We start from the raw sequence: 72089 nt of genomic DNA, 5'->3' as shown, positions 1-72089 counted from the left end.
AGTTTATCCAATTGATCCTATTCCAAATCAAGAACCAAAAAAATCCAATAGTCAGCTTGCAAGCCAACTGTTTGACAAAATTACACTAAGTAAAAAGGACATAAATCTGAAATCTGAATCTGAAATGATATCCGCTTATGATATCCCCGCTTATGATATCCCTGAATCTGAAATGATATGTCTCCTTACTAGTTTCGACTCCCCATGGTATGGTGATTTTTTCACTTACCTACATGATCACACACTTCCCCCTAACCAATCAAACAACCAATGAAAAACCTTTATCCGCCAAATCGCTAGATACACCATCATTGCCAAAACCCTATACAGATGAAGTCTTGATGGTACTCTCCTTCGATGTTTGGAACAAGATGAGATAACAAAAGCCTTGGAAGAGGTACATGAAGGAATTTGTGGGGCTCACTCAAGCGGTCCTTCACTAGCAAAGAAAATCATGCGATCCAAATACTATTGACCCTCCATGGAAAAAGACTTCTACTACTTTGTCAAAAAGTGCAAGAAGTGCCAAGTTCATGGAAATCCGATACATGCCCCAGCACAGGAATTACAACCTATCACAACACCATGGCCCTTTTGTCAATGGGGACTTGACCTTGTGGGTAAAATCCATCCATCTTCATCTAATGGTCATAAATTTATCATTACCACCATAGAATACTTCATCAAGTGGATCAAAGTCATTCCACTCACCCAAGTCACCAACAAGAAGATCGCCGCATTCGTCCTCAATTACATCATCTGTCGGTATGGTGTACCCATGTCCATCATCATAGATAATGGGCTCCCTTTCAAAAATCAAGATGTCTGTGAACTCTGTGAGAAGTTTCATAGCCAACACCGTTTTTCTACCCCATATTACCCACAAGGCAAAGGCCAAGATGAAGCATCTAATAAGAATATATTGAGGATCCTCAAAAAGACAATCAATGATGTTGGTCGTGATTGGTACATTCATTTGAATCCAACACTATGGGCATATAAAACTAGGATTCGAACCCCTACAAGCGCAACCCCCTACTCACCGGTTTATGGAGCAGAAGCCATCTTGCCTATTGAGGTTGAATTACCATCTCCATGGGTCTCCTTGAACAATCTAATAAATGATGAAGAATATCAAGTCTCACGTCTTCAGGACTTGGAACTGCTTGATGAAAAGTGAAAAGCTGCCTACAACTACCTAAAATCCTATCAACAACGCATGAGCAGAAGCTACAATAATCGGGTTAAACCTCGCACATTTTAAGTAGGAGATCTTGTTCTTAGGGAGAATCCTCGCAAATAACCAAACAAAGAATACCAGGGCAAATTTGAATCCAATTGGCTGGGTCCACATGTCACCACTGCCGTCTTCGGGTCTGGGGCATATCAGTTAGCAACTTCAGAAGGAGAACCATTGGCAGATCCAATCAACAACATGCATCTCAAAAGGTTTCATACATAAGTTTTGCAGAGCATCAGGCTCCTCCAATATCAAAAAATATAAAAACATTCAGAAAACAGTCTTGAACAAAATACAAAAATACAAAAAAAATCAAAAAAATCAAGAAAATAGTAAAGAAAAATCATTCATCCAAATGGTGAAAACCACTCTGGTGGTGCCTTGGGTAAGTACGGTGGTGAAAACCTGGTAAACATGTATCATTCATAAAGGCTATGGCTCCATTGTCTTTTAGACTTGTTGTTATCACATCCATTGCATCCATTCATCCATCATTTATACCATGACTTGTTATTGATCTGCAATCAAGGTTATTACTTCATGTGTCCCGCGTCACGCTTTCATACCGACATCCAAATGGGGGCAAATGTTCTTACACCTACTGATAGGAGTGGATTCTCCATTGCTTGTGATTCATTGAGTTTCTCATTCAAAAATGTCTTAAAATAATACCAAAAACATGACAAAAACATCAAAAATCAATCAAAAACATCACAACGTATTTTATTCCTTGTATATACACCTCACAAAAGACACAAAACAACATTTTGAGCTACTCAAACGATGACCACCTATCAAATCAATGAACCAATAAAAACATCTGCACACGACCGAATTCACAAGGATGCATCTTTCCCCATAAACAAGACATGGTACCATTTTCTTTGACAAGAAAATTTTGTTTGGCTGATAGGTACTTGGTTGATTTTTTATTTATTTATTTTGTTTATATCAGGTTCCTACGCTACTCCAGGATATCTACAAGTGACTAGAGTAGTCAGGGTGGTTCCTGATATCTTTTTCTTTGTTTGTTGTCTGTGAATTGTTCCAATGAAGTTCTGGGGCATATACTAATGGTGTCTATGTGGGAAGTTCACTAAGCTATGTGATCCTATGCAAAAATACAGTCATGGATCACTATGGCTTACTAACTACAACATATACCTCGACCATTTGTACATGAACCAGAATGGAGGGGAACTTTCCTTGTCAGCGATGTTTGCTTATAGGTGAAACGCCCAACCTTGGTTTCTAATACCTCGGCCAAGATAGATACTACCATGCTCGATGAGGAAAATTAAGCATTGGAAATAAGCCATGGATCGTCATTTCATCTCATCTGTGTATATTGCATTTCATTGCATTCCATCCGTCCATAAATCCATATTGTTGCATATCATTCATACATAGTCATGACAATGGATACTCTATTTTTTTATCCTCTTCCACATGAATGAGTCCTAGGTCCTCCATACCTTCTATCTAACATTGAATCACCCCCCTCGCCCTCCCTATCTAAGTCATCATCCTACATTGCATACCTTGCATCATTTCCCATCCTAGGTCATCCTATAAGCAAAGCAAGTTACTCTGTCTACACAGGTACATCGACCCACGAACACCTAGACTACAACAAGCATTAACATCAATTGCCTAGTCTCAATAAGTATGCTAAGTCCAACAAAGGCCACAAACAACCTACAACACAAACACTATCAATTGATCAACCAATCAAACACAATCCAAATAGACAATTACATCAATTGTCTAAGTCTCAATGAGTATTTTGCTTCAGATACCTTGACTTCATTAGGCAATTACATCAATTGTCTAAGTCTCATCAGGTCATTTTGACTCACTTACTCAAACTTTATCCTGTCCCAGCGAACAACTGACATCAACTGTCACGCTTTGAATCAACTGGGGCAATTCAATCGATTGCACCAGATTGTACAACCAATTTTGATCAATTGTACAGTATCAATCAAAAGCACAAACACTACATTTGCACCGGGACCCCTGTGTACTTTCAAGGCTTGTCGTTTCTCCGTATTCACTTTGTCTTCTCCCATTCTTTTGCCATTATTTCTCATTTCTTCTATTCTACCTCCCCCCACTTCTTTCTTTTTTTCGAGAGACCGCCTGATTTTTTGAAATTTTTCGGCCCATCTCTCAAGGGGGCATACCACCCACTAAATTAACATTTCTAGGGCATATATTCTCATACCTATCTTATTTTCTTTGAAACGATGCTATAAACCGCACCATCTCAAAGAGGGGCAAATGTAGACACATAAATCTGTCCACTTAATTTAATGAATATTTAGTATTTATTTGATTATTTAACCATCAATCAACAGTTAATTAAATTAATATTTAATTAATTTATCTTGAGCCTCTTCTTCTATTAATTAAATAAATTATTCAATTTATTTAAATTAATTCATTAAACCATACTCTAAACAATTAATTAAATCAATAAAGCATATTTGTTTAGTTAACCCCCCTTTCCTCATTTAAATACTTATTTAAATCTCTAAAAAAACCCCACTTGCATTCTCCTACAAATGCAACTTGCACCAATAAATAGATTTTATTTCTAAATAAAATCCTATTTCCTCTCACCCACCAAACCCACTTGCCTCCTAAACCCCTTCTAGATTCTTCTAATCAATTCCAAATTAGGCTAATCCCCCTCCCTAATTATTGTCACATTCCTAAGCAAAGAGAAGTCACTTGTCAAATCCCCTAAAGTCTTTAAAATGCATTTATGGCTCTTACATAGCCATTAATGGTTAAAATCAACTCACCCACATGGTTAGAGGCTTTTCCTCTAACTCAACCTTCATTTAACTCATGGGTCTTTTCAAGCATTCATTGCTTTGACCATGGTTATCTCCATTAACTCTTGCACAAGAGTTTAGCCATTGGATAAAAGCTTTATTCACTAACTCAAGCCTAACCAAACCCTCCTAGGGTAACCTTCATGTCATCTCAAGAATTTAATGCTTCTTCCCTCTCCTCTCAAGCCATCTCATGTTGACATTTGTCACCATGGGATTGGGTTGAAAGCCATCACATGGATCACAAACCCATCAATCCTAACCCTTCATAAGCTTGCTCAATCTTGACCATCCATTGCCCTATTTCCCCTATAAATAGAGCTCTTATTCTTCATTTTCAGGATTAGAAGTCTTTTGTGCATCAAACTTATAGTCATTTTAGAGAGCATTAAGAAGCATTTGCATTGTTATTATACTAAGATTTACATAGACTAATTAGGTTCTTTCTCATAATAAATCATTTACACTTGCATAAGCATTTGTGTTCATTTTCACAACCATCTTGAATATTCATATGGCATCCATGGATAGTGAAAAAAGTTGAGAGCTACACTCATGTAGGACTTGGAGAGGAGAGGAACAAGGGAGGAATATCTTTGAGAATTTTGGGGAGCATCTTGGGGGGTTTTCTTTCCCTTTTTCGTTTATGTGTGTTCTTTATTGTGAGCTTTATATGCATCTTGAGTTTTTTAAGTTCATTTGTATTTAGTTTTAGTTGGAACTAATCTACTAACGATTGAACTTGTCTTTTGTGCCTTGTTCCCCTTTTGATGTGCATCATATTTCTTTTAGGTTTAGTAACAATGAGTCATAGAAATGAGAAATGGGAAATGGGGTTGTCGGTGTAATTTTCAATATGTTATCTACTTTGTATGTATTATCACTCTTAGATATTAGAGTATTCCCACCATGGTAGATTATTCCAATGATTTATTTTCACTAACAATGTAGATGGAATTGTAAGGGTTGTCAAGTGTGCACTTAAAGGTGCAAAATAAAATGACAACCAAATTTATTACAAGATGGAACTTTGTAAAATCATACATTAAACAATTGGCTTATAATTATGTGTCTTTCTTTGGCATTTTTCTTACACCTTGTTAGATTTGTTTCTCTTATTTCACCATCATACTTATTGTATTTCTCTTACATTTTTGACACTATTCATCCACACATCATTTTTTGCTTGACCTCCCCACTTGATGGCATCTATGAATGTATTATATTAATATAAATAATTATTTCTCTCTCATTAGAGAGCATGGTTACTACATATTCTATTATACCATTTATTTGCATGCTCATACCTTAACAGTGTGTTGATCATTGCATTTATATATTGATATCCTTTTACATGGCATTTTCTTTATGGTACTCCTATGATCACATCTTCAAACACATTTCTTATGTGATTTTAACACATCAAAATATACATGACATAATTATATTCAATATGAAGTTGTCTTACTCTTACTTGAGCTTGTCCTAGTACACCTTTTACACATATGTTGGCACATGACTATGTCAATATGTCATACTTTATAATAAAAAAATTATGTATTTTCAAATCAACATAACTCTTCATGGCACATTATAAGGCTATATGATAGTGATACCACACATTATCTTTTTTATGTTGATATTTCATGCTTATATCATACACAACACTCATCACATATTTTTGTGTGGCACTTGGCACATAACCACTTTACACACTTGGCACATAACCACTTTACACTTCTAGCATGGCTTATCCTCACAATTGGGTTCAAAATATTTGTTAATCCCCACAAGAAAAGCTTTCAAATATTAAATTTTCTCAACTTCCCATAATTTCATGGATTCATAAATTATGTGTTACACACTAGTTTCAACTCCATGAGAACCCTATACATCATGATCTCATTCCCAATTGTTTGCATGATCCCATGTTTCTGTATGTTATGGGGACCACACCAATTCCAACTCCATTAATTATTTTCACATTATGATGGCTAATCACACCTTTTACATTTTTTGTGATGGCCAACTTAATCATGTACTCATGACTCCATCATAAACCTAAACCCAATACATTTTTTTTCACACATGATGAATATCACACCTAATAAAACACAAGCTTCGATGACTATATTTTTAAAATAACGATGTTTTTGCATGTTCTACTAATAATGCATGTTTGCAAGTCTAGATATTTGTCTCTGTAGTATCGTCCCTCCATGTATCCTTGAATTTGATTTATTATCTCATTCATTGATTTCATTACATTATCATGAATTATATATGTATTTTTGATGCATGTTAAAGTGGGACAAATTGTAGAATAGAAATATGCATAACTTTCTCTTTTTTCACTATTAATTACATAAATAAAACCAAGCACATTATAATGTTGTCCAAAAGAGGTTAAAATGTTATTGAAATTGGTAAGGGTTTGGAGAACTCAAGTTGCACTCGCATCAATGGTCCTTGCATCAATTTCTTTCATTAATCAAGTATCCCTAGGGGGGCCACCCACCTTTATAGAAGCAAGACCAAGTATCCCTCATGAGTGGTAGTGTCAATCTAATTCAAAGAAACACCATCTAGGGGTGGGAGTACAAACCTTCCGTCACATTTAAAAAATGGTCAACATAACAAAAAATTGTCATCTTTGACACCATAAAATTGGTCTTTATGTTTTGAGTTTGAAAATGATGCAAACTAATGAAATGTAGAAATATTTATGAAGTTCATGATTGTAATTTTTTTTAAATTTTAAAAATTCATTTTATGTGTTTTCTTATAAATTTAACATAAAATTTTGAATTGATGAAAATTTTAGAAAAACTAAGGTCTAGTTAACATCACAAAAGAATATCAAACAATGTTTTTTTTCTTATCAAATAGACAACTTCAGTATCTAGTGCATAGAAAAAACTTAAATTTTGAAGAATTCTTTTAATAATAACGTTTTAAAGTCAAACTTACCAGAATTTGATAGTTTCCATTTAACATCACCTTTTCTCTACTTTTTTTTTATTATTTTCATAAAACGAATTATACCCTTCTAGAAAAGATTCTCTCTAAATGAAAAATATAGTCTCCAAAAAATTTGAATACACTTTAATTATCTTGTAAATACGAGACCAGATATTTGTTATTTTCTCAAGAACCTTACATGATGATCATACATGAGCTTAATGGGCTTGTTTATGGTTAGAGGAGTTGCTTGATAAGGGTGACATATATCCTAACATGTCTCCTTAGGGTCCAACATTTATCTTCATTAAGAATGACAAATCAATTCATCTTTTCATAGAGTATACATAGGTAAACAATATGATGGCGCATAAATGCCATCCATTACTTATAATCAATGACATTTAGTCAAATATGGGAGAGAATTATGTTATCAAATATGGATTTAAAGTTCGAATACCATGAGGTAAGGATTATAAAGGAAGATATTCATAGGGCAACCTTTTAGACTTGCTAAAGACACTATGGGTTCCTTAATGGGGTCATTTTGGTTGATGAACACTAGTGGGTTGAAGGATTCATTGCTCATATGGTTTAGTCTAGAGATAAAACAATAAAAATCTCTCAATAGGAGCTTTTGACCAGCATAAGATTCAACCAATTAAATATTATGTGGGTCACATAAGCACCATATGCCTACTTTTGATACTATCATATATGTAATGTTCTAATGCTCTTTTTCTTTTTTTTTTTCAAAGTAGGCTCATCTTTAAATTGTTTGTCTATCCCAGTTCTAAATTTTCTAGAACAATCCTCTTAATAGTTATCAATTTCCATCAACTTGATTACAAACACAAATTCGGCCTTTGGACAAGATTGCACTAGGAAATTTTTCCTCCTACTTCAACTATTTTCATACTTTTTTTTAGTTTAGCATTTTGAATAATTTGGAAATTACCCCTTAGCTTGTCTACCAAATACTTTGAAATGAGCACTAAGGACCTTGTATTTAAAGAATCATATAGATCCGCATAATGAATATTATTCACATTGCATAAAGAATCATAACCTACATAATATTTGCATGCCAAATACTACTTAATTCAACATCTAAATAACTTGCATCTTTACTTTGTGTGTCTTCCATGCAAAATATTAATTATTGTAGACACTTAAATTTTACCAATTAATTTAATCAAATTTAATTCCCTTAGTCGCTTGCATTAATTAAAATAATTAAAAAAATTTGATTATATGTGACATCCCGTCCCCGCTAGCTAAATTAATTTAATTAATAAAGTCATGTCCCATTAATTGGTTAATCCTTTAATTAATTAATCCCTTAAACTTTTCTTCTACTAAATAGAATAATTTAATTATTCTATTTTAGTTCATTTTGTCCTTTTCCTCAAAGTCATGAATTAATTAATTAATTCTCCACATGTCTCCTAACCTAAACCCTTCTTTTAACCCAACCCCTAGCCAAACCCATGGGTTCTAACTAACCCTATCCATCTAACCAACCTTACCTTCTTCTAACCTCCCCCCTCACATGTGTGCCCATTCCTAAATATCTTTTTATTTGGAAAGGATATTCTAATTTTTGGTGGTTATCTCCCAGAATTGACATGTGTCTTTTGGGACACATGTCATCCCTCTCCTTGGCACTTGTCTCTTCCAAGGACACTTGTCACTCCCGATTGAGGACAAGTGTGGAATCTCATTCCACGTGGCATCTTGAGGCTTGCCACTTGTCCTCTTGGAGGACAAGTGTCTCATTTTCAACCTCCTTTCATCTCCAATTCAATTCTATTTAAACCCTTCATTTTCCAAGCAAATCATCCACTTTTGCATAATCATACCGTCATAATGTCGAAATAACCACTCACCTTGCACGTCATTTTCATCAATCTCATCTTCGCATCGTCAATCATGGAGAAAAATCGAGCATTCATAACGTCATGAACGCACATCAAATCGAAGAACTCTCAAATTGAAGTGGATTTTGGTTTGCATTTATTTGTTATTTCAAATTTCGTTTTGTTTTAACGTTCTTACCTTGAGTGTTTGAATGAATTTGGTGTTTGCTTTGGTTAATTAGTTTATCTTTTATCACTTTATTTCACACACGATTTTCACTCACACAATAATAGGGCTTGACTTTTTTCCCTTTGTCTAGCAAGTTCCTAAAGATTTTTCTTATTAGCACCAAACTTGAAATGGATAATAAATGTACACACATGATACAAAGACTCTCTACTCACAACATAAACTCACATTAAAACTAAATGCAAAATAAATATTTACCTCATCTTATTGATAACAAACTTGCAAACCACTTACATAAAAAAGAAACTACAAAAAAAAAATTAGAACAACATGACAAACTTCACCTTTCACGACCTCTCACTATTTCATCCCCAACTCTATGAAACTTTTTCTTCCTTCAAATTTTCATATTCTCTCCCTCTTTTCATTATTCTCCATGTTGTTGTATATATTTTAATTGCATCCCAATTATCTTTGAATTATTCTAGCCTTTTATAAATTTTAAAATTTAGATTGTAAAACTACTTGCAACATATTATAACAATGATTCAGCAAAAAAATGAAATTCACAAATTTAAATGAATGGATGCTTTTCTAATATTGAGAGTTGCCCAAAAACACCAAAGAAAACCAAAATTAAAATGAAATAAACCAATTTCTTTTGGTTGATGCGAGATCACCTATGGACCCAAATGCTCTCGCATCAGACACGTCAGGTAAAAAATTTGTGAGCATAGCTAATAAAATGGAGTTGAGTGATTGGACCACACTTTCAGCTTGTAAAAGACTTTCATCCAATTCCAACACCGAAATGGGTACATTGCAACACTACTTCCTTCCCCATTTCTAGCATTTGGCTAGAATAAATCCTCTCTTCTTCTATCAAATTTGCTCCTCACTTATTCCTCTTTTAGACTTATGTCCACCATTGACCAACCTCCTCCACTAAATATTCTATCCTTCATACTCTGTCTCATTTATATTATCCTCTATTGCAGCTATATGCAAATTTGTACTAACAATATTATAGAAATTAACTATTTCCATTTGCACCTCCTTTACGGTCACCAGTTCTTCCACACTTACCTCAGTTGCATACTACTCACCATTATCTTCATCATCATAAAAATGGAAAATTTTATTTATTACCTCTATTTTCACTTGTTCCTTTGCTAATGTTGCAACTCTTCCTTCTTCACTCTCTAAGCTGCAACATTTTGTCTTCAACTATTGCAACTTCACTTTTCTCCTCAACCTCTATTGCAATTTATATTTTAATTTGTGAACTGCAACTTCACTTTGCTTTGCAACCATTATTGCACTGCAAATTAAATTTTGGATATTTGTGCTCTCAGCTCTGTCATTTTTAGCATTTTGCATTTTTATCAGTATAGAAAGTTTTCTTGCAAGTACAATGGGTTTGTTGCTAGGGTTTGTTTCTTATGTTAGGATTTTTAAGTCTATCTGGGCCATTTCATACTTTAGTGGGTTTGCAATCATCTATAACGAGTTTGTTGTTTGGTCTCTCTATCTATGTTAGGTCGTGTAGGCTGCATTCTTCTTTTTATGCCATGGCAGGTTTGAGGTTTAGTACAACAGTTTTGATGTTAGCTATAACAAGTTTTCTCTGTGAGACCTTTTAGAATTTCTTTTTGTCAAGTCTATGAAGTATAGCTCTAAACTATAGTGGGTTTGACTCTAGGTCTAGCGGGTTTGTTGGATTTGTATTTCTTTGTTATTTTCCAGAATGCTTCATTTCTCAGATTATTACTAACTAGCTAACGTTTGCATCTCAGTTGGATTTTTGCTAACATTTGTGTAGCCATCTTGCTTGACTGAAGACCCCATGCTTGTAAACATTAACACTTTATTGCAGGACCGCCAAAGAGGGGTAGCATGTTGAAAACATGTCTTTCCTTTTATTATGTTTTTACTTTACATTATATCTTCTGATTTAATTTAGCGACACACTTCAATTTCATTAAAGCAAAAGAACAAACTTGTTTTTTGTGTTTGGCACATTTGTGCCTCTGTTGAGTGGACCTACTGCTAACACATACTATCCTCTCCCCTGGTTATCGTGGTCCTAAGTGCAAGAGAAAAGTGTTAGTGACACTCACTTTTATTTTTGTAGGTAGAAGGGCCTGCCTCCCAAGTAATTGATAAGGTCGGGTGAGAGGGAATGACCCAAGCGATACTCTTTCAGTCCACTTTATAAATATTCATGATTTTGGCAAAAGCCATAATCAACTGGTGTCCTTGTGATACCGATGGTTTCCCCCAATATCTACATGCAAATACCTTTGCAAATGCCCTAGTGCTTGTGTGGCAGATGTGTAAAAACTCGTGTTCTATAGGATGGATATCTCTTAAATGAGCTAGCCACCGCATGTATAACCACAAGATGGCCTCAAAACTACTCCCACTACAAACCATGTTTTATTATCCCCAATCCTTTTTTGATTGCTGGTGCAGGAGGTCGAACCTCCAAAGCCGCCACAATTCGTATTGTTCATAGTTGAGACAAATGTCCCTTGGTTCATAAGATCTTCAAATCTTCAGGGTATCAGATTTTGGTGAGAAGTGTGTGTCATGGTGGGAGAGTCGGTGCCACTGAGATCTCTATCTGTCTGTTGTCTTTCAGTATTTAGAGAAATCCAAGTGGGGGTTCAGTGGGTAGTTTCACATTTCCAGCCTAAGAGGTATGTCAAATTTTGTGTTTTGTATTGTTTATACCAGTGGAACATCTTGGGCTAATCTAGGCCCCCTTTATCTCAGTTGCGTCAGATATTGTGTTTTGCATGCTTGATGTTTTTGTCTCACAAAACAATCTTTCACCAAAAATAAATGCAAAATAAACATTTGCCTCATTTTATTGATAACAAACTTGCAAACCACTTACATCAAAAATAAGTTCTTCAAAATAAAATCTATAACAACATTACAAACTTCACCTTTCATGGCCCCTCACTATTCATCTTTCTTCTCTTCATTTTCTTCCCCAACTCTATGAAACATTCTCTTCCTTCAAATCTACATATTATATCCCTCTTCTATCCCTCTTTTCCTTGTTCTCCATGTTGTTGTATATATTTTAATTTCTTCCTTATTATCTTTAAATTGCTCTAGCATTTATAAATTTTAAAATTTTAAAATTTCTCAAGAAACTTCTTGCAACATATTATGATTATGATTCAGCAAAATTTTGAAATTCACAAATTTAAACACAAGTACATTTTTCTCATGCTCAAAGATGCCTGGAAACACCAAAGTAAGTCAAATTTAAAATAAAACATACCTATATTTTTTTGGTTGATGCAAGATGGACCCAGATGCTCCTACATCAGACACATCAAGTAAGAAATTTGTGAGCATAGCTCACAAAATGGAGTTAAATTATTGAACCACTCCTCTGGGCTGTAAACAACCTAATGCGAACTCCATCATTGAAATAGGTACATTGTAGCACTTTTTCCTTCTCCTCTTCCAACATTTGGCTAGAATAATGCCCCTCTTATTCTACCAAATCTACTCTTGACTTCTTCTTCTTCTTTTAGACCTATGTCCACCATTGACCAACCTCCTCCACCAAATATTATTTTCTTCATGTCCTTCTTATTTATATTATCCTTTGTTGCACCTATATGCAAAGTTGTACTAATATAGAAATTAAGCATTTCCATTTGCACCTCCTCTTCTTTCACCTATTCTTTCACGCTTCCCTTATCTACACACATCTCACTATAATATTCATCATCATAAAAAAAATAAAAAATTATTACCTCTATTTTCTCTAGTTTCTTTGTTGATGTTGCAACTCTTCCTTCTTTCACTCTTTGAACTAAAACATTTTTATCTTCAACTATTGCAACTTCACTTTGATCCTCAAACTCAATTGCAATTTTTATTTTAATATCGTCTTCCACCTTCTCTTCCTCCAAAGGACTTATAACTATTTTTGTATACTCAACTTTTGTTGTAACTTCTTTCTAGGCCTCTTTCATGCCTTACAAAAGACATGGTTCAGCTACATTTACATTCTTTTCTTCCTCCCTTGCACACACAAGTTCGGCTACGCATAAATCCATATTTTCCTCTTCTTTTCTCTTCTCTACTTTTGTTTAAATGTCTTTCACATTCTTCAATGTCCTTTTTCATCTTGCTAATTACAATCTTGTAATCTCTTTCTCTTCTAACAAGGATTGAAATCTGCAAAGGCTTTCCCATAGCCAACATCATGCTTTTCTTCTTCAATATTTCGTCAAACACTTTTCACACACTCTGAATCTACAACTTGTACAAACTTATAGGTACAAAATAAAATCAAATTAAGATTGCTCTTTCATAGTTGCAAGAAAATATTCACACACAATCAACTCTAAATTTCATAGCTTGTCCCACTCAGCTCTCAATTCCTCAAGACTCCTCATACACCCGCAACAATTATCTTGAGCCTCTCAGACAACTCTACTGCTTTAAACTCCACTCACAAATCATGGTGTCAAGCTACCTCACATTCAGTGCTACATTTGTGCGCTCAGGAACATTGCTTCTGATACCATTTGATGCAGAGTCTCTCTGCTCACAACATAAACTTACAACAAACTAAATGAAAAATAAACATTTGCCTCATTTTATTGATAACAAACTTGCTAACCAGTTACATAAAAAATAAACTACAAAACAAAATTTGTAACAACATTACAAACTTTGTCTTTAATGGCCTCTAACTATTCATCATTCTTTGTATTCTCTTCCCCAACTCTATGTAGCTTTCTCTTCCTTGAAATATGCATATTCTCTCCCTTTTTTCTTTGTTCTCCATGCTACTATATATATTTTAATTGGAGCCCCATTATCTTTGAATTGAAGTATTTTTCAAAGCCCAAAATGGGTCTCTTTCTCTTAACCTCGCACTCCCTTAAATTTCCTTCTTACTTTCTAAAATTTCACATTTCCTTTCTCATTTACATACAATTTTCTATTTGAAAATAATAATGAGGAATTTTTTTTGAAATAAGGGTGATTAAACACCTTTTTGGACTCTCAAACAATTTTTTTGCCTAGTTTTTGTCGAAGAAAATCAAAATTAAAATAAAACAATCCAATATTTTTTTGGTTGATGTGGGATCACCTCTCGACTTGGATGCTCCTGCATCAAGGCACAAGTTTAAAAAAATCAATAATAGTGGAGGATTGGAGCATACATGACCAATTCTAAGAGTAAAGTAGTCTTTGTTGCCAAATTTGTAACAATATAAATATTAGTAGTTCAAATCAAGAATTAAATCTTAATCATCGCTAATATTTTCAACAAAAATTAAACTTAATTATTCTTAGCATCTCATTTCAGATTTTAATTATCATTTATATACTTATTTTAAATGCAATTAACATATTATTATATCAATTCATAACAACAAAGTTGTATAAATTTATTTTATTCCTCTATACTTTAATATACTCAAAATCAAGTTAAATAAATCAATTTTTATTTTTTTAATTGATATAAATTAAAATATAATATAATTTATTCTCTTTCCTTTTTCACAATAACTTTGGCAACTAATCAAATTTCCTCATCATTCTCGTGATGATGATCAAAGATTTATATATTCTTCTGTCTCCATTTATTAATCATGCTTTATATATTCTTGTGTCTCCATTTATTAAAGATTAATATTATTTTAAATATTTGGGGAGAAGTGAAAAGTAGTTCTTGATTGAGTGAAAAGTAGTTCACAATGCAAAGAAAAAGACTAACACTTTTTCCAAATCTTGGTTCACAATGTAATGAAAGGCATTTCGAAATTTTGGAATTAAATATTAATAAGACTATAACTCTAGGTTTGTTAATAGATTTTAGTGATTGAAGTGAGTGTCAACATAAAGGAATTGGTATGTTTATTTTGAATATATTGTTTGTATATCTTTATTTATTATTAAAGAATAAAATTATTTTATTTTTTAAAGTTTGTTTTTTTAAATTAAGCGATATTATTATTGTATTTTAAAATTATATTACAACTTAATTCAATTAATTTGATTTTTAAATATTTCATTTTCTAAATTAACTTTTTTTAACTCTGTCTAGTTTAAATATTAAATCTTTCGTTTTTTAAACCAATCTTGATTTGAATTTTGAATTCCTCTTTTTTTATTCCAACTTTTTCAATATGTATGACTACTATATATAGATTTGCACATCAAAGCCTTCAAACTATATGTCCAAGACTTGTATTTAAATACATTATCTTATATGATTTTAATCATAAGTATTAACATATTATACTAGCCCAATCACAATCTTAATCCTAGTTTTATTAGCTCAAATCTTATAAATATACCAACATGATGGATAAAAGTGATTCTATGAGCTATAATGAAGAAGGTAGTTGTACCATTTCATCCTCTAGTATTTCACATTATGATATCCTCTAGAGGATTTCACATTATGATATCCTCTAGAGGATTTCACATTATGAGATCCTCTACATAGTGAGTTGATGCTTATTGAAAAGAAAAGTGAATATTGTTGATACATGATAGCCTCGGTAAGATAAATGATTGAATGAGAGATAAATGAAGTCTCTCATTCAATCATCTATCTCATCGATAGACTATGATAAGACTCCAGTTATCTTATATATACACATGAGATTATGATCATGATTCAGCTATTATATAGTATGTGCATGATACACGATCTAGTTGTGATCGTATCCTTCGATTCATATATATAACCTTGCATTAAAAATCGGGTTCTTAACTAACACCGATTAACATCGGTTACTAAACATAATGCACAGGACACTGATTGGTATCGGGCGTATTGTTAATGCTAACACACCGATTGGTATTGGGTGTATTATTAATGCTAACACACCGATTGGTATCTGTCTTAATGTTGATTGTTATTGGGTGTATTATTAATGCTAACACACCGATTGGTATCTGTCTTAATGTTAAATGCTCACACACCAATTGGTATCGGGTTTGATGGTAAATGCTTACACACCAAATCAGTATCGGGTTTAATGATTCAATGCATACACACCAATTATCGGTTTGAAGAGGCACGATCAAGTAATATCTTGATCGGTCATGTCTAATAGACATGACCGGTCAAGGTATTGCTTGATCTCCTATGTTTGCATATATATTGATCGATAAAATGAAGGAAGATCATCGAAATTTATAAATGCTCTTTCTCCATCTGCAACATACCAGACAATAATCAGATTTATTATATTAAGAAATAACGCATACTTGAAAGAAAAGATAACCTTGAATATAACTTGCATCTTGAATTGTAAACTGAATAACATTTACATGGTATCAGAGCTATAGTTAAATTGAGCCTGAGGCTATTCGATTTTGTGAAAAATTCAAGACAAGCATATATTCAACATCACATTTCTCCTAATGGCTAGCATTATCAAATTCAAAGATAGACTCGGAGGAGGTGATGACTTCTCAGCATGGAAGTTCAGAATTCAGATGATTCTAAAAGAAAATAAAGTTGAATCATTTGTAAAAACTACAACTACAGAACCTGAGACTGAACCTGACAAAGCAACTTGGATAGAGGGAAATGAAAAGGCCATCAAAATCATAGTTGATGGGGTGAGGAATAATAATATGCCCATCATAAGGAAACATGAAACGGCCTACAACATGTTCAAAGCACTTAAAGATGCATTTGAAATATCCAATGCTAGTAGAACCTTGGCTTTAAAGAGAGAAATAAATCATATAGCTATGATCAAAGGGGAGTCAGTCAATGCCTACTTCATGCAGATATCAGCCCTAAGGGATGAACTAGCAACCCTTGGATATGAGATCCAGAGCAAAGAATTAACAATCATTGCTCTAGATGGGTTGCCTAGTATATGGGAAACATTTGTCCAAGGCATCAGTGCAAGGGATAAATTTCCAAAGTTTGAAAGGCTAAAGGCAGATTGTCTCCAAGAAGAATCAAGGTTAAATAAGAAAGGGATCAAACAAAAGAATATAGATGAAGATCTTCAAGTCCTAAATACAAACTCCAATAAGAAAAGCAAGCAAAAACAATTTAGTAAGAGGAAAGGTCGTCGTGGCAAGAACACCTTCAAGAAGGATCTTTCACAGATTCAATGTTTCAGATGTGACAAATTCGGACACTATGTTGCCAAATGTCTGGAAAGAGCCAAACAACAAGCCACATTTGCCAAAGCAGGAAAATATAAAGGGGAAGATGACTCTGAGAAGTATGTACTCTACTCAGCACTTACAAACCAAACATCAAACAAGGTTAACTCCTGAGTGATCGACAGTGGCTTATCCAGACACATCACAGGGTTTAGAGAAGTGCTAGACTCCATGATAGAGGAGAATGATGAGGAAGTAACTATCGGAGATGACTCCACACATCCAGTCAGAGGAGTTGGAACTTGCACCATCAAACTAAAGTCAGGTGTATCATTGCAACTTAAAGGAGTACTATATGTCCCAGGCATCAAGAGAAACCTAGTCTCCATATCAGCACTAGAGGATAATGGGTACAGAGTGACCTTCATGGACAACAGAGTGTTGGCTTGGCCAAAGAATTCATCTATCAAGAAAGCTAAAACCATTGGTCAAAGACAAGGCTATTTGTATGAGTTGTGCACAGAGCCCAACCTAGCCCTAATCCATGAAACTACAGATGCTAATGAAGTTTGGCCTAGAAGACTAGGTCACCTGAATTTTAGAGCTTTATCATCAATGGGAAACCTTGTCACAGGCCTACCTAAGTTAAAGCAATATCATTCAGGGGCATGCAAGGGATGTGACCTAGGTAAAAATGCTAAGGGTGTTTTTCAAAATAGTACTAGGAAAACAAGCAAAGTTCTAGAGTTAGTTCATTCTAATGTATGTGGACCTATGTCCGTACCTTCTTTAGGGGGATTTTTGTATTGTGTATATTTGTTGATGACTACTCCAGGAAAACTTGGATCTACTTTCTGAAATGTAAAGAATCAGAAGAGATCCTTAATAGGTTTAATGAATTTAAATAACTAATAGAAAACTACTCAAGAAATAAAATCAAAACCTTAAGAACTGACAATGGGGGGGAATACACCTCAGATTTGTTTAAATTTTTTTGTAAAAATGCTAAGATTAAGAGGGAGCTTACTATACCTTATAATCCTCAACAAAATGGGGTAGCTGAGAGGAAAAATAGGACAATTGTAGAAGTTGCCAAAGCCATGATTCTTGATTAGAATCTAGATACCAATCTTTGGGCAGAAGCAACAAGCACTACTGTATATATACAAAATAGATGTCCTCACTCCCATCTTATAGCTAAAACCCCTGAGGAAGTCTTTACTAAAACAAAGCCAAATATCATCCACCTTAGAATATTTGGGTGTCATGTCTATATTCATGTACCTAAGGAGAAAAGATTAAAATTAGAGCCTTCTGGAAAAAGGGGAATACTTGTAGGATATAGTGAAACCTTTAAGGCCTACATAATATATATACCTAGTCAGAGGAATATTGAACTGGGTAGGGATGTAATCTTTGAAGAAGATAGCCTTCAAAAGAGCCCAAAGCTCAATAGAACCTGAAGTCTATATCCCTACCCCTAGCATAGAGGAAGTCCCTACTCCTGAGCTTCAGAGGGAGAGTCTTGAGGAAAATATAGGTGAAACTCAAAACCCACCTAGAGAAAATTTTAAGAAAAGACCACTATGGGCAACCAAAACTGTAGAAGAAGCTCAAAAGTATGATGCTCCTTCAAGAACCTTCAGAGAAAGCAAAAGGCCTAACAAACTCACCAACTATGTTGCTCTCATGAATGATCTCTCAAAAGAAGAACCTACTAATGTATCAAATGCACTAAACATCAAGTATGGAAGAATGCCCTGTCTGAGGAATACCAATCCATTATGAAAAATGATGTTTGGGAGGTTGTTCCTAGGCCAGCTAGGAAATTTGTTGTCACCTCCAAATGGCTCTTCAAGATCAAACATGTTGCAAATGGCAGCATTGAGAAACACAAGGCTAGATTTGTAGCCAGAGGGTTCTCACAAAAAGAAGGAATTGACTATGAAGAAACCTTTGCACCAGTAGCCAGATATACCTCAGTAAGAACAATCTTAGCCATTGCAGCAGCAAAAGGATGGAAAGTACATCAGATGGATGTAAAGACAACATTTCTTAATGGAAAGATTACACAAGAAGTATACCTAGAGCAACCTAAAGGGTTTGAGATTCATGATGTAGAATCTCATGTATGTAAACTCAAGAAAGCTCTTTATGGGCTTAAACAGGCTCCCAGAGCCTGGTATGAAAGAATTGACACTTATCTCTCAGGGCTAGGCTTCTCAAAGAATGATGCAGATCCAAATCTCTACTATAAGCAAAACAAAGGTGATATGTTGATATTGATTTTATATGTTGATGATTTGTTAATCACAGGAAAATATCACCTCATAGATCAATGTAAGAAAGACCTTGCTAAAGAATTTGATATGAAGGACTTGGGACTCCTTCATTACTTTCTAGGTTTGGAAGTATGGCAGAATTCTAATGGCATTATACTAAACCAAGGTAAATATACCTTGGACATTTTGAAGAGATTTGGAATGCTAAACTACAGACCCATGACCTCTCCAATGGAAACAAACCTACATAAACTTAAGGAAGCGGCAGCAGAATCACAACCCTCGGATCCTACTCTATACAGGCAAATGATTGGGTCCCTGATGTATCTTGTAAATACGAGATCAGATATTTGTTATGCAGTTAATGCTTTGAGTCAGTTTATGTGTGAACCAAAGGAGATACACCTGGTAGCAGTAAAACATATCATGAGATATCTACAAGGTACCCTAAAACTTGGTCTCAAATATGACAGAGTTGAACTAGATCTACATGGATTCACAAATTCAGATTGGGCTGGCAGTGTAACTGACAGGAAAAGCACCTCAGGATGTTGTTTCAGTTTAGGTTCAGCCATGATATCCTGGATTAGCAAAAAACAGTCATCACTAGCACAGAGTTCCACTGAGGCCAAATACATTGTAGCCTCCATGGTTGCTCGAGAGGCAGTATGGCTTAGGAAGCTGCTTATGGGGTTATTCGGTGAACCAATGAAGCCTACAATTATTCATTGTGACAACCAAAGTTGTATAAAACTTTCAGTGAATCCGATGTTTCATGATAGATCCAAACATATTGAGATTCTATATCATTATGTATGAGAATGGTAGATAGGAATGTGATCCAGTTGGAATACATTTGTACAGGAGAGCAGGCATCAGATATTCTTACCAAACCACTTTCAAGGGTGAAAGTTGAGCATTTCAGAAAAGGTCTTGGTATGATTGAAATTTAATTTGCTTTGTACTCCTATACTTATTAAGATGTTTTATGTGTAAACTTCTTTGTCATGTTAGGACTTTTATGGGTTGAGCCCCCTGTGTTCATATCTAAGAGGTGACGATCTCTCAGATAATGAATACTTGTATGTAGACATTATAAGGTGACAATCTTATGATGTTCAAACCAGTTATCATGTTGGATCTTTGGTATGCCATGGATGTGCCATGATTGTGTTGTGGTAAAACATTTGGATAAAATGTTGGTGCACATACCACAACTTGAATAAATTGAGAATTTAACTATTCTCATGTACTTATTCCTAAAGTATTGCATGTTTAGGCAATACTGATATCATGTGCTTAAGTGATATCTTGTCATCACAAGTTGATGTAATGAACGTTTGTATCACGCATTTAGGTGATACTTCATGTCACGTGTTTACGTGATGTGATTTCTTGTATCAATGATTAATGATACTTCATGTCACATGTCTAGGTGATATGATTCCTTAAAGAGTAAGATTATAAGACCATAATGAGAAATGTGATACTAGATATGTTGTCTTCCATTTATCTTCCCTAGCTAAGAGGGAGTGTTGATACATGATAGCCTCGGTAAGATAAATGATTGAATGAGAGATAAATGAAGTCTCTCATTCAATCATCTGTCTCATCGATAGACTATGATAAGACTCCAGTTATCTTATATATATATATATATATACACACATGAGATTATGATCATGATTAAGCTATTATATATTATGTGCATGATACATGATCTAGATGTGATCGTATCCTTCGATACATATATATAACCTTGCATTAACAATCGGGTTCTTAACTAACACCGATCAACATCGGTTACTAAACATAATGCACAGGGCACCAATTGATATCGGGTCTAACACACCAATTGGTATCGGGTGTATTGTTAATGCTAACACACCGATTGGTATCAGGTGTATTGTTAATGTTAAATGCTCACACGCCGATTGGTATCGGGTTTGATGGTAAATGCTTACACACCGATTAAGTATCGGGTTTAATGATTAAATGCATACACACCGATTATCGGTTTGAAGAGGCACGATCAAGTAATATCTTGATCGGTCATGTCTAATAGACATGACCGGTCAAGGTATTGCTTGATCTCCTATGTTTGCATATATATATCGATCGGTGAAATGAAGGAAGATCATCGAAATTTATAAATGCTCTTTCTCCATCTGCAACATACCAGACAATAATCAGATTTATTATATTAAGAAATAAAACATACTTGAAAGAAAAGATAACCTTGAATATAACTTGCATCTTGAATTGTAAATTGAATATTTACAAATATTTGTAACAATTCACTCTACTTAACATAGGAAAAATAATTGAATTTTCAATGAAGGTAAAGTAAAAACATGAATGTAATTTACCATATGAAATATTTCTTATTTTCAAATATTTTTTTCAATGTATGTCAATGTGATCGTTGCATAACATAATATACACAAAAATAGCTATTTCTCAACAAGAATTAAACATATTACTTTATTTTCAAGTAGTAACATACTTTCAAATTAAGCAAATGAAATACATAGCAAGTGGTAGAGTTTAGTCTATTAATGTCTAGATTAAACTAATCTGAATATTAAACCTCAGTGAGTTCTCTATTGGAGGGAAAGAGTCACCCAATTGTTTTTTCTCCAACCACAAACCAATGGTTCCTTCTCAACCCTACCCTTCACAAGGGTATAAACAAGGGAATTGGTCAATTTATACCATCTAAGTCTAGTGTGATGTCCTACATAGTTATAATTGACCATACAACTTTAGACTTTCTTCTAACTATGTATGACCAACTTGACTGGATTATGCAACTCAAACAGAGTGAGCCAACTATACTCAAGCAGAATTTGTGTCACTTTGGCCAAACATTCATATAAATAACACATAAAAAAAGTGATATTAAATGTTCACACACCCCTACTCGACTTAGAGTACTACAGTCATCCAACCATTTCAAATTCATGTGACTCAAAAAGAAATCAAGAGTTAATATGGAACCTCTAGTCATGCATATTCGCATCCATTGTCTCTAGGCAACTACCACTAGTTCCCATGACATAAGGACAAACAAGTATCTTTAAGAGATAAATTTATCACAACAACATAACTTTTTTATAGTTGAGGTACGTGTGAGAACTATCACTCTTCACATATTTGTGACTTGGTGAGTTATAATGCACCTAGTGAGGATAAAAGGCTTATTGTTTAAATCCAACTTCTATATTCTTTATTTGACCTAGTTTGAAAACTAGTTTATTGCATGATTTCAGCTTTAATAGTCCATATGACTCATAGAGTTCATAATCATCCAGGAACTCAAAGGGTTTACAACATATATAATTCTTTATTAAGAATATGTCTTGAACAATGTACATCCCCTTGCATATTTATGAATACATGTGAACTCATGAAAGACCATGTGTTAATAAGCTCATAGTATGATAAGATATAATAATACTTTTTCAATATGACAAAGTGATAAAACCAATAGGACTTTTAGGTTGTTCTTAAAAGAACTTACTCATAATAAAGACATGAATGAAGAGTCTATATATCCTTAGGCTTATTTTTTTTGTATGAATAAACTAAAATCTCTTTACAAAATTAAGAGTTTACTCCTTTGTTTATGAGGTTACAGACTTACACGTGTATGAATAAACTAAAACCTCTTTACTGAAGTGTCTATATACTATTAGGCTTATTTTTTGAGTATGAATAAACTAAAATCTCTTTAACTCGTAATAACAAAAAGCATTAATGCTACTACACTCTCTTTTCATATAAATAAAAGCAAATACATCTTTTATAATAGCAAACTATTGTTGAAAATAGAGAATAATATCGAAATAAGCACATGCTTGGGGATTAAAACATTGTACGTAGCTATAAAAGACTCAAAGCTGCCAACCTCCTATTTCTATCCTTTGATCTTTAATAGACTTATCGCACCTCAAAATAGCTTTGTTTTGCTCTGTCAAACTTTCAAACACCATTGCCAAAATGAAAGCAAAATACGGTTTTCAAGAACTAAGCAAAGGAAAGAATGGAAACATGAGAAAAATTACTCACTCCTACAAGCATATTTGAATATCAAACAAGAAACAATTTGAGAGATACATCTCTCTCCCATGAAAATGCAACGTGAAAAGTATATATTATTGCCAGACAATAGAGTCTCCTCCCCAAGCTCTCTCAATCTCTTCTCCAAAATCAATATGCCAAATGAAATAATGAAAAACAGTTTCTTGAAGTACCTATCACCTTGCATAATGAAAATAAAACAATTTCATATCAAAATGTAGATACCAATAGTACCTATCACATTGCATAATGAAAATAAAACAGTGTAATATCAAAATGTATATACCAATAGTGGCCCCTATCGAGCTTTCATAAGCATATGCCCATCCAAAATAAAGAGGCATTATTTAACGGGAATGAAGTGCTTGCAACCTTGATAAAGAAGATTTGCAATTGATTTTGAATCTTCTATTTAAGCTTGGTTGTGAATATTCAATTTTTGAGTATAGGAGCTGCAAATGTTACATCTGCTTTTTGTAGTAACCACCCTATTTTTTTTTTCTTGAAAATTGCATCAAGTGAAAATGAGATACTATGCAATGCCTACCACATTTTCTGGTCTCCTAGGTCCCAAAATGAGCAAGTTGAGAGCATGCGGTGCTTCCAACCACACAACAATTTAAAGTATGGAATTACAAAGTTAGGAGTTTAATATCTCCTTTCTCATTGTACCAAATAATGTGACTTTCAAAGTGTATATATCCACAATTTGAACTCTATTCATATTTAAGAATGCGACAAAAATAAGCTTGTGGCTTTGAACTCTATTCATATTATCCACTTAGATACACAATATAGCAGTAACATTAACACAATAGATACCAAGCTTGTTGATATCGGCCTTAAGGAAAACATAATTCAATTACATATATGCAATTAAATGCAAGGTTATAAGAAGTCGTTTACAATCGGCTAAGCACAAAGACAAAATAACACAACTTTGGCAATTATGCCACATGGGATTTAATCCCACTATGATTATATACATGACACCTTATTTGAAGTGACACAGTATTCAAATTGATAACTCAACCACAAGACAATGATGACTTGAACCTATGTGTGTATGTAAAGAAACCTAGATGACATCGCTCGTCTGTTCATTGCGTCTATATCTCTCTCTTGGCAACGTTCTCCCTCTCTATCCTAGACGGCAGGGTGGATCGTCCTACATCCCACTTAGCAACATTCTCCCTCTCTATCCTAGACGAGACGGCAGGGTGGATCGTCCTACATCCCACTTAGCAACGTTCTCCCTCTCTATCCTAGACAGCAAGGTGGATCGTCCTACATCCCACTTAGCAACCACAATAGTAGTTAGCGAATTACATAAACATCATCATATACATTGAAATAAAAACTGTAATCATATATCATTAAGTATTAGTGATAAACATTAGATTTCCATATGCTCATTTCAAAACATACATTTGATGTAAACTAAATCTCAAATGCTTCTTGTTGTTACACATGCTTGGAGAAAGGATGAAAATAAAAACCAAAAATATATTAAGATTATAATTTTCAACTTGTATAACTTTTTAATAATTATAATAGACAAATAAAGAACAACTACAAACATTAACAATTGTAAAGGTAATTGTTGTTGAATTTGTTGTCAACCCTCTCATTGCTATTATTGTGGCCTCTTTCGTCCCTAAGTATCCAACTCATGTTGCACCTATTTTGCAACTTCGATCTACTCTCGTCAAATCTGCTCCTGATGTTGTTTTGTTGCAACAACCTATTGTTGTTGTTGATAGAAACCCTACAGAGCCCTCCCCACTTGATCCTTCTTTGGATGGTCTTAATGGCAATATTGTCTGGACAATAGTTTGTCAAAGGCAAAAAGGTAAATCTTCTCCCCATCCTTGATTTTGGTTTTGGGTTGTTGCTGGTTTGACAGGTTTCTTCTCTTGGCTTGTTCGACCTTATTTTGTTCGAGGATTGCACCTATGTTTTGTTCTCTCTCTTGCCACCTACAAGCTATTGTATTAAGGGTCAATACCCTTGTTTTGTCGTTTTCTTAGTCAAAAACAATTGTAAAGGCAAAAAGTGCCCATCTTACACTTTTATCATTTACTTCACACCACTGTGTAGGCATCGTAAGTTGATTTTAGATGGTTTTGCACTCTTATTAACCCTAATCTCAAATTGACCATCACAAACATCTCGACATAACATATTGCATTCATTAACTTTGAATCAAAATACCTTGGTATAGTTCCAAAACCATAGGTGCAAACTTGACCTATGTTAGGGTTTCACATGTGTAGCATAACAAGTTCCAATGATGCTCCTCAACAATAGAAAGCCTTTTATTGTAAGTTACAAGCCCATATGAAATATGTTTAGTAGGTATAGAAGATCTAGACATCAAGATCATAAACACACCATTTAGGCAAAAGATTTATATATAGATATTAAATCGACAACTTCAAGATTGACCCAAGCTCGTGTACAAAATCAAAATTTAGAAAGCAATCATCTTATTTTGTTTATTTCAAGTCCCAATTCAAAAAATGAGTAACATTCATCCATCACAAATCTTTTCCATATCAACTACACACTACACATTTATTATTTTTTCCTATTAGTTAAACCGCTACACATTTCTATCGTAACTTTTTATATAAATTGTTGCTTTTGTATTTATTTGCCAAAGGTATTTATGTTGGGGTTGTTTTTTTACTTCCAAGAATATATAATACTTATAAAACATAATGTTTTAAGCATTAAATGAAAACTCATTAAATTGTAAGGCAAGAGAATAGAATGGCAATTAAACCGTAAGGCACCAAAGATCTAAACATGTTGCAATGAAGAGCTTAAAAAAGATCCTCTAGTTTCAAACATTTTAAGCTAAACCTAAGGATTTCAAAGATGCAATACATTGCAAACATGATATAACATTATAACCTTCTATTAAAAAGATGTTTTAAGAACACATTACACAGGGAAGGTTCCACCCTTACCGAGCCATGTCATCGTTGACCTAAAATATATGAAACCCTATTAACTTTAGTAGAACATGCCCAATAGACATGCCCAATCTACAGAGTAAAAGTAAAACCGCCGTGAAAACCCACCCCTACGATCAAAAGAACAATACACGAGAACTAGGAAATATGGCAACCATGGTAGTGTGCACCGTGTAAATCAGTCAACTCAAGCATTGATCTCAAAAATGTGACCCAAGTAAAGAAGTAATGAAACCAAAAAAATCCCAATACTAGCAATAAAACACCCATCACTAAACACCCGTGAAAAAGTCCAGGTTCAAAGAGAGTCACTAATCATCTCAAAAGGACCGATTTGCAGATATCAAAAGATCTAGAAATCTTCCAGGAAATATCAAAATTAACAATGAAGAGTAACTACATTGTCAAGCAAGCTATCAACCATAAGGACCACCACAACCCAGAGAACAAAAACACCTTATCAATAACATGAAATATAGCTACAAAACAAACCAATATCAATGAAGTCGGTACATCACAAAAGCCCAATAACCAAATCATCATATCGGTACAGGTCAACAGATCAAACAAGATGTCAAATGTTAACTTTTACATATGTAATAGTCAAAACATTATATAAGCCAAAGTTTTGAAGTCAAAACAGGCACTAACAGTAAATAGAGCCTCTCTATTAGTATTGGATTTGTCTTTGTGGAGAGTTATAGGAATAATCTCTAATTCGCTTTTTGATAGATCATGCTGTCGTGTGTGCACCCTAAAGTACTTTTTACCTTCGGTTTAGCCCCTCGTACAATTGTTGGGATTATCTCTTAGTTTTGATAAATTATGGTGCTATAATCTGAGTATATTTGATGAGCACAAGATTTCTATTTGATATTTTCATCTAGAATGAATCTATAAAGAAAAGAAGATGGAGAACAAACATTAGGGACTCAGCCACGACATGCATGTCACACCTAATATGTTTTATAAAGAGAAGTCTTGTGAACACCTTCCAATATATAACCAATGAGAGTTTATTAAAAATATGTTCGGAAGATTTGAAAATGCAACTCATGTTTACATACAAGCTTACAGTAGCTAGATCACTTTCAGACCCCCAAAAAACTGCCAATGATTTTGGCTTCACTTCATAGGCAAATAGCAGAAACATTTTACCATACTGCAATAATTATATTTGACCAACCCACTCAAAGAAGTCTTTTGAGTATAAAGATAATCTCATACAAATAACTGCCCTTATAGAGGCAATAGACGACAGAGACAAGGAACATGTTTTATAAAGAGATAAGTCTTGTGAACAACCTTCCAATATATAACCAATGAGAATTTATTACAAATATGTTCGGAAGATTTGAAAATGTGAATCATGTTTACATGCAAGCTTACAGTAGCTAGATCAAAAACACTTTCAAACCACCAAAAAAATGCCAATCATTTTGGCTTTTCTCACTTCATAGACAAATAGAAGAAACAATTTACCCTACTGCAATAATTATATTTGACCAAACCACTCAAAAAAGTCTTTTCGAGTATAAAAGATAATCTCAAACAAATAACTGCCCCTCTAGAGCAAATAGACGACAGAAACAAGGAAGATGCCATAAACCGCAAATAATGGCACATTATGGATGGTCTTTGTGTTCTTGATCATATCTATAAAAGATGTATTTTTCTCTCTAAGCCCCAGGGCATCCCATAGCTGATGCTTGCAACAATGATTACAAATTAAAAAAAGGCAAGCAATCTAGGTTTCTAATCATTAATACGTGACCCAATGCAAGCTTTATCAATCCCCCCATTATGCACTGTTCCTTTCTGCTGTTCAGACCATGTAGAATAACCGTCATTATATTGGCCTTTAACCTGAATGTCATAGTGACTTGCAAATTAACTGAGACATCTGTGCAGAGTGCCATCTAGGCATATCCCTCATGGTGCATGATTCCTGCACGAACATGTCAAATCACAGTAAGAAATAAATTAATAATAATAGTGTTGCAAACTCAAAGCACAGAAAACAAATGAACATTTTTTTCCTTTCAATTCCAAATACATTCTATCTAATGCTCCCATTTACACTCCACACCCTAAAAATTTGATGTGCATCTAGGAAATGCTGTAAAATACTGCATTTCCTATTAAGCTAAAAGGATATGTTTGGTTAGGAACAAGAGAATGTACATACACGTCAAATTCAATTAAGGAAAAACTAAGCATAACCATGATTATAATAATATAATTCAAAATTGGTAACACTCAAAATCTTGGCATTTTATCAAAATGAACCTTCCAAATTTGGTCAGGGGGGGGAATAATATATAATCAACTGCAAGGAACTACACATTCCTACTAATCTTGGAAGAAAAAAGATAACAAGGTGTCCTTCAATCCTCAGAACAAGGTGAAGTCTTTGCCAAATGTTGGTGCTACAGGTGATCCTTCCTCGATTTGTGTCCCACTTGGCAAAGTTGAGCATGTTTCAGAGGCAGCTGGGAGGGGTCCGATCATCTTAGATCAGGTTGAAGAGACTTCAGTTGAACAAACTATCGATGAGCTCCAGCAGCCAGACTCTCCTAGTTTGGATTAAAAAAAATGGATTGGCACTTTTCAACCTGCCTTGAGATGGCTGGTCTTTTGTTGCTCTAGCGCATCCTAGGTGTCGAATTAAGTGTCGTTGGCTGTTTTCAGCCCCCAGTTGATGTAGGTTTCAAACTGCCTTGACATGGTTGGTCTTTTGTTTCTCTCGCCCTTCCTGTGTTTTGATATGAGTGTTGTTGGTTGTTTTCAGCCCCCTGGCGATGTACGTTTCAATCTGCCTTGAGATGGTTGATCTTCTGTTGCTCTTGCCCTTCCTGGTTTATGATTTGAGTGTTGTTGGCTGTTTTCAGCCCCCTGGGAATGTTCTTTTGCTGTCTGATGAACTTCAAGGATAGATCTCTTATTTTATTTAAATGAGGCTTTGGGGTCATTTCAAACCCACCTTTTACCATCAATCGAAAAAATAACTACACATATTCAATAGATTTGCAGAGATATTTAGCTGAAAATACACAACAAAAAGATAATACAGAATTCGAATGCATATAGTAATTATTTCTTATAAAATATACAAATGCACTTTTAATTTTGGAATCTTTCATGCAGAAGATTTGATTACTCATCACATACTTCAGGATAAACAATGTAGAAAACATATTACCACAGACAATCATTATCGAGGGATGTCATCTCATCAAATGATACCCCGTTATTCCTGAGTTGCAACTTTTGGTAGATTCACTATTTTCCCGATTGCAACTGTTCTACCTGCAATTAACAACACAATTAATACACTTCAGAACTACTCTGTGTACTTAAATAGTAATCTACAAAACCTGCCGTTTGACTTACCTTCATCACGGAGTGTAAACCTTCCAAGTTGTGGAACATCAGAAAACTTTTCAACACAAATTGAATCATTGACCTAAAAGTTTGATGATAAAAAATGTTAAAATAATAACCAGAATTATAGAAATGGTAATAAATAACATGCTGTTTGACTGAAAAATTAAGTACCTGAACACGGCACACCACAACCGAACCACTTTTAACAAAAAGGACCTTCTTCTTGATCGGTTTTTTAGTTTTTTGATCAATTTGATGTAACAATTCCATAATCTCACATTCCTCCACGATGGAGTGTATATGCAATACAGCTTTATATCCAGGAGTGAATATTGCCTGGAAAATCATTATTTCGAAATACTAGACTGAGACAACTATAAAATCAGCATAGAATTCATTGAACAACAAACATAAGTCAATGATAGTAAACACAACAGAACAAAAATTTCATTGACATAAACAGATAAAAATATAAATATTTATAATGTATAAAAGTAAATTATATAAAAATCTGTGTACCTTATGGTCCAGTAGTTCTAGTATCTGTAATTGAGCATCAAACTCGACAACAGAAGGGATGGGTCTTGCTGCAAAATCCAACCATGTCTTTTAAAAAAATAAATTCACCATCCATACAATATACTCTTATAGAAACTACTTATAAAAAAAAATCCTTCCAACGCAATTCCCTAGTATGCTTCTTAATGGAGAAAAGATCCAAAAGGAAACAAAATTATGACAGATGTGACACATATCATAGTGGGCTTCAAAAGAAAAATGATAAGTTATAAAATTTTATGGAATGAAAAAATTGTTAACACGCTCTTCAGTAAAAGATACTGTCTGTTTAACATAGATTGGTAATTGCATTTACGATTACACAAATAATCCTCAGAAGAAACTTATTATATGACAATAATGACTAACTTTGAAATATGTTGGATCTACCAAAATAAACTGTGCAAGTTTCCAACACTCAAATCTCTTGAATCGTGTATGAACTCATGTAGCGATTTATATTCTATAAATAACATTCATAAGGGCAAAGAAGTTCCACACTTCATACAAAGAAATTTGCTTTTGATAGGAAAAATTTCAATTCATTTTTGTTCCTAATCAAACCATTTTAGTAAAAGATACTGTCTGTTTAACATAGATTGGTAATTGCATTTACGATTACACAAATAATCCTCAGAAGAAACTTATTATATGACAATAATGACTAACTTTGAAATATGTTGGATCTACCAAAATAAACTGTGCATGTTTCCACACTCAAATCTCTTGAATCGTGTATGAACTCATGTAGCAATTTATGTTCTATAAATAGCATTCTTAAGGGCAAAGAAGTTCCACACTTCATAGTTCATACAAAGAAATTTGCTTTTGGAAGGAAAAATTTCAATTCATTTTTGTTCCTAATCAAACCATTTTCATCACAGGCTCTTCTATGAAGACAATTTTACACATCATATTGTTAATTCTAAAAACGGTTTGCAGCATACAAAGGTCCAACCATTGATTATATTTTAAATATCCTTTCATTAGAATTATCCATTGAAATGTATATAGAACATTGCATAACCCTTCACCCTCACATCCATGCTCAATATAATGTGTGAAGAAATCTGTCTCAACTTTCACAAGTTTGATGTTTCAGTAGATTTACTGTGTACCCAAAATTTGGAAGCGTGCACACTTCATATCCAAACCACTTGAACATGTAACCTTGGTTGTCACTGCTCCAGTGCGCAACACAATCCCTACCCTTTGGGTCTGTCCACTTATAATGATGAGATAGGGGCACGAAGAGGATTCCCCCTTGCATTGCCTTTTTTCCACAAATCCAGCAGAGGTTTCAATATTTCAAGATGCTCCTTGTCACAAGGGTAGAATTTCAGGACACAATCTGTTGGGGACCCACCAAGAACTTCTTTCCATCCCACATCGACTGTTTTTATTTGAAGAGAATATATGTACACTTTATTACCATGATCGTTGATAATCATATTATAACAATCACATATTCATACTACCACTTCAAGTTTTCTCAGTTTGAATTCCAACAATTCTAAAATAGCCTTTGCTATTTTTTTTCACATACAATAATGTCCCGATGTTCCATGAGAACACATCCCATGCTCTTTGATGCTGTCTTGAATGTGCAAGATGCTATTGGACACAAAGAGGATGTCCCCCCATGTCACCTTTTTCCTAAATTTTTTTCCACATCCAGGGTACATTTAAATATCTTTTTTGGTATCCTTGAGCTTTTCCTTGTTTTTTGATAGAGGCGCTCACCAGACATATAATTATACATCCAACTGTATGGATCAAGTAATTGTATTCGTCAACAAGATATCTAAAACTAGATGATAGATTAGTTATTTTTTAGCATGACATCCCACTTGTGATCCAAAAGAGAAATATTAGTTCAGGTATGCATATTGTAGCCAAAAAACAAGAATTAACTCCAGATAACCACATGACATACATATCATATATTACTGGTATGAGTTACAATATAAATTTAATAAGATCAAGCATATATTATTATATATTTAACTTTGGAGTTAAAATAAAACCAAAAATATAGATGTAACCTCAGAAGCAGAAATATATATACTTAAAAAGGCTGAACAAATAATTAAATGCAATGCATTGTAAACAATTAACATTTACAACCTTTTAATAAATGTGAATTGCAAATGCAGTGGACACTTAAAAGGTGTAAAAAAGTAAAGCATATCTTGTTTTTATTTAAGTGGAACCAGCAAAAGTTGTTTTCTATAGAAAGATGCAGCAGCCTATAAAACAACAAACCATAAACATTAAAAATCCCCCACAAGCTATATGAATACAAACGTAAAACAGCTGCAGCACCGACAATAATAACACCAGCACTAATGCACCATCATTTTCTCACAAAAAAAGTAGGAACAGGAGAACCCATGGAATTCTGGCCTTCCTACCACATTCTTCTAAGCTTCCTAACTGTAACAGCACCATTTGTACAGGTCTCTCACAATTAACAGAGAAAATTATTTCTGTGAAATGTTATGACAAAAACAAAAAATTAGTGCAAAGAACAAGCAAAAAAGTTGCAATTTGCAGAGGGTTTGCTCTGGGTGGGGTATTTGAATGCCAATCTTGCCCGGTTGCATCCATGGATGTACCCGGTCAAATCCAGGTCCAAAGTCTGTGCCTTGCCTGCACCCAGAATAGAGTAGGCCAAGCTTGGATCTGAGAGTTTTACTGAGTAAACAGGTAACATAGATTTTTTTAATATAATACATAACTGACACTTAGAGGAAAAATACATAAAAAGAAACACCGTGGATTTAGGATACAAAATTGTTTTATGAAGACGTGTGTTTCCAGTTTCACAGGTTCAGTATAAATGTTACAAACTTACAACAAATCAAAGTGTACCATGTACCCAAATTTTAGGGTTACTAACTACCCTTCACAACTTTCTCCCTTGAACTGCATATGCATGCACCCTCACAGACATACCCATGTTTTAGAAGTCCAGACCAGGTACAGGATACCTGCATCCCACCTACCTCCACATGTAAACATGATTGCCACTGTTCTGAGTCTGAATTCCAAAGATAAAACCTTTCCCATGTTTTTCACATACAATTAGATTCCAGTGCTCCATGGAATAGCATCACCTACCCTTTAGTGTTGTCTTGAATATTCCAGATATTTGGTTGAGAGAAAAAATGCAGAGACCCATGTGCCACACCTCCACAGTCCCCTCCCTGTCATGACACCTTATTTATGCTTGTTTTCCTCATATCAAGGGGATGTTCAATTTTCCTTTTTGGCAGTCCCAAGATGTTCCTTGTTTTAAGGGGGGTATACTTGGTGATGACCATGCATCCCCAAGACATCTAGGAATGTCCCAAACTGTTGACATGCAAAACAAATGTTCTGCCACCTCTATAATCAACTGTTGTTTCAAAAAAAAAAAGTTTTGCAAAAGTATATTAACTAAAAAGGTAGATTTTCAAAATTTTGTTTTCATGATGACCGATGATCATAGCACCAACTCACACATTCATATTTACAGTTTCCGGTGGTAAGTTTGAATTACAACACTTCTAGCAAGACCTTAGTGATTATTTTTCGCATACAATAGAGTTCTAGTGTTCCATGTACATGCATCTCCTATTTAATAAAACATGTTAAGTCACTTTTATTATCAAAGTAATATCATACATTTAAGTCGTTTAGTTAGTTTTCAGTAACTTTCTATTCTACAAGTTAGTCAGTATTTAGAATCTTTCTATTCTGTCTTTTAGTTCTTGATTGTTTTCGTTATTGAAAGATCTTCTATAATTGCTTATATAAGGAATATTCCTTCCCTTTGTTAATACAACAAACAATTATCATTTCATGGTATTATAGAATAGGTTCTTTCTTTAGCGAATTTTTTAATTAAAAATTCACGGTCCATTTACCTAGAAATTTCTAGAAGATGATTGATCGATTTGTTTAACACAAATCGTGGCGTTTTTTTGGCAGATTTTTTATAGAATAAAATTTGTGATTATTTCTACTGGAGATCAAGGATTTGCCGATTTTTCCACAAAATCATGACTTCGCGTGGTGATTAATTAGAGGGCTCCTCTCGCCCTACAATTCGGCTGGGTTTCTTGCTGCTGATTTCTGCAAATTTTCTGATTTTTAAATCAGACCTAGGTTTGCTTCAGCAAGAGGTTTTTGCACAATTTTTTCATCAAAATCATGGGGTATCAGTTTTTTGCAGTGTTTTGTGGTTGTGCCTAGGGTTTCTAGGACAAATGTCGTTTCAGCAAAAGTACTGAGTTTTTGCACGATTTTTTACAAAATTGTGGGTGTTGCTGTTTTTCTCCAAAGCAGTGGAGGGTTTTTGACTTGTCTTTTTTGACAATTTTTGTTGTGGTTTCAAAACTATAAAGGTTTAAAGTGATTTTCCAAAAAACCATGGATATTCAGAAATTTTGCAAATTTTTTTTAAAACAAATCGTGGGTTTCAACTTTTTCTTAATTTTTATCAACAAAAATCAAAGGCATTTAAGAAGCTGTTTTTTATCTCGTTTTTTATCTTGTTTTTCATGTCTCTAGTTAGTGGGAGGATGTCACTCTTGTGGTAATTTTGGTAACATGACGAAGTTCTGCAAAAAGCAATTGGCTGATCAAAAATCCAACCAGGGAGGGTATCAACAGCAGGCTCATGTTGCAGAGCTTTTAGAGAAGGGGCCAGCCTTCTATGCATTCATGGCCAAAAGACCAGCAGACATGGCAATTAGTAGAATGAGCATTAAGGGAGGTTATTAAAGCTGAGTTACCAGGTTTGGCCCTCCTGAACCCGTGCTTGAAACCATGTCCGCCTGGGTTTAGGTTCACACCTAAGTCCGGGTCGGGTTCGACATTCGCCGCCTCCAATAGAATTTTTCATTCGACAATATAATGAATAAAAAATTTATATAGATTTGGTGAAAGTTCTATATATATATATATATGCAGATGAACCCAACCCACGACCCCAAAGGCCAAAAAACTTTTGCCTGAACCCACAAACATTTGAACCGGTAACTTATTATTAAAGAAATATTGTAATATTTAGCTTATATTTGTCATTTAAGTTGTTTAGTTAGCTTTTATTCATTTTCTATTATGTAAGTCAGTATTTAGAATCTTTCTATTTTGTTTTCACAAACATTTCCGTTATGGAAAGATCTTCTGTAATTGCTTATATAAGGAGTATTCCTCTCCTTTGTTAATACAACAATTAATTATCATTTCAACTTTGCTCCAAAATTGAGAATCAAAGTACTACATGATCAAATGTTTCATATATAAATTGAAGGATGCTGAGAATGTTTTAACATGAGAGCTAATTAGAATAACACCTCAGTTGCCATATGCATGCTAAAATAAAATCTTACCAACTGCCTGACAACAAAACAGACAAAAGAAACATCCCGACTTTTTAAATCAGGATACACGAGTAGAACAGAACAAACCTACGAAAAACCCATAATCCATAAAACGATCAGACACGTTCACAGGCATTGATCTTAAAAACAGTAGTTTGTAACAATCAGCTAAAACAACTCACAAATTGAAGACAAGACAAAGCCTGTAGAGATATCCTCCTCTTCAACACCAGCTAATTTTACCCGGATATTTTCTCCAGGCCTTGCAAGCCTTATTTCACCACTATCTCGGTACACAGCCACAACTTTCACTTGAGCCTGTTTAACAAATAAATCTGCTATTTATCAGCCACCATCAAAGAACAGCTGACTTCAAATGCAGTATAAACAATGAAACTCACCTTATTTGGCATCACAATCAAACTGTCTCCTACTCTTATACTGCCTGACTCCACTTTCCCCATTACTACAGTTCCCATGTCCTTGAACTTATCCATTATTGGCAACCTGCAAAGATAAATCCTGTTAAATACCTTATCCCCTTCATAATAGTATATCTATTGGTATCAATTCAATAAGAAACCAAATTATTGATGAAATGGGAATAGTAATTTATGCAGAAAAAGACCCTAATATCATATTGATATTTGTAAATGTGTTCTTAAACTCCATAGATATTTCAAAAAGTCTAAGCCTGAGATTTAGATGTCTATTCATAGATCCCAACTTCAACTCATTTTCATTTTGTAATTAGAATGACAAAGTACAAGAAGTTTTATGACCTGTTAATTTTATGGGTGTGTTTAGCTAAATTGTGAAAAATGATAGAAAAATTAGTCCACAGAAAAGGCAAACCGATTGCCAGCCAAAGCATTGCTTGAAATGAAGCTGAAACTTAAATAACCAAATATATTATAGTGTTGCCAAATGACCAAAATAAATCAACAGGTCCAATGGTACATTAAATGAATCCTTAAGTATCCCCTGCCAGATAAAGAAACAACAGATGGTTTGACAACTTTACCCCTATAAAAATAAATGCCATGCGCGATTACGAGGCCTACGAGTAATATGTAAGCAAACTGCAAAATTACACAAGATGGGATGACCAGACATGGAAAACCATAGTCCTTGTCAGCATTAGGAGGATCTACAGAGAAATAAAAATGTCAAGTGTTTTAAACTGAGAAGAACATAGATGAGTTAACCTTCACATACGACGAGTAATACCAGACTCATCCAAAAATTTGAAGTTGATGAAAATATATTATTTTAGAGTTTATAGCATCAATGTTATTGGTTTTGGCTAAAGAACTACATATATTACTGATAAAAGAATATTGACTCTTCCAAGAGGCAGTCATTATCAAGCTCCAGACCAAAATTATGGTCAGTTCCACAAATTTATTGAGTTTCTCTTAAAGAATGCTATGACTCTATTTGTTATTTTACAATAATACATTATACTGATTTATAGGAGCACAGCTCATATATTTGAGGAAAACTCCTATAACCATAGTTGTAGGACAAGCCAAGTATTAAGCAAACTCACAAGTCTTTTTGCTAGCCATATGCCAAGTGTGCCCAAGTCCAGCACCAATACTCACTGAGTCTCAATCTTAAACTCCTGAGTCCTGAGATTTGATTCTTGTATAGCCAGAACGTACTCAGCAACACTTTTATAAGTATAAATTAATCATTTTTGGGTCATTTTTTGTGCTTATTCGGCCATTTCACCCAACAAAGCATTGAAATAACAAGAAAAAGATCTGAGAAGAGAATTTTTAAGCACTGAAAGTTGATCAAACCATCAAACAAGTAACTATTATTTTATTTTATTTTTTCTTGATTGCACAGTAAATTAGGGGAAATGTATCAAAAGTTTTTCCATTCTTTTTCAAGTTAAAACAACAACGTCAAGTTCAACTCAAATGATTGTTAGAAAAGATCCTACATGAATGTATGGGGCACCAGCAGCTATCAAGGCCCAAGTCACTTATAATGAATGCAAGCAACTTATGACAAGGGTAATTAATAGATTGAAATAGCACCTTGCTAAATATCTGGACAAAATGTGAAGGCATGCACTAAGATGTCCAATGAGGGTTACAAGAGAGATGAATGCCCTACTTATTAAGTTTCAAATGAAAAATGTTAAAATGGAAAGACAAAGTAAGCAATAGCAGCAGTGATGAATCAGAATGTATCTAAGGATTCTTTGTTAGTCCAAGCATTCATCATCCACATTCTATTATTGGTGAGAACGTCTCTACGAAATACTATGGTGAAAAAATAAAAATGAAAACATTTGGCAGATCATTAATCACCGACGGACAAACCAACTCCACCAACCGATAAATGCCTTAGCCTAATACCTCAACCCAAAGTCCTAATTCTTTGATACATTTAAAGCTAATAAAAAGGTCATGGCAGGTTTTATTTCGTGCATTGCTAAGAAGGTGTCAAATGCTGAGATAAGAGAAAGTTCTTGATGAGTTGGAGGTAATGTTTACTAAATCTGATTTACTACATATTATTTAGGAATTTGAAAATGTCGACTCTCTAGAAACATCCATTTTACATACATAATAATTAACTTGATAAAATTCATCTATCTATTCAAGGTCTACAAGTGTACAGAGGAGAGGCTCTTTTCTTCAACTCAAGCAATTCAAAGGAGAGAAAAAACACACACCAACTTTAATATAAGACCAACTTTTCACTTATTTAAAACTTTAAAACTATAATGAAACAATTGAAAGCATCCACACAAATAAGAGACAAGATCTTACGTGGAAACCATTTCAAGAGAAAAACACAACAAATAGCTGCATGGATCTACTGTCCAAATCCAGCCTTGACAAAATGAAATATTCTTTACAATAATTTGTTGGCACCAACCCACAAGAGACACCAATCTCTTCCAATGAGAGGCACCAATGTCCTCATCTCTTAGAATGGAAAGCACCAACATTCAAATTACAACAATATACATATATTGGAACTTCTAAAAACTGATTCAAAAAGTCTTCACAAATCTGCTCATAACCTCATTGAAATTTTCATGAAAAGTCTTTCAACAATATTGCATACGTTCGCCACAATGTCTTTCATAAAATGAGGTCAAATAGATCTCATAAATCTGCTCTACTACTTCTTACAAATCTGCTTAATAAACTCTTATTTCTGCTCTCCATACACAAATATTCTTGAATTGCTTGTTTAAAATAACCCTCAAAGGTCTTCTATTTATACCCTCAAATATGAACCCCTTCACCAAATGGAGGCAAGGAAGCATAACATAATTTTTCTTTTTTTATTGTCTTGTCAAAAGTGAACACTAGCTCCAAGTGAGTTGTCCCTCTTGGGGACCCAACAAACAAATTAAATAAAAATCAATTTAATTCCTCTTAATAAGGGGTGGCTCCAATTAGGGGTTGTCCTTAAAGCATGGATGCCAAAAATTAATTACTTGTGCAATTTAATAACTAAAATGCCTATCATTGATCAACGAAATCTTGATCATAGTGACAAAGAGGAAGAGAGGGAATCCAGCATGGCCGAAGAATGCCAAGAAGTCTAAGAGTGAAGTGGGAATGGGCGGGTCTTCCAGCCACGGGAAGAGGAAGGTGACAGAGGAATCCGCAGAGAGGTCCAGTTAGAACTTTCAAATGGAAAAAAAAAATTGTCTGCAAAGTAGGCTAGGAGTGAAGTTGCAGAACCGAAGGATAGATGGGTACTTCTTTAGATTTTTTGTAATGATTATGTGGATAGTTGTTTGTTTTCGGGTTGACGGTTAATAATCTGTATTTGATGTAATTTCATATGTATATTGGGGTTTTGAGGAGGAATTTTGGGTGGTGATGTTTTTGCTTTTCAAAGCACTTTTATTGTAATTTTTGCTACTGTTATTTATAATAATATCAAAACTCTTACCGATCAAATATATACATATATAATTCTGTCTATGTATATGTATATATGTATGTGTGTGTGTTTGTGTAATACAAGGGTGCAGTCCCTATATTGTTTCGTCTATGTATATGCACATGTCTGTGTATTTATGTATGTATCTTTTGTAAGGACGTACCCAAATGTACCCAGCTCATACCGTACCCACATATCCGTACCCGATTCTGATTACAATTAGGTAACATAGCCATGGCAAAAGAGGATAGAGAATGAGCAAATAGAGCACCAAGAGACCCCTTGGATGTTGGTGTCACTTTGACAAATATCATGGCTGCATCATCATCCAGGACCTACCTTAGACACCAACACAAGACTCGTCATGATGTTGGGGCAATTAATGCAGGCTCCTCTAAGCCATAAACTTATATTTCAAATTCAGGTATTTGTTTTGATGCCATGGATTTCATAATCCATGAGATTTGTATACGTTTGAGTCTTTGACAATATTTATAATTTTATATATCTAAGTTTTCTTCATCTATAAGGTAAACTTCGCTTTTGTACTCACACAAAATGTATACTTGGGTATATGGTCAAAGTAGCTTCTATTTTATTAATTTATTGTGTCTTTAAAGTTTACTTATTAAAGGGTGCAAACAAGTTTTGAATCATTAAAATCTCCATATTACATGACTTTTTCAACATGCCAAGTCTTTGCTGCATCTGAGCATTGAGTCTGAGTTCTTGTCCAAGTCAAAAATCAGCTTGTCAAGCCCAAGGCGAGTCTAACTATTGCAAAACTGTATGTATAGAACTAGATATGGAATATGCAACTATTATGGAATGCATATATTAGGAAGCATAAATTGACTAAAATATTACCCTGCAAAGATCAATTGCCAAGATGTCTTATAAGTTTCAATGAGAAGTTAATGATCTCCTTACATCTTATGATCAAAAGAAATGTTTAACAAAATGGACAATGGAGGCATTGATAGTTGTCATGAGTTCTACAATGTCAAACAAGAATTAATGGGCTCTTCATCCTACACTGGACCACAAACATAGAGATTTGAAGAATGTTTTACAGATTGCTGAATTTTTGCTAGGACCCAAGACATCAAAATTTTAGGGTTTACAAGTGTCTGCTCAGTCTGAGTTTTTTTAATTATGGTTTTACTTATATAAGCTTTAACAATGTTTGTTATAGCATAGGCAATGAGACATTTAAGCAAATAAACAACAAAAGTAATGACCTGCAATATGAAAGTAATCCATAATTCATCACACATGCACAAAAGCATATCATAAAAGTAACAAGCCTGATTTGTAAATTTGTATCAGTCAAATGTGCGACAGTTAGATGATCATTGCAAACTTGATATGACCAATCGACAAATCAAAGAAGATAAAACCAAGTCTGAGGACCTAACAAATTCCTAACCCTTATAGGCTAATGCCTAATAGAACAAGGATTGTAGTAAATAAGGCTGTAATTTTGGTTCAATTTCAGGAATGTATTTTAGAAGTTCTTTGAAGATTCTGCTTTCAACTGCATAAAAAATGTAATTTATAATTTAGTTATAAATGTACTTAATGCAGTTAATGTGGATGCAGCATAGGAAAATGAAGTAGAAGACAAGAATAGCAATGAAAAGACAGAGAGAGGGCAAACAATATAAGTGTCTCTTCCCAAGTTCAGGATGAAAAGTATGACAGATCTTGAATGTTACTTAAGGGGCTCCTCAAAACTTAAAAATCTTTCAAAACCTATTTACAATAAGGTTCAACTCTTGTTTGAGGGTTGGTCCTCCACCTTCCTTTTAGATGCTTTAACTGTCTGAAGGTTGTCTGTAGAGCTGTAGCTTGCCCTTCTCCTCCATCTTCCAAAAAGCACCTAATCTTCAGTCTCAGAAATGAGTTTTAAAGAAAGTAACTGCAGATGAGGATCTCATTTGGAGAAACCATGGAAGCTTCCTGCATCGTCTATACATGGGGAAAGAAAGGCGTTTTCTAGGACTCTATGGAAGCTTCTGTAGGAGCTATAGCAGTATCAGATTCTTCTTTTCCTTCATATATGAAGAAAGATGCTGCTGGTTTAGAAGCATATGTTTTGAATCAGTGAGAAGAGGAAGCAGCTCTAGATATGGCTATAACTTTGCAAAGCAAGTGTAGACAGATTCTGAACACTCAATGCAAGATAAGGGCAAACTTTTGTATTGGGAATTTTCACCTAAGCAGGATCCGCTGGCTTGTGTGGGTGATTTTGAACTTGCGGACATGGAGAGAGGAAATCTGATGTGGAATACTTAAGAGAGAAGCCTCTTTCCTTGCCTAAGGATCCTTTTGATGTCAAGGAAGTTTTTCCTTTCTTAATGCTCTGGTATTTTGTTCCATCTTTAAATTTTTGGGCAGTTTCTTGTTTTATCTTTAGGATACATTTCCATCAGGTTTAGGTTTCTAAAGCAAGGATGGCCATTTCAAATGTTTTTTGTATCCTTAGATGCTGGAACCAATTCCTTAAACAGGCGTATGCTAACATTATGAGCATCTTGTTAATCTTGTGGATTTTAACATGTATTTGTAAGTCTTATCTAGTTATGAGAACAGTTATCATTTCTTCCATATGCGAGGGCCACAAATGATGCCCTCATCTAATCTATTTAAAAAATAGTATGACCTACATACTGTGGTATACATATGGAGCATATATAGCACGAGCAACAAAGACAAGAATAGACCATCAGCAAACAGTACTAGTACATAACTCTCATAATGGAACTCACATGTTACAATAAGTGGCTGTTACGGGTTGAACACATCAAATTTCAAAATTATTAAAAGTAGAAGGAAACCAAATCCTCTTGTAAAATGCTTGTGGATGGGGGATTCTATAAGCCAAATTGGTCTCTCAATTGGCAGTAACTTAAAGAACTTCACTACCTTTAAAACAGTGTTCCACGGCCGTTGGGGACACGGGGACAAAGGGAAAAAGTTTCAGGGACGGGGGGGACTTGGGCCTGGGAGGGGGAAATGCGTTTCCATGGAACGCTGCTTTAAAATAATGGATAAACTAAGAAAACAATCATAGACGGACTGAATGTATTGTTCATCATATAAAATGCCAACTGAAATCAAATAGATATAATTTAGATGCCTAGAAATTTTGAATTAGCCATATTAAAAATTTCAATATTTAAATAATTATTCATCATACCTGAACGGACCCTTGGGATCTCTAGGAGGCAATTCAACAGCATCCAAAGCTTCAAAAAGGCAAGGTCCATCCCACCAAGGGCACATACTCTTGGGTACCCTCTCTCTCATATTAATACCATAAAGGCCAGAAACCGGAAGGAACTGCACATCTGAAACATTCTAAGCATTTTAGCTTCACAAAACATCAAATAAAATATCAGAAAACTCATCTGTATTTTCCCAGCTAAAGACTGAACTAAATGAAAGAAGAATAAAAGCAGTGGACCCTAAGGACAGAACCCTGAGGCTAATTGGATACCTCCCCATTAAAAGGCATGTTGGGTACGCAGGGAAGGAAAATGGACATTCCCTCCCTGTCGAGTTTATGGGTCTCAAAAGGCCCTAAAACATGAAGATTAGCACTTCTAACATCCAAAACCCCTGGCACATATTCACCTTATGATATATTTTATCAAGCAAAGAAATTACTCTTGGATAGCTTCTTTTCATTTACTCTAGGCTATTTTGAATTTTAAATTTTACAAATTAATTTTTTAAACATCATTGTTCTGGCTTTCTAAAAAATCCAATCATCCAATATTAGAAATTGGTTTTTTTATTTTATAAACATGCTGTAACAAAGAATTATTTTTAGCTCAAAAAATGTACTAGAAATGGAGCAACTAACAATATTACTGTGTGATTTACCTTTCTTTACATTGTAACCACAACCCTTGAAGAAAGGAATTGTCTTCTTTTCTATCTCATCAAACCTAAAACAATAGGACACGAAGTTACCTCTCCAGTTATTGCAAGGTCAAAAAGGTCAAGCATGAAATGGGGCATGTGCTATTGTACCTCTCCTTAGACCACTGTACAGAAGGTTCATCCATCTTATTAACAACCACCAACAATTTGGAAACTCCCAATGTTTTTGCCAACATAGCATGCTCCCTTGTCTGCCCACCTCTTTCAAATCCAGTTTCAAACTCACCCTTCCGAGCAGAAATTACCTATTATGTGGGCCCAAAGAAATAGTAAGGATTGCCAAACAGTATGTTATGTTATGTACCTGTAGCAATGAAATTATTATATATATCAAGAAATTCATACCAGAACTCCCACATCTGCTTGTGATGCACCACTGATCATGTTTGGTACATAGTTTTTGTGACCCTGCACATTGCCAATTAATACCATCTATGAATTAAAACATTCATAACAATTGTAAACTGTGTAATAGCAAAAAAAAAACAATGACAAGAAAGTCTTAAACATGGAAAATTAGAATTTTGTATATTTAAAAATTAAATACTTGTTACATTTAAATCTATTCAAGGAGGAAGAAACTTGACATAAAATAAATAATTAAAGCAAAGTCCTCATTTGTGGCAGTTAATACAAAAAATATCTCATCATAGGGGCTCATGTTTTAATAACATTAGGTTTTGGGTTGCCTGCAATGGTGAACTTGCAAGAATTCAAACCAGTTTGCTACTTGGTTATCTATGCATTTTATCATTCCCCAAGTCAAAACTAAAGTGAATATTAGTCTAAGTGCATTTTATCCTTATGCTCCAGAAAGAATAATTTGTTCCATCAAATAAAGGAGCCCAATTAGTGGAGAAACCATGTCCATCAATACCAACCATCGTGTGCTTTTCAAGATCTACCTTCAATCTTGTAAGCCTCCTTTCTGAAGGAACCATGCTCTGATACTGATTGAAGAGCACACACTAATACTGAAGAGGGGGTGAGATGAATCAATATCGGATGAATTTTAAAACTTATTTCCAATCTGCAAATATACCTTCAAAATTATCAAGCAAACACCACATGCAAGAACATAGAAATTATGTGGAAAACCCCCAAGGGAAAAAAACAGCGGCAAAATATTGTTTTTATTAACTTCTTACAAACTATACACAACAACCCACAAACGTGAACTCCAACTCACTAGAAGAACCAACTCCCTTTGAGCACCCACTCAGTATGGGGCACTGACCTCGAATAAACTCAATTTGAAAAACTTCACTTACTCTACTCAATCTTCATAAATCTCTACTTTCTTCTCTGCTCATCACCCTCTATCTCTTAGTCAAAATAAAAATATACATGCACTTGTACATTGTCTTTTTCTCATTTTAGAAAACGCTTCATTCAACAACCAAAAACACTACATGCATTAGGTGCCAATACTTCTTTTTTTGTTTCATTAATATCCATAAAACTCTTAAAGAATAAAACCCAATAAAAATGGCGCTCCTGTTTGTATTCTCAGAAATGGAAGATTTCTAAAATATTTTGGACATCCAAATCTGATCATGAAACCTTATTAGATCTGCTTCTAAATCTGCATTAAATCTTTATTTTTGTCACATTAAATTTTTTTTTTATGACAAAACACAGATTTTAAAAACATTCTTTTTATGTCACAAGAAAATCTCTCTTTTTATGACATAAAGCAGATTTAGTTTCATTCTAAAAGTGGCATCCATCTTTATGTGATTTGCTTTCCTTTATTGGCTTCTCATATCCTCAAACATTCCTTTCTTGTTTCCTTCTAAAAGCGGTGACCAGCTTTATCTGATTTGCTTTCCTTTCTTAACAGCTGTAAAAATTGATTTATGCAACAAGCTTTGACAACAATGACAATTATCTAATACACCTACAGTGGCACTCTGGTGGGATATAAACTTCACCCTTAACTAACATATATATATTCTGAACTTTTTGTTTTCCCTGCTTAATTTTCAACTTCACAAAAAAAATGAAAACACTTGAAACAGCATGCCAGGATAACCAAAATAATACTAACAGCAAGAGTTGATTACAATGCACTTAATGAGAATGTATTGATAACACTCGCTTCGCAAGTCTAATTATGTAGTAGGCTGCATAACAACGTATTTAGTTCATAAAAGTATGCCCTTGAGACACCAGTGTAATTAAGGCAACAATTAGCAACTGTCAGTGAATTAACTAGAATAATCATTATATGTCATACTTGCGACAACTAAGTCATGCTCCATAGCTGGTTAGAGTGCTAGTGATCTGCAAGCAATTGTCTGATTCCCCTTATGCTGTCCAACTGGAGCACTACTGATCTATGATTTAATCCCTCTTATGCCGCCTAACAAAATGAGTGTGTGTGTCTGGGACTAAGAAGTGGCAAATATATCAAAGATCAAAGGGGTGATGAGATCAGGCACTAGTGTGGAACAGAATTTGCTCTCGTCAACTGCTACAGATCAGATTGCTGATGACATCCTTCTGTTTTAGCTGTGCCTAGTTCCACCCTATGCTAGTACTGATTTTTCCTTCAAGAATGGTGTTTCCTATGTTGAGTGATTCTTGTTGCCTCCGATCTGGAGCGCCAACTTCCTTCAATAACTTAGGGTGGGACTGTAAACAATGTGTGATTCAGCTTAGTCACAATCAAAACTCCTTCCCTGCTAAATTCAAATTAGCCCTGTCCAGTGCTTTGCAGGTCAGCAAATTTTTTTTCCAAGGATGGGGTTTGAATCCTAACCTTGAGGATACCTCCAAGGAGTTTCATCCTAGCAGATATAGTGGTTTGAATTCAAATCAGAAATTGTCTTGGTGCGAAAATTTTGAAATTGCTCCCTATTTATTTATTTCATATTTTATTTTATTGTTTAAAAGTGTTGAAAAATGCTTTTATATGTGATATCAATTGTGGTTGGGAAAAGGGAACATGATAGTTTTCCACAAAGTTAAAGTCAGTGGAAGGTGCTTCCTCAATGCCAATGAAAAGGCCTCATTCATAGGTTGTGTTGTTGGCTCTAATTTGAGTGTTGAATGTTGGGGTTGTACTTGACTTAATGATGCTCCTCTGAGGATTTTGTTTGGTAGTTTTCTTTTGTTTTTTCTTGGTATTGGTGGCAACTGGTGGATGGACTATTTTAGTTGTCGGTATTTTATGCCAGCTCTTCTATTTCCTAATTGTCTGTCACTAAGACTATTTTGTTTGAATTCGTATCCTGATTTCAAATGGAGAGTGACCCTTCTTTAGCATGTAATCAATTTACAGCAAACTTTAAGACCATTGTGTCCATGATGTAAATTAGACATACCATTACCTTCTAATTTTGTAGCCTAGATAGCTTTCACTCCTTTTTTCAAGTAAGACAAACACTCCAACAATGAAAAATAAAACTAACACAGCATGTTAAATGTTTCACATTTCTACAATGCACTGCCCTCTAAGCACTACTATGGATGATGTAGAGCATTAAGGAGGTACAAAAATTTCTTACCGGGGCATCAAGAATAGTGAACCTTGACTTTTCAGTTTCAAAATGAGCTCTACCAACCTCCACTGTCTTCCCCTATTGACCAGAACATCAACCAAATTAGTTGATATTTCAACAACAAAATCAGAGAAACCCCTTCCACCCAAAACTCAGATTGCCAAGTTTACCTTTGCACGCTCTTCCTCATTTGTATCCATAATATATGCCATATACCTGAAACAGCCCGGTGCAATAAGAGTGCCAGTGTTAACCAACAGTACCTTGAATCACAGAAAAACATAAATACAAAACCAATTGAACATGAAGAGAATGAAAGAAGGCATTTCCCCTTGAAATGAAAAGACTGTTTTCAAAAGTATCACATGAAACAAAACCAATTGAACATGGATAGAGTTAAAGGAGGTGTTTCCCCTAGAAATGAAAATACCCTTTTCAAAAATATCAAAAGGAACAGCCCAGTGCAATAAGAGTGCCAATGTTGAGCAACAGTGCTCCCAAAAGATTTATATTACATTACAAAACTTGCATATTACAAAAATCAATTGAAACATGAAGAGAGTGAAAGAAGGTATTTCGCTTTAAAATGAAAAAAAACCATTTTCATAAGTATCACATGATGCCTCACATGAAATGTGCTGCTTAAAATTTCAACAGCAGTTACTACAAAATTCATGTGATACTTGAAAAAATGGTCTTGCCTTTATTCACTCTCTTCATGGTAAAAAAAAGGTCTTGCCTTTATTTATTTTTGTGTGTGTGTGTGTTTTAAGGGGGCATAAACAAGCAAGTTTTGATGTAATTTAAATTTACATTTAATCAATGACAAAGTGTTCCTCAAGAATTATTTTCCTTTTTGTTTATATTAGGCAACTCAGACAGACTTCCTTCCCTTTCATCTATAGCATAAGTTTTTCTTGCTCAAAGAATTCCCCAGAAAGTGTCAATTATGGTACAACTCCAGGGAATCTTTGCCTTGTAACAAAAATTGCAACCAATACCTCTAAGTGACCAAATGTAACTTCGAAAATTAAAAAACTCATACAGAATAGTAAGCATTATTTGTTAGATTCTTACAAGAAAGTCGTGCATTGCTTGCAATATTTAGCTTTAAATTATTGACTGTCAATGAGCCTTAAAAGTAGCAAGCAAAGCAGAACAGAAGCACAAAGATGATAAAATCTTCAAAATTATGCAAAAAAAAATATTGCGCGAACAGTGGCAGGTTATATAATTATAAAGTCAGCATTTCATTGAAGACCCTGGCAGCTAGAAAACTTCCAGAAACAGAGCTACAGATCAAAATACCCACCAACTTTCTCGATGCTTTTCCTTTGCTTCCTTTTCATATTTTTGGATTGTTCTTTCATCCACCATATTACTCAAGAACAATATCTGCCCACCAATAGTTGATTTGCCCGCATCTGTCCACCAAAGTTCCACAAAAGCATTAGCAAGCCCTTCATTTCAAAAAAGAAAATAAGTATAGGTCTCAAAAACTGAAACAGAAACAAACACACAAAACAGTCCATCAAAATTCTATATGACCACTTTATCCTGAAAACCAATGGATTTAGATCCACTTTGAACCCAGTCAGGGTCCAGAAACAGAGCCCCTACATGCCTCTCCAGGGCTCTGCTAAACAGATGCAGATTCAGCCAGGGTGAATCTGGGTCTGTTTCGCAGGACCCAACCAAGCAAACCATCTGAAAAAGATGTGTCTTTTAAAAAATACATATGTTAGCAGAGATGCCTGTTAGAGCATGATTGTTTCTAAAGTCAAAATTGCTTGCTGGAATCCCTCTTTCTCGTCACTGGAAACACAAAAGCCTAAGTTGCTGACTTGGCACATACACAGGCTGATTCTGGGTACAAAACTTCCCGGAATCAATCCTGGTTCAATTCTCCCATGGATTCGACTAAGGATTGAATTTCTCACACCCAAAACGTTTGTAACTTCCACGTGGTGAATCCAGCCAACCCCAGCAGTGACGTGGCAATTCCTGAGCGATTTCGAGCATTTTGAATTGCAAGCAGAATTTTTTAGGGTTTTTTTTTACTTTTTTGCCTCGTAGAAGCCCTTAAACTTATCTGTTTATATTACAAAATTTTTCCACCATGAGACAGTGAACAGACAGCAAATTAGTTTGCCAGAGCCAGGTACAATAATAGTGCACCTTTCTATTCGCATAAATTACACTGAAACTCTTCTAAAATATCTATATATGGTTTTCTAAATGTGGGTGAAACCAACTCATGCGAGCGATTTACACCACTGATACCAGAGACGTCCCCTTTGTTGGATCTGCTCACTGCTGCTGCTTCACAAAAGAAAAAACCTTTACACTTTTAAAATTCCTTTTCATATTTGCATGGACACGGATACAGTATCGGACACGGATACAGCTATTTTTTAAGACCCCATTATGGATACGGCTGGATACGTCATTCATAAAAAACACATACACATATATTTAACACAATTTTCTAAGTTATTCGAGGAGATTTTCATTACTTCAAAAGCGATATAGACACATAATTGCTACATAAATAATGATAAGTTGATTTGCAAAAACAGTAGACTTGCATTGGAAGATAACCCAAAAAATGGGTCACTGAAATAGGTAAACATTTCATTTGTCTTTCTCATTTGGTGTAGGCTTTGTTAATATCAATTTTTTTTTAAAGTGCATGAATGAAGTTTTTAAAAATTAAATTTAGGAAGATTTACGTCAATTTTTTAAAAAAATCAAATCACATTAGTATCTAGCATGGTTGGAAATCAAGGATTTTTGGGCATGCGTGTGTACAATATTCAACGTGTATCCGAACTGTATTGGATACGTATACGTTTCAAAAATGGGAACAGATACGGGGATATGCGATCCCAGGGAGGGACAAAGGAGTTTCCAGCAAGTCTGATTTCCACTGTTTTATTTTTCAATTTTGATTGATTTATTATATTTTTATGTTTTTTAAATTTTTGGATTTCAAGTTTTAATCTATTTAAAATTTCAAATAAGTAAATGATTAATTATTTAATAATATGGATCATCTATTTATTGAATTAATAAATTTATGGTTAATATAAGATTTAAATGATGTAAGTTTTCCATTTTTTAAATTAATCAACAAATGCTTATATAATATTTATGATAAATAAATAGATATTAGGACATTTACTTTTGATAGATTGATATAGAATTCATTTTTTGTAATAGATGCAATTTTGTAAACATGGGCAGGAAATAGCAATAGTAAGAGTACCCAAATATACCAAGACCTCCCCCCACCCTCAAAAAAAAAAATTGTCATACGGGCATACCCTACACACGTATCCGTACCTGATACCGATTGCAATTCCACAACTTGGACAAAGCCCCTAAAAAACAACAGATTCCATTGCCTAATGCTATTAATGATTTCATCCTCATTTATGAACTCAAAAATGCATCTTATGGTTCTCTTCACTGCAACCTGCTAGCCGTCAGATAGCATGTCCTTCGTCACTGCCCCTTAACCACCTCACCCAACCACATTTGCACTACTATTATTGCCTGCCGCTGCATCAATCTCCTCTATGTCAAACCAGATTGTGCTGGTATTAAACTTTGGAATGAAATTCAGAAGGCTTTTACTTTGGTCCCAGTTGGTCTGTGGAATGGTCATTCACATGCCATAAACATTACCCTTCTGCTGCTTTTTAATTTTTTCAAATCTTGGGGATTTATACAGCTGTAGAGAGGTTTTATGGCTTCACATAATCAAAAACAAAACATGTTTTATTTTTAGAGCCTATTTCAGTGTCCACGGAAAGGGGATTAAGCTTATAAAATTAAAGTCCACGAAATCTTTTTAAAAACTTGTGGGCTTTTGTTTATTATATGAATGTCATATGGCCATTTAAACTTAATTTATGTTGTTAGGCTAAAATAAGTTTATATATACCAAAAATATTTGCCAAGTTTACATTCCTGAATCCCCCCCCCACCTGAATTAGTAACTTAGGTGATATCAATTTAATGGGAGGTCTTAAAAGAAATTAATTGGGAGAAACTCACAAATAAGTAGTTTTGCACTTGAACTAAACTAATTAGAAACACTTCAAAACATATAGAATAATTCATGCCTCTCATGCAGGAAGACATTTGAAAACATTAGGCCAATACGTCGGACCACATTGTACTTGTTTAAATATGTTGTCCAAAACTATAGATTGCCGCATAATCTACTATAACTATCCATTCAAGATATGTTTGTAGTAGTTCACAATGTATAAAAAAAACAGGAGAAAACTACAAAAACAGAAGAAAAATCTAACACATGTTATGGAAATAGATCACCCACCAACATGACCAATGAAAACAACATTTAGGTGCTGCTTATTTTCTAACTCTTCTGATTCTTCAAAATCCTCAACATTTTCTAGATCCAGATCTCCTTTGTTGATGCTCATTTCTGTATATAAGACATAAAAGAACGAACCCATTATCAATTAAAAATTGGGCAGTCAAAGAATCTTCCAACAAAATTTACTCGGTCATGAATTCTCCCTTAAAATAAACATATAATGTCAATAGATAAATCCAAAAAGCAGTTCTGCAAAAAAAGTCATAAATTACCTTGAGTAGGTTCTTGTTTCACTTCCTCCTTTAATTTCAAGGATTGCAACTCAGATGCCACCTGATCCTCGTAATCTGTAATTTGAAAATGACAAGTAACTGTATTCATCAGAATAAAAATACACATTGCTTTGCAGTACCAGCAGCTGTATATAAATGAGCATTATAACTTTTGACTTAGAATCCACCTGTAATCTCTGAGCCAGCAAACTAAACATTTAACTCTGAATATAGCACTGTTCATTCTCATGCTTATCAAATAAAACCTTATAGAACAAACAATGAAATAGAATTTATAAATGTAGAAAACAGAAGGGCATCTTATAACATTCAAACATTTAAGTACATAAAATCTATGTTATGGAAGTGCACACAATGCGCTATCACATTTAAGTACATAAAATCTATGTTATGGAAGTGCACACAATGCGCTATCAAACAACAAATTATATATTGCATAAAACATTATAATAAATATAACTCGAGGAATATAACATATGAATTCGATGACACGCAGAAAACAATAGCTGTGTTTCTTCCTCAAGCTTAACATATGTTTAAACACAAAAATGAATACAATATTTTTAGAAAGGCCTTAAAGGGGTATATAATCAGAAGAGATAAACCTAAAGTTTAAACAATACAACAAAACAATGAAGTTGGCAAAAAACACATATCACCTATGTCACAAGGTTCGAGTTCGTGTATGTGTTGGCAACAATAAAATTCGGATGAAACTTCATGAGGGTAAAAATTCAAAATGAAAAATTCATCGTTAAATTTGCCTTTTCGTAAATTTAAAAATATTAAAATACAAATATATTTAAAATTTTAATTTAAATATTGTAATATGTAAATAGTAAATATATTCAAATTTTGTAGTAATAATCTAAATTGAAAATTTTAAAATGTTAAATTTTTACATACTATAAAATAAAACAATGTTGATAGTTTTCTATTATGTTAAATTTTATTAATAAATAAATAAGAACAATGTTGATAGTTTTAAGTTTTTTGATATAGTAGATTGTATTAATACATAAATAAAAACAAAAACCTATGGAATATAAAGACAGTCGACCAAAGCGATCACAACTTTCTCATTATAAAGGGAATATCGATCAAGAAAAGCAGTTGCAAGTTTTACTTCAAAACACTCAACTTGTATATACGCATTGATATTAAATTGTATTAATAAATAAATAAAAACAAAACATTAAAACCAATGGAATATAAAGACAAAGTCGACCAAAGTGATTACAACTTTCTCATTATAAAGGGAGTATCAATCAAGAAAAGCAGCTGCAGGTTTATTTCCAGACACACAACTTGTATATACGCATCAACGCTAATGCCTCAATAATGGCCGCAAAAAAAGGGGTCGTCAAAAGTAATTAGCAGGAAAAAAGTTCACATTGAACAGGGCAGATTCACAAATGTCCATGATGAGACATAGTTTTAGAATATATTTTGATAGAAAAACTTTGGCCCATTTTGCCGTACAAATTTTAGGGCAAACATAACCAAATTTTATGAGTTTTTAAAAAATTTGCAGGAATTTTAAGTTCATGCGTGAAATCTGGCAAACCTTGTGACTAAGCTTAGCATTATCTTTTATAAACATCAACTAATTAATAAAGGTGACTCAAACAGCGAATCATACAAGTTTATAGTAAGACATCTTTCGAATACTTATAAATTTCCATAAAGCAAACAATAATGTCCTTTTCAAATCTTTGCTAAGGTTTAAATTGTATCATAGGAGAAACAAATTAAGAGCTATAATGTTATAGTTTCTATTGATATGTAAGATTAAGGAGCACAAACCTGATATATTACAAGATCCAATACCTCTTTAAGTGACAACTAAATTTCAAAGATTGGTCAATTCCTTAAGCTGTATTACTTTGCCAAAAAAGTCAGTAACAAGTCTTTTGCTAAATTGCATTGGATAATTTTTCTGCTGTGCAGTAATTGAACACATGCATTTTGTAAACTTTGTAAGAATAGAATAAATAACATTCATATCTGGGCACATCATGCTGAAGCAAAGAAACTCAACTTCATAGACGATTATTCAAAGTGATAATAAAACAAACCATTAAAATCTTTGAATGTGACAGTATATTTAAAACAAGCACCATAAAATCTTTAACACTTATGTGGGATTCCTGCTACTTGGTAGAATGCTAAGACCACAATCACTTTAGTATGATATAAATACAATTTCTAATATCAAACAAAAATGAGAACATCATTGCATTATAACTGATATAACCTTATTCACCTTTCGTCAAATAAAAAACAAAATATAAACTGGTTTGTTGATGTTTAAATCTAAGAATAGCTACATTTGAGAACAAATAATCCTGAACATACCAATTAACCAAAGATCATATACTTGAACACAAAATAACTTGAGGAAACTAATGTGATACATATAAAAAAAAAAAGTTAAAAGCAGCCAAATTAATGTATAGAGAGAACAGACAAAATTGTAAAAATACTAAAACGGTGAATGTAGAATAAAAAGGGATGAAAGCTCGCCACTTTAAAATTATTTTTAAAAATAAAAAATAAAGAAATTCATTCCTCTACATTGCGAAAACAAAAGCTAATACTAAAACACAAAATGACTTCGAGCAATGGTAAAATGCCACAGTTAGCATCCAAAATTCATAAACATATATAGTTATAACTTATAACATAACAAACAAGTTTGCTGAGGAAGCAGGTAAAGTGTTACATACAGATACATGTTTCAAAAGTGAGAACTTGTGGGAATAATATCAATTATTAGTTCTCCATATTTTAGCAAATAAATTTTTCCCACTATATAGGAAATGGTAAACATCATAAAAATGAGAACATAATCTCAAAAACCTATAGGCCATTAGATTTTTCTGTTTTACCAAATCAAAATCTCCCAATATGTAGCAAATAGTAAACAACATATACTGATGATGGGGAATCAATATAAAAGCAACATATCCCCCAGAATATTGTCAGCATATCCTAAATTCCCTAATCCCTCATATGCACTATGTGTCATTATCAAAGTTGCATGGACACGGATACGGTATCGGACACGGATACAGTATCGGATACGGATACGGCTCTTTTTTAAGACACCCATTATGGATACGGCTGGATACGTCATTAATAAAAAACACATACACATATATTTAACACAATTTTCTAAGTTATTCGAGGAGATTTTCATTACTTCAAAAGCAATATAGACAAATAATTGCTACATAAATAATGATAAGTTGATTTGCAAAAACAGTAGAGTTGCATTGGAAGATAACCCAAAAAATGGGTCACTGAAATAGGAAAACATTTCATTTGTCTTTCTCATTTAGTGTAGGCTTTGTTAATATCAATTTTTTTTTAAAGTGCATGAATGAAGTTTTTAAAAATTAAATTTAGGAAGATTTACGTCAATTTTTAAAAAAAATCAAATCACATTAGTATCTAGCATGGTTGGAAATCAAGGATTTTTGGGCATGCGTGTGTACAATATTCAACGTGTATCCGAACTGTATTGGATACATATGCGTTCCGAAAACGGGAACGGATACGGGGATATGCATTCCCAGGGAGGGACAAAGGAGTTTCCAGCAACTCTGGTCATTATGTTACAGTGGGATTGAATGCAGTCCCATACAAATAGACATTTTGAAAAGAAAAAAATTGTGCAAATAATCTCAAATATTTATTGTATGTTTTCCCCATTTCATAAAATGTATCTCGTAACAGCACCTCCTTACAATAAAATAAACACTATATGCTAATGCTGGGCAGCAGCTGTCCTTCTAAAATTATTAGAAGCTACTAAGCATGCAGTGCTGAAGTTTAAGGATGCCTCCTATTTCCTTAAGCATTAGTAATAATGAATGTTACCCGACTTTCAGGGGCAAGTGAGCAAAGGAAGCATTTTTGTGTCCCCGATTTTTCAGCCATTTTCGGGGACGACTATATAAAATATTTGGAAAATTTAAAATATAGAGGGAAATTTTAAATAACCATATGAAAACATAGACAAAGCATGCATATATGCATTATAGAGCCTTAATATATAACATTGGTCTTAAATTGAGACATTAATGCTTAATTCAAAGCACTTTTGAAATTCATTGTCAATATGCGTGTGATATTAAAAAATAGCATACAACCCATTAATGGGCGTGGTTGGGTTCAATCCAGCTCCTCCTTGCCACAGGAGGTAGTTTGGGAAAAGCCTTCGGAGGGTTTGGATGAAAGCAAATTTTGATGGTGCTTCAAAGGGTAATCCAGGACCGTCATGTGCAGGATTTATTGTTAGGGATTGGAATGGGGAGGTGATGTTTTTGGGGGCAAATAATGTTGTGTAAGTATTTGTAGCTTTGATGGCAGTTAGATTTTGTAGGCAAACGGGGGTGAGTAAGCTTCACCTGGAAGGGGATTCGTTGGCGATCATACAAGCAATCATGAAAGGGTTGATTGAGGCATGGCACTTGCAAAATGCAATACTCAATATTGTGGAAGAGTTGAATAAGTTTGATGACTTTAAAATCAGCCATTTTAAGCGGACAGGCAACAAGGAAGCTGATGTTTTATCAAAGCGGGCTTTAAATTTCAATGAAATAGGAGAAATAAGATTTGAAGACATGCAACATTTAAGTTTTGATGATTAATGTCTTGGTAAGGGGGTGATGTCAGCTGATTACGGTCTCGAGGCTCCCGAGTAATGGATGAGTACTTATAAGGTTGATGGATGGGAAGGTTGGTGGCGCTGCATTAATGAAGCTCAGAGCCATTATGAGGGAATGAGAGACGACATTGATGAGATTTATTCTCATTCTCTGCTTTTTTAATCAAAGTAAAAACAGAGCAGATATTGGTTGTGACAGGTCTTATTGTGTTTTTAAGTGCCGAGGTGCAGTTGCAGAGCAGTGGTGGCGGCAGGTTTTGAGTAAGGGCAGAGATGGAAGCGAACTTTACTCTCAAGACACAGAAACAATTGTATCTACTTCACGGGGAGTTAAACGTTCGAAGGGTGAAGTGTTTTTTTAGGTTTTGGGATGAGTATTTGGTGCCCTGTATCTACCTGATTATTGATGGATCTTTCGAAGGAATTAAACATCGCTACAAGACCAGAATGGATGTGTACTCGCTTGTGATGGCTTGGGGTTTGGAGAGCGGTGAAGACACGGAAATGGTGAGAAGTGTGATGGAGGCTTAGGTCCCTAGCGACTACTTGGGAGAAATGGATTCAGTGCTTGAATGGGCAGTCCAAGGTGTGGGCTTTGATGTTGGCGAAGGTGTTAATCATGTAGGCAATGGGATAAAGAAGGCCATAATACCGTTTCTGAGATGGGCTCCAAGAAAATGCAAGTATCACCGCAAGTTGGAGGCTCGGCGGGGATGGGAGGCCCTGAAGCTGCTAATCTAGATTAAGGAGTTGGAGGAGGTTATCGAGCAAGCGAAGGCAGAGGAGGCGGAAGCAAGAAGGCATACACTTCGTCCGTGAAGGGTAAAGACTGGTTCCAGCCCGAGTGGTAAGGCAAGTTCATCTCCAAAAGGTTGAATCTGTTGGCAACTTCCTTTTGATTTCCCGTTTTTTAAGAGGTAGCATGTGTAATTTGATGATGGACATTGCGACTATTGATCACTGCAGTGAAATCCTCTTTATTTTGATGTCGATGTATATGGATTGTGTTAGGTTTTTTGGTTGAACAGTTGTATCTGTAGATGAACTTTTTTGGAGGTTAGGGTGGATGGGAAGTCTGATATGTAGGCTATTTTGATGAGATAGGGGGAGGTTTTTGGATGTTATGAATATTGTACATCTCTTTTTCATAGCAATAAAATAACGATTATTACCGAGCAAAAAAAAAAATAGCATACAAGTTATAAACTTATAACAAAATGCCCAAAGACTACACCATTATCATATAATTTTCACTTTCAATTACAATATTAAAAAAGAAAAAAACAAAGTACACTGCTGCCCCTATAATCTGCATTTTCCAACACTGCATCAAAATCAGAGCCCTCCTCTAAATCATTGCCACTGTGATGGTCCACCTAATCCAATGGAATCCTAGTCAATCCCTCTAGTGTCTCCTCATCAACAAGGGCAAAATCTTCAAGATCAATATCCCACCGTAAAGCTGGAATCTGTTGATACTCCATGTTGATGTGTAGCTAGGTCGGATCCTTGATGGTTCAATTTGATATGTAAACATTGTTTAAGTCTGGCCTTATCAGGCGTCACATGTAACTTGTAATTGAGCAAAACATATATGTAACTTGTAATTGTATTGGACAAGACCTATATGAATGTAACTTGTAATTTATAGGTCTGATCCTATTCTTGGCGCCAAAACAATAAGGCCGACCTAAGGTCTATTAGGAGGCATAGAGGCATATATGAACGAGTTGAATTGTAATCATTCAATACCATTTTTCACATACAGCGAACTATCTTTGTCCACTGATCAGTGATCTGCCTTTGTCAAGCGAATTAGTGTTTCAATCCAGCGAATTCATACTGATTACTTTCTTGGCTGAGCGAACATCATACAAGGCTGGCGAACTTCCTTTCAAGGCTACCAAATCCATTCACAGTAACAGTGAAATTCATCTAGGGCAGCGAAGTATTCAAGGACATAGCCTTCAGCATATTGTATCGCCTACAGCAAGATAAGTTGCCCTAATGTGTACCCTAATTTGAAGTATGCTTCATGTGTGAAGCAAGATTGTAAATCTGCTACTGAGTTTAATTAATATAATCTGAGATCTTTTGTTGCTGGGCTTTTCACCTCCAAGCGAGAGATTCTCCCAGGGCACTGTTGTGTTATGTGTGTTGCATTTGTTATTTTCTGCTTTCTATTATCAGTCTGATCCTAAACTAACACTCCAAAGTTTAAAGACCCTAAAGTCGAAGAGCACTATGCACGGCCATTAACTTCTCCACTTGTCTAGAGGTAAGTCTATTCCTCTTGATGGAGTAGATAAAGCCATATGCGAACCCATTCGTCTCTATAGAAGAGGAACTTGCAACTTGTGCAAGGAGGCGAGTGGCAATCATCTTGAATTGTGGTGTATCCTTCTTGTGCCATGTACACCATACAATAGGGCTAGTTTGAGCTAATATAGCTCTATCCAACATCACCTATGATCTACTGAATGTTGGAAGACAAAGATTTGTAAGTCAAGAAATTGTGTGCAAAGCATTGAAGACTCCTCTGAATGCATCTTATCAAAGGCACATAATAGCCCATCTAAAACCTCTTCATTGTCACATGGAGGCAACCTTCCAGCAGATGATAAGGAAACTTTTTGGTCAAATAAGTTGAGTAAGTAGTGTGACATGAAAAGGGCATTGAGTATGTACATCCCAACATTATCAACAAAGTCAGTGGTGAAGTTAGTGTTAATGTATGACCGTTGTAATCACCTATCTGCACTCATACAATCTGCTTTAAACCATTTTCTAGAAGCGACATCATGGGGTCTCATGATCAACCAATCTAAAGGTGAACTGTCATGCCCCTAAACCAGAACAGAACCCTTATTAATAGTAAACTAAAGCAATAACAACATAGAGGGCCGACTGGGATAAATGTTCAATAATTACTTTGTAGTTAACTCTCAAATAGGGTCAACTAGGTTAATACAAAAATATTTACATGGTGGCAATCACAAGAAAGGCGACTCCAATAGGGATACTAGGACATATTACAAAGCAGTTCCCTTTAGATGGGATCAAAACAAATAAATAATTATTATATTAATGCTGGCCGGCCTAATCAAAGGGAGGTGACCATTGGATAAAGAGGCATGTTAAGGGATGTATAAACAACTCTTTTGGTGGACATTAGAACAACAATTCACGGATTAACATTCCTATTAGAGCAGATATAAAGGAGAGTAGATCAATCAGGCAGCTGCACCTATAAGTGCAGATCGACCCCTAGTATATAAATAAGCAATCAGATCTGTAAATCATTGTTTATTGCAGGCTGTCGCATTAGTGTTTGATTGTGGTATGCATAAATATGTGTGTGTCGTGTAAGTTTGATATATGAGCTATAAAATGTGTGTAATAATGTATTTGATGAATAATCCTTAATAAATTAATATAGGCAATTATGTCGAATAACTAGATTTCCAATCTGACTGTCAATTTGTTGAAAATAGTTTACTTGTTGCAATGCCCAGGGTCAATGAACGTGGATCCATGTTATGGTATCTTGGCATGAAGTGGATAAAGATTTCCCAAGTTGTGGTTTTTGGAGGGCAAGCAATCTTGGGAAGGGTGGACCATAATGCTCCCTCCTTACAATAAAATAAATACTATATGGTAATGTTGAGCAACAGCTATCCTTCTAAAATAATTAGAATCTACTAAGCATGCAGCATCCTTCTTTAAGGATGCCTCCTATTTCCTTAAGAATTAGTAATAATAAAACTGAAATCAAAATGAGGCATAGTTTTAATAAAAGTCAAAAGACATATGAAGAGTTAAGTCTATTGAAAAAAAGCCAAAGGTATATAGGGAAAATTGGTCAATTTTATATTATCGTTTTCCCTTGTGAAATATGAATCAAGTTTCTAGTAGCTTCAGGGCAAAATACCTCTAGCCCCAAAATTAAGGACCGCTTAATTCCTATATCTAAGTTAGTGGACAAAAAATCCTAATTTGGGCAGACTTGGGAGATATTTTCATTGATATTTTGTTTAAGATAAATCACTACAGATGAGAGAAATATTTAAAGGAAATAAGAAGATAATTTTTATATTTTCTAAAATATATTCTATTCTATATAAATTATTAAGCTGCAATTTCTAAGTCAAAATCATACACATAATTTATTAGGCAACTACTATTGAGTTAAGGATTATTATACTTGAAGAGATTCAGACAAATTTAAGAAGGGGACATCATACATTTTATCTCATCAGAAACAAGAAATCGATAAGAAAACAACAAAATTCACAAATACTAGCAAACCAGTCTCCATTTCACCAAACAATTATACATGATGTATTTGGCTATATATTAAAGTGAATTAAGCACAGTTCCCAGATATAGGTTTCAAAAGTGAAAATTGTAGAGATACCTCAAAAATATATCACAAGTTTTCTATTTTTGCAAATCCATTTCTCCCAGAATGTGGCAAATCATAAACAAAATTTATTCGGATTGGAAATCAATGAGAAAGAAAGAAATTTACTTATATTTTGGCAAAATCCATTTTTCACATCATGCAACAAATCAAAAACATTTATTCTGATTGAAATCAATGAGAAAAAGGAAATTTATTGCCAGTAGAAAAAAAATCAACTCCTTAAACCCCTGTACATTGTGTGTCGTAGTATTAAAGTGGATTGAACACAATTACATCCAAAAAGACGATTCAGAAATAACAACTTGCAGAACTAATCTTTAGAGCCCATTAAATTTTTTTATTTTTAATATTTCAGCAAGTCTTTTTATCCCAATAAAACGAAAATGTTGTCTGATTGGAAATCAATGGAAAAGCAAGAATTTTGCCAAAAAAAATTCGAAACAAAACCTCAATTCTTTGAACCCTAACACACCAAGCATTGTTATCATTAAAGTGGATTGAATACAGTTTAATTCAAATAGGCGTTTCTAAAACAGCAAATTGTAGTAATAATCTCAAAAAAACTAATATAAGTTTGTTTTCCTATTTTATCAAGCTTATTTCTCCCAATAAGAAATGAAAATAGTAAACAACATTTTTTTCTGATTCGATATCAACGAAAAAACAACAAAATCCCAAAAGTGGAAAATCAACACAAAACCTACTTCCCCAAATCCTTCTATGAATTCTGTATCAGTATGTTAGAATGCAGTGAACACAACTGCATCCAGATATATATTTAAGATTTAACAGCTTGCAGAAATTATCTCAAAAAAATCTACTTCCTGATAGTAACGAATGGTGAACAACGTCATTTCTGATTGGTTATCAATGCAAAAAATGTTAAATTACAAAATTTATTTAAAAAACAGAAAACAATGCCCCCAATTCCCTTATACACACCATTAGTCTGCCCATTGGCGGCTGAGACAGCTTTTGCCTCGGCTTTAACGAATCGATCCTCAACCTCCATCTGTGTATTGTCACTCTTCAATTCCTCGCCCTGCCTATTGTTCGCATCCTTCTCTCCCACACTTTCTAAGGTTTCAATTACAGGTGCCTCATGTGCAACAATATTGCCAGCGGCAGATTGACTGCCAGCTGGCGATGAATAAAAAGCTGTCGACTGCGAACCGGAGGCTGTATAAGGGGGGTCACGGCCATAAGATTGGGGATTAAACCCTACAGAAGGATTTCCAGCGTTTATTGCAGGATTCGCTGGGTTTACAAATTGTGGGCGATTCACTGGAAAAAAGGCGGCGGGAGCTGCCTGTGGGGGCGGAGTACTATAGTAAGGGTTTTGAACAGGGGCAAAGGCCGGGGCATTTACATTGAATGAAAATGAGGGGGCGTTCGCATTCAGTCGAGAGGAAGCCGGCGGATTCGAAGTTTGGGCGTCCATGTCTTCCCACGAGTCTGGCTCAGCCATTTTTCTAGGGTTGTAAAAACAAAACAAAACAAACAAGATCGTACCTATTAATTCTAAATCAAATCAACCAAGATATAGCTCATTATAAATAGCAGAAATCGGAGAATCTAACAGGGAGAAAGAATTCTTACCTCCTCGCTCTGAAAATGTCGAATCTGATCCTATGGGGTTTACTGCGCACAGCCTAAAGCTTGACAACAAGCTTTACAATATATAAAATTGCTCTGAAATGAAATAGAATTGCGGTGAAATAAATGCAAGGTGCATTTCTATGTAGGGTAATTATTCTATTTTGAACAGTTGGAAGACGACGTGTACTTTAAAGAGAAGATATAATATTTCTAGACGATAATGACTAGTTATATACCTGTTCATTATTAATTATCGCAGTTTTTTTTTTACACGAATTTGTGAAGGAGGATAAAAATAAAATACCTCAAATTATTGGAAGAAGAAAAAAAATTGTGACGAAAACTCAATGGTATATTAAAACAAAATATAGAGTCTTTCTTTGTTAATTATAAAATAGCATTGATTCTATATTTCAAAATAAGAACAACAAATATAACTCCAACAAATTGTGCTTAATCAAGATCAATAGACTAAATGGAGGATCATTGATGTTGAAAACTGTCTCTAGGGGAGAACACTTGAGATTAATTTCAACTTTGCTTTTTCAATTGACATCATTGTTGTTTCCAAATATCACAGTCATGACTGTAAGCGAATCCTAGACAAGGCACGCCTTTTTGTTCATCTTGTTGCTTGCACTTTTGATCAAAGTAAGCTTCAAACGAGTCTGTAGTGGCAATAGCAAGGGAAGAGGCCACAACTAGTGAAGAAGAGCATCAGAGTCAAGATAGGAAGCATTAATCGTCTTCATTAAAATATGGTCAACAAAAGCTACCACCAGTATCCCTTGGCAAGTCAAAATTGTTGACAATCTATAAGTTATTAGCTTTATTATGGGCTTCAAAAGCACATATTTGATCATGCAAAACCACTATGTTTTTTTTCCAGCTCAACATCAGAATACAAAGCAAAATGTAAATAAAGGATATAAGGAAAGAAATTTGCACTCAACGCTTCAATTTGCAAGGGATGAAACATGTGAAAGAAGGTAATTAGGCAATGAAATTTCTAGATGAGCTTAATGATAACATGTTCAAAGATATGGGAAATGACATTGTGGTGTGGAGAAAACCCAATAATATCTACTCTCCAAGACCAAACCTAATGAAAATGAGCAAGTAGAGTGCAAAAAAGAAAGCTCCAAAGACTTTGGCATGAGGGAAGAACCAAAAGGCATGTTTAATAGTTTGTTTTTAAGAGCAAACAAGATGTAAATGGGAGGGAGAGGTAAAGAAAATTTAATCACCAATAGGGACTTTAATATGTAGAACTTTCAAGGCTATCAGTTGGGTTTGCGCAATGGCTTTAGACCTCCAAATAAGAGAACTTAACTTCTTCTATATAGTTGGGTTTGAGCAATGGCTTTAGACCTCCAAATAAGAGAACTTAACTTATTCCATATAGTTCAACTGAACTTGCAATGCTACTTGAGGTTGATATGAGGAGATTAAGGACCTATCAAAAAAAAAATGAGGAGATAAGGAAATACGTGGAAGGATAAGTCTATAAATATGTTTTAAACGAAAGACCTAAAAGTTTCGATTATTAGGTTGTTTTCAGTCCTTAGGGAAGTTATCATGACATACGGTGGATAGTAGACTATACAAATCAAGGGCACAAGATTATGGATAATTTGGAATGGAATATTATTTGTTGGGGAAAGACTAAACTAAGACTTGAGTTGTTGCCATGATTTCCAATTAAATGTGAGAGGACCCCACAAGTATTTAAAAACTTGGATGCCTTTTTTAAATAGGTGTTTCCTTTGTAAGGTTTTTGAAATTAGCAAGAGGAGAATTGTCTTCTTAGACTAAGTGATTCCACGAGATGGAGGATGCGGCAAACCTTAAACCGTGGCTTAAGGTTTGATCATACCAAGATACATTTTTTGAGGTATCTACCAAGCATTCCAAATTGAATTGAAAGAAGAAAAACTATGCTTCCAATTGACCAATTCCCAATATCAGTTAACAACAACAATTTGGATATGATGTGAAACCAAAAATTTCTAAGAAATATCACCATGTAGGACCATTATGATCCATTTATTTGTAAGATAAATACCTTTTGTATAATTATTTATGATTTCTAGTCTCCCTCTATCTTTTAGTTGAATGTTGTGAACCCACGAAGTAGCAGACAAGCCTTTTTATTTCCCTAATTAGCTCTAAGGAAGTTCCTAGTTAACTATGTTAGTTGTTTATACCAAGTTTTAAAAGGCAACTAGAAAGAAGAAATGTAAACATGGTTGGCCAAGAGGATTTTATTAGCAACTTGGATTCTACCAACCATAGAAAAAAATTTGTTTGTCTAATTTAAAGGAGTTTATTTTTCATTTTTATACAAGAACCATTTTCACATTTCTTTGAGAGATACTCCAATACCAAAGGTGATCCCAAGATACCTCGTGATAACATAATGTTTTAGCTCCCACCAATATTTAGGAATCCAAGGTGGTCAGATGTTGGGGCATGATCATTGTGAATTTAGTTTTATTCATGGCCAACTTAGACCGTGAGATGGAGCACAAAAGTTCTAATACATCAAGGGTGTGAGCCACTTCCTTTTCGAGTTTTAAATGAAAATTGTGCTATCATTTGTAAAATGAGAGTTAAAGTGTTGTAGCATCTCCTAGGAGAGAGATACCATGAACAAGGAGAGAGTGTGTTGAAAAAGATAACCAAAATCATCTACAACAAGGACATAAATGAAAGGTGGAAAAGGGCAAACTTAACAATTAAGTTTTGGCAATGGGGATTGGGGAGAGAGAACACCATTGACCATCGCTTCGACACTAGCATTTATGAATAACATGTTGATTTGCTCAAAAAAAATTGGGCTAAAACCAAGCCATTTAAACATTTTGAGAATGAAGACATAGAGGATATGGTCATAGGCTTTATCAAAGCTAAGTTTAATGATAGTAGCATCTTTAGAAAATTGTTGAGTCCATTCAGTCATTTCCCAAGAAAGGACCAATTTTATAGGATGAATCTTCCACCTAAGAAACCAATCTGCTCTAGATGAACAATCACTTGAGAGAAGTATTGGGAATTGTTGGAAATCTCCAATTTAATAAAAAAATATTGATGATATTCAATGCTTAAACTATACCCAATGAAAATCTTTGACTGTATGCAAATATGAAAAATAAGTTATCTTAATACAAAAAACCATTTAGATATTCATGTTCTTTGTTATGCCTAAAACCACCATTTTGACACGCTTAATAAACATATATTAGATTAACATAAATTAACACATTATTTCACCATATGATAGCATCAATAATAAAGTATAAATCAGCAACATGAGAAAAACATCTCACAACAAAGGATTTACATGGGGAAACCCTGTTGGAAAAAAACTACACCAAGAAGAAAGGCCAATGCTTGTATTATCTTCATGAAATATAGATTACATGCAGTCCTTCCTTCCTTCTCCTCTTCAACCTTCAATTCAATGACACCTGTGTGCAAAAATGAACTCCTTGATGTCTCCATCTCAAGCCCTCAATATATAGGCTTATTGAGGCCCAAAATATCACACAATAGAACATTACCACGAGCCAAAACAAGCTTCCAAGAAACCATGGTAAAAATCCATATGACTATTACAAGTTTAAAAATAGCACCATTATTGCACTTACAACTTTATGACAATTGTCATAAGATGCTCTTACAATTGTCATTAATTGTCATAACGTGCATCATCTAACATTAGCAAATTCTCTTACAATTGTAAGACACCAAGAATAATAAATGTTCTTAGGCATTTCATACACTAATAATAGATTCTAAGCACCCCATATTTACCTATGTCCAGCCTCACGGTAAATGTGAATAGTAACCACTACTCGTAAATAATTAACTTATCGTTACCAGTAAATAAATAGTTATCGGTCCAGTAAAGTATTTTTACTACCTTTGGTGAAACTCCGACCCCTTGTGAGTAATTTAAAAAAAATATTAGGAATAATTAATTACATGGGATTTAGAAGGTTGATGGCACCTTAATCCTAACATTCTCCCACTTGACATCATGCATTGTGAGTACACCTATAGGAATCACAAACAAAGGAAAACCATCCCTTAGCCACACATGTACCACTTGATTCTTTGACATGCTAATGTGCTCCAACAGGATACATGCAATATCAACCAAGGTAACCACTACCAGACAAAAAATACTCCTCACTTCCTCCATCATGCCACCTATGGAAGAAAAGGAACATGCCAAGGTGAAGCATACCAACTGTCACTAAGTCTTACACCTTTCTATACATGAACAAAAGCATCAAATTCAAACGATAAGAAAAGATTTGAGTAGCTATCTAACTCATATCACCTGGGATAACAACCACAGCAAATTGCAATATATCCAAGCTAACCATACCTCAAACCAAGGTATACCATTATAGATAAAATTTTATGCCATCAATATATCAACTCAAAACTGTAATCAAGTCTTTACATATCCATCCTTCTACCTCAATGTAACATACCAATACATAAATGACCAAAGACAAGGCCAACTAATAAAGTACGTAATGATACTAAAAAATCTCGTGGATATAGATAGTCCACATCCATACCCTACAATTGATGGGTTGTACACACCAACAAATTACATAACTTATAGATCCTAATCTAATGAAATGAGAAAACTCATCATCACATCATTAATCAACAGAGAAATATATCAAAGAGGATCACTAGACATATATCCCAAAACTCCCACTACATGATTAATGTCAAATCTGAAAATAGATCAAAGAATACAAAGTCTATATACAGTACTTTAGAGAGAGGATGTGGCCAATTCCTTCATCACACAATGTCAAGAAAACATGCACTTATCTACAAATCCTACAAACAAATATGTTGCAATGTCTCTCTCACCACTGGTCCCTATAGCTATCCCAAGTTATTCAAACTCAACCACATGAATAGAAACATCCAAGAAGAAGAACAAGACCAAAGAGATAACCTGCAAATTGAACCATATCCTTGTTACATACTAACATGTATCAAGTTGTGTAAAGGAAGATCTCCTTCACCAATCCCAAACTAAAAGAGTGTCAATATCTAATATTCAAAATATAATGAAAACATGCAAGCAATAGATGTAAGCCCCTCATACTGAAGTTAAATCAAACAGACCATTTATTCTCACAACATAGGGAATATGCCCAAAACCACAAACCAATTCCTATACCTCTCCAAACAAGTCCTTGGAAATAGATCCGTAGCCCAAGACCAACAACAAGGAGAGCAACAAAAATACATAAAACCATGCATTTGTTGGATATTGTCATGCATTGTTGTTGCTAGGATATGTTGTTGTCATTGATGTCAACGTATTCTTGTGATTTGATCCGGTGATTGTATTTTGGGAAGATCTTATGATCCAGTTTTGTTGTTGTTTTGTTGATCACTATTTTGCAGAATTCGGTATATCCTGGTGTGATCAGATCTTGTTTTGAGTCTTTGGGATATTGTTTGGGATGGTCTTGTGTATCTGCATTTCATATGGTTCATGATTTGGTGCTCTACAAGTTATCTTTCTTCGTGACAGTCGTCGATTGGTTGTGTTCTTGATCTTTCAGATGTTGATCAATGAAGATTTGATAAGTGGTGTTAGTGCGGTTTTTCCTGATGATTCTAGCATGCTTGTTGGTGTTTCCTAGTCGTGTCCTATTTGTTTTGGCGATCTGCATTGATCGTTGTGCGAGTTTTTGGTGGTTTTTATCAACCGGTGATGATTTTCGTGTTATGTGGTATTCCTGGCGGTGTAGCGTGTTGCGGTTGATCTTGGTGTGATATTCGGTGGATTTGTGCATTTGAGAATTTGATTTAGAACCATGTTATGCTATGAAAATCATTAGATTGGTTCATTGGTTGATCTTTGTATCGTGTGATGTAATTTTGTTGTTGAGGGTTAGGGTTTAGCCGACCTTGTTGTCGAGGTTGATGATTTGTATATATAGGTGATATATTCATGTATTTTGGGTTTCGATGTTGTGTTTGCATTATCAGAGAGATTTTTATGTGTGAACAAGTGATTTATCCTTCGGTTTTGAGTTTGAGGTGAGATTGGTGTTGCAGGGCAGACATCTGTGCTTAACCAAAACTGTAATCAGGCATCTGGAGATGCTATTCTTTCAATTCATTTCTTTCAGATTGTAGTCTGAATCTTTTTGTAAGTTAGTGAGACTTCCCTAAGGGTTGTAGCCTTCCGGGCCATTATATTTGAGTAGTGAGCTCTAGGCAGTGTGTCTGAAGGCATGTGCATTCCCCATTGCAATATTTACACATAGTACTATAGATTATTATCTTATTGTGGGTAGGTTTCCACCGTGGTTTTTCCCTTAATTGGGTTTTCCACATCAAAATCTTGGTGTTGTGTTGTGTTGTTAATTTTCTTATATATTTTATTGTTGCAGTTTATTAGATCCGTGTTTTGTGATTTAGTTTGGTATTCTAGTAAAGATTTATTCACCCCCTTCCTTCTTGGCTACTGGTAACAACATCTTCTTCTTAACAATTCCTTTAAATACCTATATTCAAGACTTAACTCACATGAGGATACAAGATACAAAATAGGAATGCATATGATAGTCAAGAGAGCAATACCTCTCAGATCATTCACATGTTGAGTAGACCAGGAGTGGGATTTAAGATTGTCCTATGCACACAACATCAAGCATTAAAAGCTCATAAAAAAGGGAAATCTTCTCTTCGGGACCATATTAGATTCACATCCATAACTAGGTGTAGGCTCCTAGGTCTTTCTATTGAAATCCTCATCAAAGAGTGTAGTGTGGTGAAAATATAAGGTTTTCACTCAATGATGTAGTAAAACCACTAATATTTTGTTTAGAGACCAATTACATTAAAGAGGGGTGAGTCCAATAGATCTAGCCTCAATCCAATAAAGACATGGCTAATAATTCTTATTAGATTCACTAGTTGGAGTTTCATTCCCTCTTTTTAGTTGAATTGTGAAAGTGTTAAGATTAGGGTAAATGTGTTGAAATTGAAGTAATTATGCATAAACAGTGAGCTACAATTGTCAAACAGATCCATGAACTTGGATTTGAGCAATACGTGAGTGTTTGGATCTATTCCCAAAACTTTGTCCCGACTTATTGGGATAGGAGTGTCGATCACTTTGGTCCTCCACACATTTCGTCGTAGAAAGGGAAACATGTTCGTCTTTGTAAATCATGTTGATCTTGAAAGTTACAACTCTATACCTATTCTTGCACATAGCAGAGAAGGAAAAATGGTCGGGAATAAGGGTTTGCCTAACTCAAACCCTGGTTTAGGAATTAACTTTGAATGAAATAATGCAAATACCAAAATAAACGCTATAAATATATACCTCAAATCTATAATTGTTAATGATGATGATTTGATTCTTGAAGGTAATCACATATGTTGTATGAAAAGGCATAGACATGAAAAAACCCTAATCACACACACACACACACACACACACACACACTTGCATATGAGTGATGTGATTTTTCTCCACAATGGTTGAATGAAGAATATGCAACCTTGAAGATCTTTGAAAAAGCTTGATTGATGAATGTTTCATGGATGCAAGGATTCTACAATTTCTTAGAGATAGAGACTTACTTATGATTGAAATGAATTAATTAATATCTTTATGTAGGGGTATCAAGGTCATTTATCAATTAGGCAGACCTTCAATGGTCATGTAGAGCCACAAAGTTGAATTCTCGTCGAAGAGATAGGACCCATCTCCCATTTCAAAGTAGGGCCTAACTAAGAGGGACTAGGGCAAGGGAGCTCTGGCCCTAGGACCAGGGTGTTAGTGCCCTAGTCCTTCTCAATTAGGGACCTCAATTTAGGCCCAAGAAGAAGTACACCCCTCCAGGAAATCAATTAATGGGTGTACATGGCATTAGAACAAGAGATAAGGCACTAAACAGACCTAAATAGGAGAGAAGGAGGGGACATGCAAAAGTATGGGCACAAACATGAGGTGTAAATTGGTTCAATGATAATTTACGATGCTATATTTAGTCCCCACTTTAACGAGAGTATGAGCCTATGCAAATACTCGCAGTAAAGTAGACGAAACAGATGAAGGAGAGGAGCATAATCACAAGAAATATAAGACATCAATAATTTTGAGGAAACAAGCCCCCAATATTATGATCTTAACCCACTTGAATGCATTCAAGGGCACACAAAACAAGACAAACAAAAATGCAAACAAAGATAAACAAAGACAAAAAGCAAAAGACACAAAACACAAAAGCTAAAAAACAAAAAACAAGACCTCAAGTCAACTAGCCGAAGAGACCTTGATATCAAATTGTCTCAACCACTAATATCATTCTTGAAAAATGTCATCTCAAGAACACAAGTGATCACATAAAAGAGAAGGAGCACACATCATCCTTGAACTAAAAATAGCAAAGCTACGAGCTCATGAGAAGAAAGGAGGAAGCATGGATACACATTCTAGATGTGTCTTTCTAGGTGATCCATGAGAAGAAGAGAGGGGACATGGATACACATTCTAGATGTGTTTTTTTTTACGTGATCCATGTTGGGGAGGAGAGTAGGAATATTCTAGTTGTGTTTTTCTAGTTCCACTCATCCTCATGTGTGTGTGCAAGTGATGTTTGGTTTCAGGTGTTAAGCATCTCGTATAAGAGTTTGTTTTCCCTGGTTTCAAGCATGCAACAATCCGTGTAAGACATATAATGAAAAATGCCCAGGGGTATGTTTGGTATCGGGAACATCTCATATAAGAATTTGTTTGCTCTGGTTTTGAGAATGTGCAACCCCATATAAGCCAAATATATGCTTGGTTTTGAGGACATATCGTGCAAGAGTTTGTTTTCTCTAGTTTTGAGATGTGCACCCTATATAAGACATATATCAATGTTGCATCTGGTTTTGGGCATGAAGCATCTCGTGTAAGAGTTTGTTTTCTCTAGTTTCAAGAATGAACATCTCGTTTACGACATTGCAAAAATATAGTACAAAGAGGGCAGTATGTATGCCCCCCCTTTAAGATGTCAACATAGCCTTATTTTGATGTCTTTTGAAAGCTAAAAAAAAGGATACCCACCTTCAACACCAAGAAGGTGTCCTTTAGGCAACAATGTTCACAAATCCAAGCTAAAGAGGAGATACTCTTACAAGCAAGGATAAGATAGTTGAAAAGGAGATACCTTGCAACAAATGTAAAGAGGATCCTTGGAGGAGAAGAGATCTTTGCTCAAAAGACATCTACCTCCAAGAGGAGTTTCTTGAACAAACATAACATCTTCTACCAAAGGAAAGGCAATGAGAACAAGAATGCCTACCTTCCTCTGATTACTAGGTGAAAGAGATTCTTGATGAAGGATGGCACACCTTTGACCCAATGTGAGGGGTAGGTTTATAATAGATATGCATTGCCAAGTATAAAAGAGGTTGTATTCAA

At 34.5% G+C, this 72089-nt stretch overlaps 1 protein-coding gene across 1 annotated transcript; it reads right to left on the bottom strand.

Moving 5' to 3' along the window:
- Positions 1-27861: 27861 nt before the first annotated feature.
- Positions 27862-62772, bottom strand: LOC131051367 (uncharacterized). The gene is made up of 18 exons (XM_057985856.2): positions 62615-62772; positions 61958-62487; positions 51894-51968; positions 51619-51729; positions 48583-48694; positions 47441-47486; positions 47277-47348; positions 44110-44172; positions 43855-44009; positions 43705-43769; positions 43016-43166; positions 36288-36393; positions 36069-36204; positions 30476-30543; positions 30128-30292; positions 29963-30035; positions 29772-29878; positions 27862-28517 (listed from the first exon to the last, which is right to left on the bottom strand). The coding sequence occupies exons 2-17, from the start codon at positions 62481-62483 to the stop codon at positions 29820-29822; spliced, it is 1983 nt and encodes a 660-aa protein (XP_057841839.2). The 5' UTR covers positions 62484-62487; positions 62615-62772; the 3' UTR covers positions 27862-28517; positions 29772-29819.
- Between the last annotated feature and the right edge of the window lie 9317 nt (positions 62773-72089).

Source organism: Cryptomeria japonica, chromosome 11 (genome assembly GCF_030272615.1).
Source record: "Cryptomeria japonica chromosome 11, Sugi_1.0, whole genome shotgun sequence".
NCBI classification, from domain to species: domain Eukaryota; kingdom Viridiplantae; phylum Streptophyta; class Pinopsida; order Cupressales; family Cupressaceae; genus Cryptomeria; species Cryptomeria japonica.
This window is presented reverse-complemented; position numbering and strand designations above follow the sequence as displayed.

Coding starts and splice junctions, on each gene's coding strand:
- LOC131051367 (XM_057985856.2), bottom strand. CDS start 62,483: ATGGCTGAGCCAGACTCGTGGGAAGACATGGACGCCCAAACTTCGAAT. Junction 44,010..44,109: donor AAGCAGATGTGGGAGTTCTG/GTATGAATTTCT, acceptor CCCACATAATAG/GTAATTTCTGCTCGGAAGGG. Junction 30,293..30,475: donor TAGAACTACTGGACCATAAG/GTACACAGATTT, acceptor ATGATTTTCCAG/GCAATATTCACTCCTGGATA.